The 60,249-nt window shown below is 43.0% G+C and overlaps 2 protein-coding genes across 3 annotated transcripts; one reads left to right on the top strand and one right to left on the bottom strand.

Moving 5' to 3' along the window:
• Positions 1–29,029: 29,029 nt before the first annotated feature.
• On the bottom strand, positions 29,030–41,594 carry LOC117432946 (probable endonuclease 4). 2 transcript variants are annotated; one of them, XM_059016690.1, is made up of 10 exons: positions 41,437–41,590; positions 38,594–38,763; positions 37,987–38,160; positions 36,705–36,887; positions 36,117–36,326; positions 32,841–33,023; positions 32,574–32,705; positions 32,181–32,285; positions 31,284–31,413; positions 29,033–30,256 (listed from the first exon to the last, which is right to left on the bottom strand). In XM_059016690.1, the coding sequence occupies exons 2-10, from the start codon at positions 38,748–38,750 to the stop codon at positions 30,202–30,204; spliced, it is 1,329 nt and encodes a 442-aa protein (XP_058872673.1). In that variant the 5' UTR covers positions 38,751–38,763; positions 41,437–41,590; the 3' UTR covers positions 29,033–30,201. The 2 variants fall into 2 exon arrangements, with proteins under 2 accessions (XP_058872675.1, XP_058872673.1); XM_059016692.1 differs by lacking the exon at positions 32,181–32,285 and having other exon boundaries at positions 29,030–30,256; positions 41,437–41,594.
• Positions 41,595–44,922: 3,328 nt separating this feature from the next.
• Positions 44,923–59,789, top strand: LOC131723202 (tripartite motif-containing protein 16-like). Its single transcript, XM_059016736.1, has 6 exons — positions 44,923–45,530; positions 48,066–48,161; positions 48,325–48,558; positions 48,712–48,871; positions 57,486–57,551; positions 58,869–59,789. The coding sequence occupies exons 1-6, from the start codon at positions 44,949–44,951 to the stop codon at positions 59,399–59,401; spliced, it is 1,671 nt and encodes a 556-aa protein (XP_058872719.1). The 5' UTR covers positions 44,923–44,948; the 3' UTR covers positions 59,402–59,789.
• Positions 59,790–60,249: the final 460 nt, after the last annotated feature.

Raw genomic sequence — 60,249 nt, 5'->3', positions numbered from 1 at the left:
CACTGTGGTTGATCCCCGGAGTCAGCATCGCAGCCGTTGTGTGTGCTGATGCGCCAGGGAGGCAAAATAAGCTGATCCCTGGAGCCAGCATTACACTTCAGCCATTAACACCAGACTGAAGGATATCTACATCATCATATGGAAGGGAACGTAAATGGATGGAGGCACATATGGATCACATTAGTTTACTGTAAAGCTACGTCTTAGTTGGTGCTTATCTTGGCGAGAGCCGAGTTCAAATCAGCATGAAGTTTTAACATCTACTCTCGTGTAATGGAAATCATGTGCAGGTGATCAATGAACAGACAGAAAATTATAATCCAGGTGCAAATTTGTTTAATGAGTTTGTATGTCCAGTGCCTGACAGCAAAAGAAACAGTAAACAATAAATGAAGCTAAGTAATACAGCGGCGTGTGTTATTTAATTTATAATCCCCAGGTTTGTCCAGAAATAATGGTCCCGTTCTTGAGACACCCACACGAAACACAAAACACATACACAAGTCCGTTAGTGCTCATTTTGCAATTACAGTTTATTTGTGATACAAGTGCAGTGCTGTTCCGGGTTGGTGCTGGCCTCTGGCAACGGCTCCTGAAAGTGTAGCCGTCTACTAATAACAAGACACAATTAGAGACAAACAAACAAACACTCCCGATATGTTTATACAAATCACAGGTCCTTCCAGGTTGTTCCCTAACGAAAACAAAGGAACAGATTACGTCGCTCCGTCCCCTATTTATACCGTCACTCGTGACCCCTTGGTAAACGATTGCAGTGGCTCCTCCAATCCGCGTCTGCCACATCATTTCCCTTCCGGGTCAATGAGTTAGTGCACTGAAGCTCCGCCCCCTTTCTAAATGACCGACTTCCTTTTAACCCTGGGAATGAAGTGTCAGGGCAACCAGTCCAGGGTTCTCTGTTCCCGTTACTTAGCGCCCTCACTGGTCTGGAGGGAGATTTACCACCAAGAATCATTCTTTCTGTCACAGCCCCTTCTATCTGAAAACATCCTGGGTTAAAGAAAGCTCTACACTTGCACCTCCTCTGTCATTTCATCTAGATAGAGTGTACGATATCCTGCACTTCTTTCACAACTGCATATTATATGTGAGATCTACACAGTGTATTGAAGTGCGTGGCAGGTCAGGCCATTTTTTCATGGAATTATTTAATTTGCTTAAACCATTAAAAACAAGTTATATATATATATATAATCTGTTTAATATAAAAGAAGCAATTCAGACAGACTTCAGTTGTGGAGCAGGAACATTACTGAGCTGCATGTCTTGAAGCAAAGGTGGCTGATGGGAAACCTCCTCCTGAAAGTAATTAAAAAAACACAAACAGTCATTTTAATTATAATGAAAAACATTTATTGAAAATTAAATAAATCACATGAAAGCACCATGCAGCCAGTCTACCCAGGGTAAGTGCTTGAGAAAGAGAGAGGGAGAGACGTCTAAAGGGAAGGGGTGTATATCTCACTGCTCATGAACACACTGCTCCCAGGTAGGAAACCCACTGATCCTCAACTACTGCTCCTAGTGATTTCACACAGGTGGCTGGTGGTCAAAATAAATGGGGAGGCAGTAGAAAAGCAGAGATCTTGGGGTCCCCCTTCAGCCCCCAGCAGCAGAAGAATCATATTATTCTATTCTGACTGACAACACTTTTCATCTCTTCTGAAAGTTTTCCCCCAATTCAAAGCTGTTAAACACAGCCAGCAGAACAAAGAGAACTGCAGCCCATCGTAATTGATTCTAATAAACGTGACTGTTACACGCTGCCAGCGTATGTTTAAAATACAACATTAACACAGCATTTAGATTTCAAGTCACTTTAACATACTTTGCATAAAATATTTTCTAAGCAAAGTTGTTAAAGTAGGAGAAAGGCAGACACTAATCAAGCACACCCTATCCACTTCATCTGTTCAACTTAATAAATGAACACCAGAATAATTAGATACCGTTCTGTACATACGAAACGGATCTGTTTAATATAACAGAAGCAATTCAGACAGACTTCAGTTCTGGAGCAGGAACATTACTGAGCTGTATGTCTTGAAGCAAAGGTGGTTGACGGAAAACCTCCTCCCGAAAGTAATTAAAAAAGCACAAACAGTAATTTTAATTATAATTAAACATGTTAGTAACAGCATTTATAATGTGGTATAAATACTGAATAGACGATACAAAACTTTTGCAATGAATGAAAATATAAAACTGTATATTAGCTGTAAACAAATCAGGACAAATCACATTAAACACAAATGATTTACACTTCATTGTCTGGGTCATTTATTTTTGTATTTCAAATTAATCTGCTTATTGAATAAGATTTTTCATTAAAAAAAACACCTGCCATAGCAGTGTCAATATGGTGTAGGGCCTCCATGGACAGCCAGCACGGCACTGATTGGACGTGGCAGGTAGCGATTCTGCAGGGTATGAAATTAATTTTTTGCATGTTATTTTTCTAATAATGTGTTTTATTATAAAGCTGATTCTCTACTTTAATTAATATTTTTTAATAGAACAATTAGAAATTATAGAAATCACTTTGTGTTTTCTCATTAACTGCCCTATATATAATATTGTGGTAAAGCCCTTTGTGTCAGGTTAGGGTCCAGGACTTTACCACTGTTTGTGTTTGTGTGGGTGTGTCAATAACAAGTCTAGTCATCAAGCTGCTTTTAAGTATGTTTTTTATTCAAAAACTAACAAAACTATCAATCCGGACGGCCGAGTCGTTTACCGGTACACACCCCTGGTTTCCATACCCATCTGAGCCAGATAGAGGAGTGAAAGCTGAGAATGAGAGGGAGGGAGGAGGGAATTCAGATGGGGAGAGGGAAGGAGAGGATGGGCTGGAGAACAGCTTCTAAATGTCCTCTACTTTGGAGCAGAAGAAGGAGGCAAAGTCATCAGGTGTAAAGGAGAAGGAGGATTGGGGAGGGGACTTCCTGTGTGGCAAACTATTCTACTATCATCTCTTGCTGACCTGGGGATCTCTGGCACTGCTCTGGCCTGGTTCTCCTCCTACCTCTCCAACCGCACTTACCAGGTAACCTGGCGTGGAGCAACCTCCACACCTCACCCTCTCTTAACTGGAGTCCCCCAAGGGTCAGTCTTGGGTCCTCTCCTGTTCTCTCTCTACACCTGCTCCCTGGGCCCCCTCATCGCATCCTATGGTTTCTCATACCATTTCTATGCTGATGATGCTCAGATTTTCCTCTCCTTCCCCACCTCTGACTCCACCATCTCCTCCCGTATCTCTACCTGTCTGTCTGCTATTTCCTCCTGGATGCACTTGCATCACCTCAAACTCAACCTCTCTAAATCTGACCTCCTTTTCTTTCCCTCCTCCTCCCCCTCCTCTGATCTCTCTATCTCTGTTCCTCTGGAATCTACCACACTCTCTCCCTCATCCTCAGCTAAGAACCTTGGAGTCACCCTGGACCCCTGCCTCTCTTATTCCCAGCACATCTCCACTGTGGCACGCACTTGCCGATTCTTCCTGAGCAACATCCGAAGAATCCGACCCTTCCTCACCAACTATGCTACCCAGCTCCTGGTCCAGGCCCTGGTACTCTCCCGCCTAGACTACTGCAACTCCCTCCTGGCTGGCCTCCCTGCGTCCGCCACCCGTCCGCTCCAGCTCATCCAGAACTCTGCTGCCCACCTGGTGTTCTCTCTGCCTCGCTTCGCCCACGCTACTCCACTACTCCGCTCGCTCCACTGGCTCCCGATCACCGCTCGCATCCAGTTCAAGACTCTTGTACTAGCCTACAGATGCCTTGACCAGACTGCACCCAGCTACCTCCAGACCCTCATCTCTCCCTACACCCCCACTCGACCTCTCCGCTCCGCCTGCACTAGAAGACTAGCTCTACCTCCGCTACGCTCCCCTGCCTCCAGAGCCCGCTCCTTCTCCACCCTTGCTCCGCAGTGGTGGAATGACCTTCCTACAGATGTCAGGACTGCCCAGTCCCTGACCACATTCCGGCACCTCCTCAAGACTCACCTCTTCAAAGAGCACCTGTAGAACTCCTTTGTTTGTATCCTGGGACACTATCACCCTTCATGTAAATGTGCTTTATTTTGCTCTTATCTGCCCCCTAGTTTACTGCATTTAATCCTGTACTTCAGAATACTGTAATCTGCCAAGTGTTTAACCTGTAGTACTTTGTATTTAATCACATCCTGATGTAACTATCACTATTTAATCATATCCTGATGTAACTATCACTATTATCTGCTGTATTATTGAATTGTGGTTTGTCACACTTGTACTTTGCTTGAACAAAAGTTATTGTATTTCTTGCTCTTATTGTATTACTTGTATTGTAACACTTGAAATGTATTTGCTTACGATTGTAAGTAGCCCTGGATAAGGGCGTCTGCTAAGAAATAAATAATAAATAAAAACATAAACTCAAGTTTCAGATGAAGAGCGCATTGGGAAAATGATGGTTAACTCTACATGTGCAATGCAGGCCCTTCAGGTTTCATTTGTGATCTTTTATTTAAACTATTATCAAGAAATGTTTCTTCCTTGAGTTGTATTATTACTGTGCACTTTGTTTGGATTTGTTTTAAAATCTACCATTTCCCTGAAATGTAAGTTTTGTTAAACATGCAGTCCTGTCGGGTCCAATCAAGGACTCAGTTCCTCAGACCACAGTGAAATCAAACGCAATGTCCTTTCAGCTCATGTTGTACAGCAGGTGACATTATCCAGGTAATTCCCTTTTTGACGGCAGGTTTTACATGGAAAAGAAAAACATTAAACAAAAATCAATTAACCCTCACAGGGTGCGGTTGAATGCAAAATATTTTTCCATTACATCTTTTGAATGTACTTAATGCATTATAGGGTTAACATTGATAAATCTACACCAGTCTTATAATGATGCTCATTGGATTTCTCCAAACACCTGTATTATCTGCACATGTATGTAATCTGTACCAAACAATGTATTTGTTATTAGCAGAATAAATGTGTATTCCAGTTAAGAATGTGTAAATACATTGTGAGGCTCCTCACTGGCCCTGGCTGCTTTCTGTTTCACACAGGCTTGCTTCAGTGTGCTGCCTTTCTGACTCATCCTGACTTCCTCCTTCACATTGTCTGTGGTACACACCTCAATATATTAAACTGTAAGAAAATGTAACTCGTGAATTTTTTATTGAATTTTAGTTTGGGGAATATGAATCTGGTTACAGACACCGTGAAATAAATAAAGCTCAAAAATAAACATATTTTTTAAAACAAAAACAGTCTGGACTCGTATATTGGTTAGCCACATCTAACATGTAGAACAGACTTCAGTGCGTGCAGACAAAGATATACATGCTGTATGAATAAGCAACTGAAAATAGCCAGAGGATTGAAGCACAGTTACATTGTTTACATGGGTCTAAGAGGAAGAATACAGCCCATGATTTTTAAACAGCTGCATTTCACTTCATTTTACAAGCTTGCGTGTTTTTTTAAACAACTTCATCTTCACAGCAGACTAGTTCATCAAGGCAACTAAAGTATAAAAAATTATTATATGAAATAAATTACATATGATTTCTACTGAAACCGGGGGTGTCGCATACAGTAAATCTGTATAATGTATTTATAAAAAAAACTTATATATATATTAAAGTATCTAAATCAATAGGTTTTAAATCTAAAGGTCATTTAATTTTTGATTATGAGACCCCATATATATACAGTTCCATGAACACATACATTTCAATAATATAGCGTGGTGATCCTGTGTGAGACAAAGTAGAGGATTTCAATCTCTGGAAGAAGTGGCTCAGCTGTTTATTGTGCAGGTCTGGTCTGTTGTCAGTCTTCCACTAGCTTCATTACTCAGTCCTTACCTAGTTTCACATGTACTCTTTGTAACCCCCAACTGCCTGTAGTTGCAGAACTTAGGCTGTGGTTTTTCATTTTTCCTATGCTTAACCTGACATGACCGCTTGTTCTGCTTTTACATATCAGATGCACGTGGTTTCTGTTCTCACATGTATGTATATACATGCAAGATTGTCTGTTTGTCTCTTTCTCAGAAAACCATATTTTCATACTCCTCAAATATCATACGTTCCTTTGTGGTACTGTCAGCCACATTCAGTTATGTGAAAAGTTCAATAGAGAGTCCAGTTCATTATTATTATTATTATTATTATTATTATTATTATTATTATTATTATTATTATTACAATAGGACCTCGGTTTACTTCTCATCCGAAGGACGCCACTAAACTTACCAGTTCAATATTCCACTTACCTGGGATCATGTTCAGAGCCCTAAGGTATCCCTGTTCATCTGGGCCGCCTTCTGTCAGACATAAGAGTTAGGGTGAGCTCAAAGGTCCAGTATGGGTCTTGTATGAAGGATCGCAGTGTCTTTACTGATTCTTCATACAATTGTAAACCCCTTAGACTCAATAATTCATATCTATTGAAATCTGTGGCTGGATCGGCTATCATATTGCCCTTACTAGTAAAAGGAAACAGGGCAGCTCAAGCGATTTTGGAGGCTCGCTGCGAAAAAAAAAAGGGGGGGGGGTTTATACATATTTTATTACCAGAGAAAGCTGTGTGTCTGTAGGTAAGTGCCAGTGTAGAAAGCTGTGTGTCTGTAGGTAAGTGCCAGTGTAGAAAGCTGTGTGTCTGTAGGTGAGTGCCAGTGTAGAAAGCTGTGTGTCTGTAGGTAAGTGCCAGTGTAGAAAGCTGTGTGTCTGTAGGTAAGTGCCAGTGTAGAAAGCTGTGTGTCTGGAGGTAAGTGCCAGTGAAGAAAGCTGTGTGTCTGTAGGTAAGTGCCAGTGTAGATGTTCCTGAGGGAAGGGGGGCATCTTTTTAAAAGGGGCAGTGAGGCACCATTGAAAACTTGAAACGCCAGGTTTTCAATACACAATCTAGAACTTTACATAAGCATAAGCCATATTGGCTAGCTTATCATAAGGGAACACATTGTGTTCTATCTATATATAGCCCCACATGCACCACAGTAGTGAGAATGTTGTTATGTACGGTGACAGGGATTACCCTGTCTCTGGTTCTTAATTGGATGTGTGCCTTCATGGAAGTAGCTGGGACGCGCAACAGGAGATGCGTTGCTAGGCAACTAATTGAGTATGTAGGCTCGGCCAGCGCTGTCCTGATTGGGGGGTCCTGGTTGGCTGGGGGCCGTGCCTGTGAAAGCAGCTTGCAGATCAAAAAGAGTCTGCACCACAGCTCGGGGTTTAAACATTAAACATATCTTAATTTGGAGGAAAAAAACGAATTAGCCACCATTCTTAAATATAATCCCTGTTATTTTGTAGCCTTAATTCTTGTCATAAAATATGATCAATCAAAACAGTTGTTCATATGAAATAAATGACATGATTTCTATTTAAACCGGGGGTCTACTTGTTTTAAAGCATTTATTTTTGTATTTATTTTAAATATGGTCTCTGCTGCTACAGCATTTTGCCCAGGACTACAATTCCACAATAGACTGCAGAGATGACGCATGTCTAAGGAAACAAGCAAAGTGGGAATCAAAAGGATTGTTAGAAAAATGACGTTCTAATGTTCATTCACACATGGGTTATTTAGATTTCAGAAAGCTTTTGACAAAGTCCTGCATAAAAGATTAATTCTCAGACTGAACACAGTAGGGATTCAAGGAAATGCATGCACATGGATTAGGGAGTGGTTAACATGTAGAAAACAGAAAGTACTCATTAGAGGAGAAACCTCAAGATGGAGCAAGGTAACCAGTGGTGTAACACAGGGATCAGTATTAGGTCCTCTGCTATTCCTAATCTACATTAATGATTTAGATTCTGGTATAGTAAGCAAACTTGTTAAATTTGCAGGCGACACAAAAATAGGAGGAGTGGCAAACACTGTTGCAGCAGCAAAGGTCATTCAAAATGATCTAGACAGCATTCAGAACAGGACAGACACATGGTAAATGACATTTAATAGGGAAAAGTGTAAAGTATTGCATGCAGCAATAAAAATGTGCATTATAAATATCATATGGGAGATACTGAAATTGATGAAGGGGACTATGAAAAAGACCTAGGAGTTTATGTTGACTCAGAAATGTCTTCATCTAGACAATGTGGGGAAGCTATAAAAAAGGCCAACAAGATGCTCGGATATATTGTGAGAAGTGTTGAATTTAAATCAAAGGAAGTAATTTTAAAACTTTACAATGCATTAGTAAGACCTCTCCTAGAATATTGTGTTCAGTTCTGGTCACCTCGTTACAAAAAGGATATTACTGCTCTAGAAAGAGTGCAAAGAAGAGCAACCAGAATTATCCTGGGTTTAAAAGGCATGTCATATGCAGACAGGCTAAAATAATTGAATCTATTCAGTCTTGAACAAAGAAGACTACATGGCGATCTGATTCAAACATTCAAAATCCTAAAAGGTATAGACAATGTCAACCCAGGGGACTTCTTTGACCTGAAAAAAGAAACAAGGACCAGGGGTCACAAATGGAGATTAGATAAAGGGGCATTCAGAACAGAAAAAAAGGAGGCACTTTTTCACACAGAGAATTGTGAGGGTCTGGAACCAACTCCCCAGTGATGTTGTTGAAGCTGACACCCTGAGATCCTTAAAGAAGCTGCTTGATGAGATTCTGGGATCAATAAGCTACGAACAACCAAACGAGCAAGATGGGCTGAATGGCCTCCTCTCGTTTGTAAACTTTCTTATGTTCTTATATATTTAACCTTCCTTCAGGCCTCAAGTAGACATTAGAAAATACATTCTGTCGCATACAGTAAATCTGTATAATTTATTCATATATCAAACTTACTGTATATATATTAAAGTATCTAAATCAATAGGTTTTAAATCTAAAGTAATTTAATGTTTGATTATGAGACCCCATATATATACAGTTACATGAACACATACATTTCAATAATATAGCATGGCGATCCTGCGTGAGACAAAGTATAGGATTTCAATCTCTGGAAGAAGTGGCTCAGGTGTTTATTGTACAGCTCTGGTCTGTTGTCAGTCTTCCACTAGCTTCATTACTCAGTCCTCCCTAGTTTCACATGCACTCTTTGTAACCCTCTTTGTTGCAGAACTTAGGCTGTGGTTTTTCACCTTTCCTATGCTTAACCCGACACGACCGCTTGTTCTGCTTTTACCTATCAGATGCACGTGGTTTCTGTTCTTGCATGTATGTAGAAACGTGCAAGATTGTCTGTTTGTCTCTTTCTCAGAAAACCGTATTTTCCATAATCCTCATATCTCACACGTTCCCTTGTGGTATTGTCAGCCACATTCAGTTATGTGAAAAGTTAAATAGAGAGTCCAGTTCATTATTATTATTATTATTATTATTATTATTATTATTATTATTATTATTATTATTATTATTATTATTAATTAGTCTTTTAGCAGACGCTTTCATCCAAAGCGACTTCCCTAGCCTAGTGGCTGAACTATGCATCACGAATGCTGCTGCTGCAGAGTCAGTTACAATAGGACCTCAGTTTACTTCTCATCTGAAGGATGCCACTAAACTTACCAGTTCAATATTCCACTTACCTGGGATCATGTTCAGAGCCCTGAGGTATCCCTGTTCGTCTGGGCCTTCTTCTGTCAGACATAAGAGTTCCAGGGTATCTTCGGGTGAGCTCAAAGGTCCAGTATGGGTCTTGTATGAAGGATCGCAGTGTTTTTATGGCTGTGGTAGTTTATGTTGGTAATAGTTGTGGGTTAGGTAGTAAAATATGAAAAAGCATGTGAAAAAAATAATAACAGAGCATCAACATACATTATAAATATCATGTAGTATTACATCTGATAGGTAAAAGCATCATCTTTCATATATTCATTTTAAATCTCCTGTAGAGAGGAGGTCATCCATGTTCTTTTTAGTTTTATGGTTATTATTTAGCAGACGCCTTTATCCAAGGCAAAATTTTGTGGAAATCAAATAGAAGTTTACTTAACTGATTGGTTTTCCTTTTAATAAGGTAAATGCCAGTGTAGAAAGCTGTGTGTCTGTAGGTGAGTGCCAGTGTAGAAAGCTGTGTGTCTGTAGGTAAGTGCCAGTGTAGAAAGCTGTGTGTCTGTAGGTAAGTGCCAGTGTAGAAAGCTGTGTGTCTGCAGGTAAGTGCCAGTGTAGAAAGTTGTGTGTCTGTAGGTAAGTGCCAGTGTAGAAAGCTGTGTGTCTGTAGGTGAGTGCCAGTGTAGAAATCTGGGTGTCTGTAGATACACACCTCAATATATTAAACTGAAAGAAAAAAGAAAACATTGTGATTGTTTTAAATTAATTTTAGTTAGGGGAACATGAATCTGGCTACAGACAATACACCGTGGCACAAATAAAGCTCAGAAATAAACTTATTTTATAAAACAAAGATAATCTGTACTCTTATTTTGGTTAGCCACATCTAAAATGTAGAACAGACTTCAGCGGGTGCAGACAGATATACATGCTTTATGAATAAAGGATTAAAAATAACCACAGCACTGAAGCGCAGTTAAATTGTTTAACAGATCAACATGCCTAATCATTATGTCCCATGATTTTTAGACAGTTGCATTTCACTTCACTTTACAACCGTGTGTGTTTTAAAAACATATCCATAACAACTTAATCTTCACAGCAGACTAGTTAATCTTCACAAGGTAACTAAAGTATTAAACACATTTTAATTGAGAAAAAAACACAAATTGACTACCTTTCTTTACAGTTTTTTTCAGTTGTTAAAATCAAATTTATGAAACCATTGGCGCAATTTTCAAAACTCAACACAAAACTCCAAACTGAGTTGCAGAAATCGAATTGTTTCGGAACCCCAAACGCTTCTGCTTTTGATTACATACAAATTACAAAATCTAACATGACTTTCACAATGATCTACATTACTTGCTCAGTCAGAAATACATATTTCAAATGTTTGTATCTGTTTTTTGAAATGCTTCACTCTAATTGCTATTACCAAGAACGACGTCTCATTATTGATAATCGCGTTCACATTGTGAAAATGCAAGTATAATTAATTGACAATCATCCCAACACCACATAAAAGGCTGTGTAGACTACATGCAGGTTGTGACAACATGGAGCAGGCTGCAGAACAAGATGCTAGGCGAGGGCGAGGGCGAGGGTGAGGGCGAGGGCGAGGGTTAGGGCGATAGCGATGGCGAGGGTGAGGGTTAGGGCGATAGCGATGGCAGGTACAGGGACAACATCAAGGAAGACGAGATGAAGTATGATCAAAAAGAGCTACCGTGTTGAATGAAATCAGAACAACAGTTGCTGACCACATCATCAACAGAGGCTTGTCAATGAGAGCAGCTGGGCTGATTGTTCATCCTAATATGAAAAGGTCAACAGTAGCCTCTATCATCCGGAAGCTATATTCAACACTATATTAATGCCTCAGTATACTGCAATAGAAGTGCATACACAGGGACAGTAATGTTCTTATGATACTGTTAGCATGTGAGTTTGGTACAGATACTGTAATACTGTGGTAGTACTGTGAGTTGATATGGATAAGTAAACCCAACAGTGCATCTCTATTTTCAGAAGGAAATGGAGCTGGATGCGAACGTCAATCGGCACAAATACATTTTTGTTGATGAGGCTGGCTTCAACTTGGCCAGAACACAAAGACATGTCAGGAATATCATCGGCCAGTGTGCGACAACTCAAGTCCCAGGGCAGCGTGGTAGCAACAAAACCATGTGTGCTGTCATTTCAGATGATGTTGTGTGGCCCGTAGGTCGTTACTTGGGTTGTACAATTCCACACATCTAGTGAATTTTCTAGATGAGCTGCACAATAACCTTGTTCAAGTTGATCAGGAGGTCACATATGTCATTGTGTGGGACAATGTTAGCTTCCATCACGCAGCGGTGGTGCAGGAATGGTTTGCAGCACAGCAGCAATTCATTGTAATGTACCTGCCACCATACTAGCCTTTCCTCAATCCTATTGAGTTCTTCTCTGCTTGGAGGTGGAGGGTTTACAATCGTCAAACTTATCAGCACGCCACCCTTCTGCAAACCATGGATGCTGCATGCAATGACATTACCCAAGAACAATGTCAGGCGTGGATTCGGCATACAAGAAGGTTTTTTCCCAGGTGCATGGCAAACGAAAACATTTTTTGTGATGTCGATGAGAACTTGTGGCCAAATGTACATGAGAGGCGAGATGTACCTGAGTGACCTGGTCTGATTTATCTTTAAATAATTCATTTGTATTCATTTCTGTTTGCAGATTTTGTCCTTCTCTTCAATGATGAAAATGTATTTTGACAAATGTATCATGAGTTTATTGTTCTTGAGTTCACTGTTTGTTCAAATGACTAAGCAATAATGCTGTTATATTCTTTTGATTTTGTTGTTTCAATGACTAAACTAATGATGTGATGGTATTTCATTAATAAATTCTGATTTGGAGCTAACTATGTTGTTTTGCAAAATTGATTAACTAAACAGAATGCAAAACTCAAGGTTTTGCGTGTTTAACAGGATTCTGCCACTAGAGTTTGTGGTTTTGGTTCTTGTGTTAAGAGTTTTGAAAATTGCACTAATGGTTTCATAAACTTGATTTTAACAACTGAAAACAACTGTAATATAATCCCTCTGTGTGTTAGCCTTAATTCTTGTCATAAAATATGATCAATCAAAACAGTTGTTTATATGAAATAAAAGATGATTTTTACTTAAACCGGGGGTCTACTTGTTTTCAAGCATGTATTTTTGTATTTATTTTAAATCTGGTCTCTGCTGCTGCACCATTTTGCCCAGGACTACAATTCCACAATTGACTGCAGAGATGACGCATGTCTAAGGAAACAAGCAAAGTTGGAATCAAAAGGATTGTTAGAAAAATTACATTCTAATATTCATTCACACATATATTTAGCCTTGCTTCAGGCCTCAAGTTGACATTAGAAAATACAATCTGTCACATACAGTACATGTGTATAATGTATTCATATATCAAGCTAAACATATACAGTGCCTATAGAAAGCCTACACCCCCTTGAACTTTTTTTACATTTTGTTGTGTCAGTGCCTTAGGGTTTCATGCATTTAAATGAGGATTTTTTTCCACTTATCTACACACTGTTAAGGGGAAAAAAGTTATATATTAAAAATAGTATTTAATAATATTTAATAATAATAAATAAAACTGGAAGATCATAATTGGATAAGCCTCCAGCCCCCTCAGTTAATACTTGGTGGAAGCACGTTTGGCAGCAATTACAGCTGCGAGTCTGTTGGGATAGGTCTCTACCAACTTTGCACACCTAGATTTGGCAATATTCTTTACAAAACTGTTCAAGCTCTGTCAAGTTCCTTGGGGATAGACAGCAATCGATAGTTGTCAAGTTCCTTGGGGATAGACAGCGTTGATAGACAGCAATCTTCAAGTCATGCCACACATTTTCGATTGGATTTAGGTCGGGGCTCTGACTGGGCCACTCAAGGACATTTACATTTTTGTTCCTTAGTCACTCCAGTGTAGCTTTGGCTGTGTGCTTTGCGTCGTTGTCATGTTTAAAGGTGAACTTCCGTCCCAGTTTCAGGTTTCTTGCAGAGGGCAGCAGGTTTTCCTCAAGGACTTCTCTGTACTTTGCTCCATTAATTTTCCCTTCTATCCTGACAAATGCCCCAGTCCCTGCTGATGAGAAACATCCCCATAACATGATGCTGCCACCACCATGCTTCACAGTAGGGATGGTGTTCTTTGGGTGATGCGCTGTGTTGGGTTTGCACCAAACATAACGCTTTGCATTTATGCCAAAAAGTTCCATTTTAGTTTTGTCAGACCACAAAACTTTTTGCCACATGGCTACAGAATCTCCTGAGTGTTTTTTTGCATACTTCAAACGGGATTCAAGGTGGGCTTTCTTGAGTAATGGCTTCCTTTTTGCCACCCTACCATACAGGCCATATTTTTTGGAGTGCTTGGGATATTGTTGTCACATGCACACTTTGACCAGTCTTGGCCATAAAAGCCTGTAGCTCTTGTAAAGTTGCCATTGGCCTCTTGGTAGCCTGTCTGATCAGTCTCCTTCTTGCTCGGTCTTCCAGTTTGGAGGGACGGCCTGATCTAGGCAGGGTCTTGGTGGTTCCATACACCTTCCACTTCTTAATAATAGTCTTGACCATGTTCCAAGGGATATTCAAGGCCTTTGATATTTTTTTATACCCATCCCCTGATCTGTGCCTGGTGCTCATGGTTGAGTCTTTGCTTTGAAATGCACTACCCAGCAGAGGGAACCTACATGAACTGCTGAATTTATCCTGAAATCATATGAATCATTACAATTTAACACAGGTGGAGGCCACTTAACTTGGTGTGTGATTTTGAAGGCTATTGGTTACATCTGGGCTAATTTAGGATTGCTATTACAAAGGGGGTGGACACTTATCCAACCAAGCTATTTCAGTTTTTATTTTTTAATTTATTTTCTACAAATTTCTAAAATATTTTTTTCACTTGGAGGTTGTGGGGTAGGATGTGTAGATAAATGAAAAAAAAAACTATTTTAATGCATTTTAATTCCAGACTAGGGCAACAAAAGGTGAACATTTTGAAAGGGGGTGTAGATTTTCTATAGGGACTGTATATTATTTTAAATTATTTAAACAAATAGGTTTTACATCGAATGGTCATTTAGTCGAATGGTCATGTCAGCGATCTTCAATTAATGTGAAAAGTTCAATAGAGTCCAGTTCAATGTTATGTACAATTGATATGTGATCCTTCAGTCCCCACCTCGATACCTTCCTTTAGGAATGTAGTAGAGCTTCATCTTCATTAGGATGCATTGAGCTCCGACTTGGATCTTCATCTTCATTAGGATGCATTGAGCTCTGACTCGGATCTTGCTCAGTTGCCCCTAAACTTGCAAGTTCAATATTCCACTTACCAGTGATCATGTTAAGTTGGTGAGAAAGTATGGCGAGAGTCCCAAGGTATCCCCTAAAATAACACTGAAGACATCACCCTGTCATGAATAGAATAACACTGATTCCATGAAGACATCACCCTGTCAGCAGAATAGAATAACACTGATTCCATGAAGACATCACCCTGTCAGCAGAATAGAATAACACTGATTCCATGAAGACATCACCCTGTCAGCAGAATAGAATAACACTGATTCCATGAAGACATCACCCTGTCAGCAGAATAGAATAACACTGATTCCATGAAGACATCACCCTGTCAGCAGAATAGAATAACACTGATTACAGGGTGTGGCAATGTGCCCCGCCCCTGTGTGCATTTGTGTATTATGTGTTGTATGTTGCGTGCGTGTGTAAATGTTGGTGTATAGATTGGTACACGGGATATAAACGGGTCTGTGTTTCACGTGTGATTTAAAAAGGTAGATTTGTATTTAGGCACAAGGAGGGCACAAATCACTTCACGTGCTGGTTAAATGTAATATGTGAGCACGGGGTTGCACAGAATTAATTCACGTGCTGGGATTCAAGTGAATAATTAATTAGTAATTGAATCCCAGCACAACAGTATATATAGATGCACATTTTCATTCAGTCGGGGTTAGGTGTTCAGTGAGTGGAGAACGGGTGTGGAGCGGAGGTAAATGTTAATGAAAAGAAGAAGTAGTAGTTGTTTTCACTCACCGTGTTTGTTCGTCTGTCTGTTGTGCACTGTCTAGTCCGTTTTGTTTGTCTATTTATTTTGGCGCAAGTGCCGTGTCCTGTTTTGTGTTCTGTTCAAACCTTTTATTTTCTGTGCTGTTTTATTAAATGCTGAGCGCGATCACGCGTTCAGCCTCACCAAAACCCCAAGTCTCTGCTGTTTATTTCCTGGCTCTGGTCTGACGCCACCCACTCCGGCCGTCTTTGTGACACGTGGTGTCAGAAGTGGGATAATAGCGCCTCCAAGCGTCAGACCAGGAGAGGGGGTTTTGTAAAAAAAAAAAAAAAAAAAAAAAAAAAGTAAAGCGAGGATGGGAAGAAAGACCTGCAGGAAGCAGCAGAAGCAGCAACAACAACAGCTGCAGCCCTCATCCTGCATGCCGGGCTGGGAGGAGGACAGCCACAACGGGGCAGTAGCCACCCCTCTACCCCCACTGCCACCGGGTTCCCCACCGTCCCGGGAAATATGGGACTGGCTGGTGCACCCCGAGGGGAACTTCGCCAGTGACCTCCCCTGGGTTATTCACGCGCTGCAGATGCGAGATGGGAAACGATGGGAGGACTGGGAGCAACAACACAACCCGGCATCCGTTCGTGACCTCACCATGGTGGTGCTGGGGTACCTAGCTGCAGACATGGGAGGGATGCCTTCCAGTGAGCAAGAGGGAGAGGAGCAGTCGCTGCCCTCTCCAGTGCCCGAGCGGGAGGAGCCTGAGCGTCCACAGCCCGAGCGGGAGGAGCCTGAGCGTCCACAGCCCGAGCGGGAGGAGCCTGAGCGTCCACAGCCCGAGAGGGAGAAGCCTGAGCGTCCACAGCCCAAAAGGGAGGAGCCTGAGCGTCCACAGCCCAAAAGGGAGGAGTCGGTGCGTCCACAGCCCAAAAAGGAGGAGGTCGGGGATGATGGCTGGGAGGTTTTTTTAAAGAACCTCGCGGCAGAGTTATGCCCTGGCTGTGGGGCTTATGGGCACACGTTAGCCATATGCCCCACCCAATATGAAGAGGAGGAACTAGCGCCCAGACGGGGGGGACCGCGAGCGTCCAGCGCCCAGACGGGGGGGACCGCGAGCGTCCAGCGCCCAGACGGGGGGACCGCGGGAATCCGAAGCCTGAGAGGCAGCTGTTCCCACCTTCACCAGCAGAGCAAGAATGCCTGCTGGTTTCCCCATCACAACCAGCAGAGGAAGAATGCCTGCTGGTTTCCCCAGCACAACCAGCAGAGGAAGAATGCCTGCTGGTTTCCCCAGCACAACCAGCAGAGGAAGAATGCCTGCTGGTTTCCCCAGCACAACCAGCAGAGGAAGAATGCCTGCTGGTTTCCCCAGCACAACCAGCAGAGGAAGAATGCCTGCTGGTTTCCCCAGCACAACCAGCAGAGGAAGAATACCTGCTGGTTTTCTCTTCAGAGGCAGAGCCGCACCAGTCCCCTGCAATAGGGGCGGAGCCGCACCAGTTCCCTGCAAGAGAGGCAGAGCAGCACCAGTCCCCTGGAAAAGGGGGAGACTACACGCTGCTCCCACCTCCATCGGCAGGAGACTACACACTGCTCCCACCTTCACCGGCAGGAGCAGAGCAGCCGGAGCTGCCTCTGTCTCCGCCACCTACACCGGCAGGAGCAGAGCAGCCGGAGCTGCCTCTGCCTCCGCCACCTACACCAGCAGGAGCAGAGCAGCAGGAGCTGCCTCTGCCTTCGCCACCACCACCGCCAGGAGCAGAGGAGCAGGAGCTGCCTCTGCCACTTCCAGGAGCAGAGGAGCAGGAGCTGCCTCTGCCTCCACCACTGCCAGAAGCAGAACAGCAGGAGCTGTCTCTGCTTCCCGTACCTCCACCACGGGGAGTACGGTGGCCGGAGCCCCAGAAAGGGGAGCTGTCGGCCACGAAGAAGGGGGAGGAGGTCTGGAGACCACCAACCCCAGCAGCAGTTTCGCTGCCGGAGATCGTGGGGGAGGTCCGGAGACCTGCTCCCACTGCAGCTTCTTTGCTGCTGGAAGTACTGTGGTCGGAGCCCCACCAAAGGGAGCTACCGGCTACAAAGACAGGGGGAGAGGTCAGGAGACCACTTTCCCCAGCAGCAGTTTCGCTGCAGGAATGGACCAGCATGCTGTCAGCCGTGCCACTACCGGCAGGGGTGCTGACAGCATGGCCAGCCATGGGCCCACTGAAGCCTCCCTTCCCAGCCCGAGACTTTGTCCTGGACTGCTGGATTTTTAAGGGGGGAGGTGGCCGTTGAGGCCATGTGTGCTGCGCACAAGGGGGGGTATATGTGGCAATGTGCCCCGCCCCTGTGTGCATTTGTGTATTATGTGTTGTATGTTGCGTGCGTGTGTAAATGTTGGTGTATAGATTGGTACACGGGATATAAACGGGTCTGTGTTTCACGTGTGATTTAAAAAGGTAGATTTGTATTTAGGCACGAGGAGGGCACAAATCACTTCACGTGCTGGTTAAATGTAATATGTGAGCACGGGGTTGCACAGAATTAATTCACGTGCTGGGATTCAAGTGAATAATTAATTAGTAATTGAATCCCAGCACAACAGTATATATAGATGCACATTTTCATTCAGTCGGGGTTAGGTGTTCAGTGAGTGGAGAACGGGTGTGGAGCGGAGGTAAATGTTAATGAAAAGAAGAAGTAGTAGTTGTTTTCACTCACCGTGTTTGTTCGTCTGTCTGTTGTGCACTGTCTAGTCCGTTTTGTTTGTCTATTTATTTTGGCGCAAGTGCCGTGTCCTGTTTTGTGTTCTGTTCAAACCTTTTATTTTCTGTGCTGTTTTATTAAATGCTGAGCGCGATCACGCGTTCAGCCTCACCAAAACCCCAAGTCTCTGCTGTTTATTTCCTGGCTCTGGTCTGACGCCACCCACTCCGGCCGTCTTTGTGACACAGGGTGATGTCACTGTTGTGAAGTTATAGGTGGGGAAAAAACAGGATGTTTTTGGAAAACCTATTATTCACAGGAAGTGGCCACTCTCTAAGTTCGACAACATGGCACCCGAGCAGAATTTTTCCACATAGGATCGGTTACAAAATTGCAAAATGTTTTTTTTGTACCTAAAACTGACAACCTTAGCCTTTGTAACTATAAATTGAAATGAAGATTAATTGCTTTTACTGTAAACTGTGTGTTTGTTTTGTAATGTGTCTCTCACCTGTGTCTCTATATGTGTGTGTCTCATTTCTGTGCTTGTGTGTTTCTGTGCATGGACTGTACATGCCTTTCTACACAGATGGCAATTTTATACCAGGGCATATCTCAGAACTCCAGCACAGTATGGCTAACCAGAACCTTCCCCAACTAAAACACTAAACAACACTAACCGTACATCACATCCCAGTTTCGTCACATCTGCTCCAGTCTTCATGGGTTTATCTGAAACATCTAATGTTCTCTTTGAGCTTATGTGTCTGTCTGTCTGTCTGTCTGTCTGCCTGTCTCTCTGTCTGTCTGTCTGTCTGTCTGTGCCACTGTGGCAAAGTGCCCCCCCTGTGTATGTTATATGTTACGTGTTGTGTGTAAATGTTGGTGTTTAGGCATTGGTACACGGGATATAAGCGGTCTGTGTTTCACGTGTGTGTAAATTGTATATTTGTATTTAGGCACGGGGATGGCACATCACATCACGTGCAAGTAAAAAGTAATATGTGAGCACGGGGAATTGCACTTTAATTAATTCACGTGCAGTTGTACCGAGATTCCAATTGAATGATTGACTAGCAATCGAATCTCGGTACAACTGCATAAAAGCTGCATGTTTTCACTCAGTCGGGGTTGGTGTTCGGTGAGTGGAGAACGGGTTAGGAGACGGAGGGTATTGTAAAGCAAAATAAGTAGTAAAAGAAGCTCACCGTGTTTGTCTGTGTAGTCCGTTTTGTTTGTCTGTTTATTTTGGCTCAAGTGCCGTGTCCTGTTTTTTGTGTTTGTATTCCAACCTTTTATTTTCTGTGTGTTTATTCATTAAATGCTGAGCGAAAGCATTCGCTCAGCTCCACCAAACTCCACCTCTCTCTGTCGTTTGTGTTCCTGTTTTTGCCCTGACGTCAGACCACTCGTCATCGCTGTCACACGTGGTGTCAGAACCGGGAAGACAGCGCCTCCAGGGCTCAGGCCAGAGCGGGAACCGCAGTTTTTTTTTTTCGGAAAACAAAAAAAAAAAAAAAAAAAGGAGAAGAAATGGGGAGAAGAGGCTGGAGAAGAGCACAGGAGGGCAAAGGGAGAAAGGCGGAAGCCGGGCTGTGGTGTTTCGACTGTGGCCAAACTAGCCACACCACCATACCCTGCTCCGTCCACAGGACCCTACAGGCAATGGCCCAAAGACTGGGATGGGGGGAGTGGTGCCCTGGCTGTGGGGCATATGGGCACACGGTGGCCCTATGCCCCATGCAGGATGAAGAAGAGGAGCCCTTGTTGCCACGTCCTATGCCTGAAGGGGAGGAGCCTGAGCGTCCACAGCCCAAGTGGGAGGAGCCTGAGCGTCCACAGCCCAAGTGGGAGGAGCCTGAGCGTCCACAGCCCAAGTGGGAGGAGCCTGAGCGTCCACAGCCCAAGTGGGAGGAGCCTGAGCGTCCACAGCCCAAGTGGGAGGAGCCTGAGCGTCCACAGCCCAAGTGGGAGGAGCCTGAGTGTCCACAGCCCAAGTGGGAGGAGCCTGAGCGTCCACAGCCCAAGCGGGAGGAGCCCGAACGTCCTACGCCTGAGTGGGAGGAGCCCGAACGTCCTACGCCTGAGTGGGAGGAGCCCGAACGTCCTACGCCTGAGTGGGGGGAGCCCGAACGTCCACAGCCCAAGAGGGGGGAGTCGGTGCGTCCACAGCCCAAGAGGGGGGAGTCAGTGCGTCCACAGCCCAAAAGGGAGGAGTCGGTGCGTCCACAGCCCAAAAGGGAGGAGTCGGTGCGTCCACAGCCCGAAGAGAGGGAAGTCGGGGCTTCCACAGCTCCAGGACCCAAGCTGCCAGCAGAGGGAGAATGTCTGCTGGTTTCCCCGTCAAAGGCGGAGCCGCACCAGTCCCCTGCAAGAGAGGCAGAGCAGCACCAGTCCCCTGGAAAAGGGGGAGACTACACGCTGCTCCCACCTCCATCGGCAGGAGACTACATGCTGCTCCCACCTTCACCAGCAGGAGCAGAGCAGCCGGAGCTGCCTCTGCCTCCGCCACCTCCACCGGCAGGAACAGAGCAGCAGGAGCTGCCTCTGCCTCCGCCACCTCCACCGGCAGGAACAGAGCAGCAGGAGCTGCCTCTGCCTCCGCCACCTCCACCGGACGGAGCAGAGCAGCAGGAGCTGCCTCTGCCTCCGCCACCTCCACCGCTTCCTCCACTAGGAGCAGAGCAGCAGGAGCTGCCTCTGCCTCCACCACCGCCAGGAGCAGAGGAGCAGGAGCTGCCTCTGCCTCCACCACCGCCAGGAGCAGAGGAGCAGGAGCTGCCTCTGCCTCCACCACCGCCAGGAGCAGAGGAGCAGGAGCTGCCTCTGCCTCCACCACCGCCAGGAGCAGAGGAGCAGGAGCTGCCTCTGCCTCCACCACCGCCAAGAGCAGAGGAGCAGGAGCTGCCTCTGCCTCCGCCATGTCCACCAGCAGAGGGTGAATGCCTGCTGGGTCCCTGTCCACCAGCAGAGGGTGAGTGCCTGCTGGTATCACTTCCCCCACCAGCAGAGGATGAATGCCTGCTGGTATCACTTCCCCCACCAGCAGAGGATGAATGCCTGCTGGTATCACTTTCCCCACCAGCAGAGGATGAATGCCTGCTGGTATCACTTCCCCCACCAGTAGAGGATGAACGCCTGCTGGTAGCACTTCCCCCACCGTCACGAGGAGAGGAGCAGGAGCTACCTCTCTCTTCACGAGAAAAACCAGGACTAGATGCTGGCGGTCCTCAGCAGCCCTTGCATAGGCTGCTGAGGGAAGCATGGGGAAGAACCGCCCGGCCGCAGAGGACGAGAAGCGGGCCAACACCCGCACCCCAGTTTGTCCTGACTCTCTGCCTCGCTTCGCCCAAGGATGCCCGCCTCGCTTCGCCCAAGGATGCCCGCCTCGCTTCGCCCAAGGATGCCCGCCACGCTTCGCCCAAGGATGTCTGTCTGGCATCGCCTGGGGTTGCCAGCCGCTCCGCATCGCCTGGGGTTGCCAGCCGCTCCGCATCGCCTGGGGTTGCCAGCCGCTCCGCATCGCCTGGGGTTGCCAGCCGCTCCGCATCGCCTGGGGCTGCCTGTTCCGCATCGCCTGGGGCTGCCTTTTGTTCCACACAGGGTGCAGGGTGCGAGGGAGAAGTGGAGCTCCCGCTGCCGCCTCTATGGCCAGGGGCTCCCCTCCCAAGTTCGCCTCCCGAGGGTCCGCTGCTGCTGCCGTCGCCTCCCGAGGGTCCGCTGCTGCTGCCGTCGCCTCCCGAGGGTCCGCTGCTGCTGCCGTCGCCTCCCGAGGGTCCGCTGCTGCTGCCGTCGCCTCCCGAGGGTCCGCTGCTGCTGCCGTCGCCTCCCGAGGGGCCGCTGCTGCTGCCGTCGCCTGGGGTCGCCAGGGATCCTGCTTCGCCTGAGGTCGTCGAGGGTCCTGCTTCGCCTGGGGTCGCCGGGGCCTCTGCTTTGCCTCGGGTCGCTACACTGTGGCCGGAGCTCCATGAAGGGGAGCTGCCGGCCATAAAGAAAGAGGGGGAGGTCAGGAGACCAGCTTCCCCAGCCGCATTTCCATGGCAGGAAACACGGTGGCCGGAGCCCCACGGAGGGGAGCTGGCGGCCACAAAGAAGGGGGGGGAAGTCAGGAGACCAGCTCCCCCCGCAGCAGTTTCGCTGCTGGAAATTGGGTGGCCGGAGCCCCACGGAGGGGAACTGCCGGCCATGAAGAAGGGGGGGGAGGTCAGGAGACCAGCTCCCCCAGCTGCTCTTTCGCGGCAGGAGATAGTGTGGCTGAAGCCCCGGAAGAGGGAGCTGCCAGCCACGAAGAATTGGGGGGTGCCAGACATTCCACCATGGCCACCCCCAGAAACAACTTGCTTCCCCCTCTTCCGGGACTTTGGGACTGAGGGGGGAGGTGGCCATTGAGGCCATGTGTGCGTTGCACAAGGGGGGGTATATGTGGCAAAGTGCCCCCCCTGTGTATGTTATATGTTACGTGTTGTGTGTAAATGTTGGTGTTTAGGCATTGGTACACGGGATATAAGCGGTCTGTGTTTCACGTGTGTGTAAATTGTATATTTGTATTTAGGCACGGGGATGGCACATCACATCACGTGCAAGTAAAAAGTAATATGTGAGCACGGGGAATTGCACTTTAATTAATTCACGTGCAGTTGTACCGAGATTCCAATTGAATGATTGACTAGCAATCGAATCTCGGTACAACTGCATAAAAGCTGCATGTTTTCACTCAGTCGGGGTTGGTGTTCGGTGAGTGGAGAACGGGTTAGGAGACGGAGGGTATTGTAAAGCAAAATAAGTAGTAAAAGAAGCTCACCGTGTTTGTCTGTGTAGTCCGTTTTGTTTGTCTGTTTATTTTGACCGCAAGTGCCGTGTCCTGTTTTTTGTGTTTGTATTCCAACCTTTTATTTTCTGTGTGTTTATTCATTAAATGCTGAGCGAAAGCATTCGCTCAGCTCCACCAAACTCCACCTCTCTCTGTCGTTTGTGTTCCTGTTTTTGCCCTGACGTCAGACCACTCGTCATCGCTGTCACAGCCACATAGCCCCCCAGATTGGAACCCAGGCATCCAGAGGAAGGTGAAAAGCAGGGATGAGAGGCTAGTGAATTAGCCCACTGTAGGACTTTTACAAGGAGAATAACAGGAGCCATGACTGAGACAAAAGAAGCTAATTCTTGTTACAAAAATGTCTCATATTTTTATGTTCTAGTAGGAACTTTAATAGGAGCAACAGTAGAGAAAGGGCAAAATGAAGAAATGAATAAAATGAAAACAGATCAAATTGTTATTTTGTCTTGATAAATGTATCACTTTCATTGGTCCCTCGACATCCTTTGTCCTTCTGTCTAAGAAATGTGTTAGACCGAATGCAAAGTCCCATGCATTTTAACTTGACACATGAGTTATCTCACATATTTGTGCAGTTACATAACAAACGCAACATTCACTTTATTTCAAACTTTATTAACATCTGGTATAGAGAACAGGAGAGAATGGGGAGAGAATGAATCTGTGCTGCAAATCTACCTCTTGACCTGGAAGGACTCTAAGTAAGGTTGGTGGTACGCCTTCACAGGGATGGGTCGACTCGATGGTAGGATGGTACCAGAAGTTGGCCATCTTGGCGAAAGGGCGTAGCTGTAAGACTGCAAACAACTATACTGTGATCAGCTGTGGTGAGTGCGGCGATTGGATAAAGCATGGCGCTGGGCTGATCACGGGGAGGAGTTTGGCAGTACAAAGGGGACACAGATATATGAGTAGGGACCCTTAGACTGAAATAATAACAAGCCAGGGCACTACTGTTGTGTTTTATATTGTAGAGGGAAACTGATTGGGATTTAGTGCTAACAAGCCAGCACAAGCACCCAGGATTTCAACACTGTCACAACACTGCGACCTGCACTTGCACTGGGAGCACCGGCCTTTTCATGAGCACTTGCATTATTGAGTATGCATTGTAAATAGGCCCTCTGTTTGGACATCACTTAATTCCTTGTTGTAATTGAGCAAATACTTTGGACTCTAATGAGCTTATGTTGACTGCAACCTCATGTGTGGGTCAAGGTAGGACGATTCATTAAATACATCAACAACACAAACTAAATATCAAGGTCATTCTGTTATAGTGCAATAACTGACTTTCACAACTTATGTAAGGTGAACCCAACAGGAGGTTTATTGTGTGGTTTTTGGAGTATCTGGAACATCGCGTCTCACTGCCGTAAAGCACACACCAACACTGCCTTACGGCATCATAACTTAGCAACACAAGCATGGCACACACTCACAACTCAAGACACAAACAGGGCGCTGCTGAGCGATTAACAACCAAACATAACACCTTCTATTAACAACCAAACATAACACATTCTATTAACAACCAAACATAACGCATTCTATTAACAACCAAACATAACGCATTCTATTAACAACCAAACATAACACATTCTATTAACAACCAAACATAACACATTCTATTAACAACCAAACATAACACATTCTATTAACAACCAAACATAACACATTCTATTAACAACCAAACATAACACATTCTATTAACAACCAAACATAACACATTCTATTTCCTTTTTTGTCCAGGCCTTGGGTGCTGAACCTAGCACTTTGGTTCTGTTTTATATTAGCGTGTGGAATATTGTCTGTGTGGACAAATTTAACCATTTAAGTGACTAATACAGACGTGCTCAAATTTGTTGGTACCCCTCCACAAAAAACGAAGAATGCACAATTTTCTCTGAAATAACTTGAAACTGACAAAAGTAATTGGCATCCACCATTGTTTATTCCATATTTAATAGAAATCAGACTTTGCTTTTGATTTTTTATTCAACATAATATTGTAAATAATAAAACAAATGAAAATGGCATGGACGAAAATGATGGGACCGCTAACCTAATATTTTGTTGCACAACCTTTAGAGGCAATCACTGCAATCAAACATTTTCTGTAGCTCTCAATGAGACTTCTGCACCTGTTAACAGGTAGTTTGGCCCACTCTTCCTGAGCAAACTGCTCCAGCTGTCTCAGGTTTGATGGGTGCCTTCTCCAGACTGCAAGTCTCAGCTCTTTCCATAGATGTTTGATAGGATTCAGATCAGGACTCATAGAAGGCCATTTCAGAATAGTCCAATGTTTTGTTCTTATCCATTCTTGGGTGCTTTTAGCTGTGTGTTTTGGGTCATTATCCTGTTGGAGGACCCATGACCTGCGACTGAGACAGAGCTTTCTGACACTGGGCAGTACGTTTCGCTCCAGAATGCCTTGATAGTCTTGAGATTTCATTGTGCCCTGCACAGATTCAAGGCACCCTGTGCCAGGCGCAGCAAAGCAGCTCCAAAACATAACCAAGCCTCCTCCATGTTTCACTGTAGGTATGGTGTTCTTTTCTTTGAAAGCTTCATTTTTTCATCTGTGAACATAGAGCTGATGTGACTTGCCAAAAAGCTCCAGTTTTGACTCATATGTCCAAAAGACATTCTCCCAGAAGGATTGTGGCTTGTCAATATGCATTTTAGCAAATTCCAGTCTGGCTTTTTTATGTTTTTCTTTCAAAACTGGAGTCCTCCTGGGTCTTCTTCCATGGAGCCCACTTTCACTCAAAAAGCGACGGATGGTGCGATCAGAAACTGACGTACCTTCACCTTGGAGTTCAGCTTGTATCTCTTTGGCAGTTATCCTTGGTTCTTTTTCTACCATTCGCACTATCCTTTTGTTCAATCTGGGGTTGATTTTCCTCTTGCGGCCGCGCCCAGGGAGGTTGGCTACAGTTCCATGGACCTTAAACTTCTTGATAATATTTGCAACTGTTGTCCCAGGAACATCAAGCTGCTTGGAGATGGTCTTGTAGCCTTTACCTTTACCAGGCTTGTCTATTATTTCCTTTCTGATCTCCTCAGACAACTCTCTCCTTTGCTTTCTCTGGTCCATGTTCAGTGTGGTGCACACAATGATACCAAACAGCACAGTGACTACTTTTCTCCATTTAAATAGGCTGAATGACTGATTACAAGATTGGAGACATGTGTGATACTAATTAAAGAAACTAATTAGTTTGAAATATCACTATAATCCAATTATTTATTATCTTTTCTAAGGGGTACCAACAAATGTGTCCGGGCCATTTTAGAATATCTTTGTAGAATAAGCAATAATTCATCTCTTTTCACAGCTTCTTTGCTTTATTCTATGACATACCAAAGGCATGCAAGTATACATGATAAAATAGCTTTTAATTTCATCACTTTTCAGGAGAAATGAAGCATTATTTCAATGAGCTGTAAGGGTACCAACAAATTTGAGCACGTCTGTACACAGGTGTAACCAGTATTTAAAGATCCGAGCCAGTCTTTTATGAAGAACCTGCATTAAGGGCTGTGGGTATCTTCTCTGTTCCAGAGTAGGCGGCACCACAAGGTGGAGTTGGAGCAGCCTAGTTGGGCTGCAGCATAAGGAACCAGAGCGACAAGAGTGGTGACAAGCCAGCCAACGAGAAAGGCTGTGAAGAGGAGAGCCAAAGGACAAGGATGCTAAAGTGGATCTTGCTGCTATTGAGGAGGAAAAGGAGAGAAGGAGGGAGGAGCGCTACACTGCGCTCATTGAACGGGTAGGGCTGGCACTTTCCACAACACCAGCCCCTACAGGAACACCAGCAATATCGGCACCGAAGGCTCGGGCGATGAAGATGTCGGCGGAGGATGACCCAGAGGCGTACCTGGTCGAGTCTGAGCATCTGGCCACCACCGTGTCATGGCCGTAGGAGTTCTGGGCGAGCCAGCTGAGACCCTGCCTGATCGGGGAGGCTCAGGCAGCCTACCAGACTATGAGCGACCTCAACGCTGCCAGTTACGAGAGACACTCCTAGGCCGAGACAGAACTGATAGTACAATTAACAGACTAAGTAGAGTAGTTTAATGTAGTTTAGCAGGGACGATGTTAGCTTCTGTTCTGTGCCAAACTACATCCCGTCGATCACGCTTACTAAAAATCCTGTGCAGAATGCGGTCAAGGGATTGTGGCAGAGTGTCCCGCCCCTTTGTTTATTATTTATTTATATTATGATTTATGTTTTATATTACGGCGAAGCGCTGGTTATTTGTTATTGTTTTTGTATTTTTAAAAACCTTGTGAGGATGCGTGACTGATCAGCTAGTGATTTATTTAACTAGCTGACAGTCACGCATCCTTATGAAACTTGTGCAGACGGTGACCATCTCCTGAGTTAATTCATTGATTAACTGTTGCTAATCAGGAGATGGTCACTGTATATAAACCTGCAGCTCTCTACCCTCAAGGAGAGTGTCAGAGGAGAGACGTAAGGTTGAGAGATTTAGAACCAAAACAATTGCTAGACGTGCTGGCTTAAAACCAACACGATACTTGTTTGTTTGGCCAACGTGCCTTTTTGTTTTGTTGTTTGTTTAATTTTTTTTGTTTGTTTTATTATTTAATAAAATAGCTGAGCGCCGTAGCGCTCAGTTTCACCACCGCCATTCATTGTTTGCCTTTGTTTACTTCCTGCTCCGTGACATCACTACCCACACGTCACTGCAACAACAAGCTCGGTCACATATGGTATCCTGCGTGGGACAAACAACGCCTCCAGGAACGCAGGACCAGGAAAGCAAAGGGTGGTTTTTTTGTTCTTTTTTTTTTCAAATCGTGTTTTTTGTGTTTGGAGGGAAAAAAGAAAATAAATAAAAATGGAAGGCTGGAGCTGCCCCACGCAATATGAAGAGGGGGAGCGTGAGCATCCAGCACCCAGAAGGGGGGGGGCCATGCGGCAGCGCCCAGAAGGGGGGAGCCAGTGCGTCCAGCACCCAGAAGAGGGGGGGCCCGTGCGTCCAGCGCCCAGAAGGGGGGGGCCCGTGCGTCCAGCGCCCAGAAGGGGGGGGCCCGTGCGTCCAGCGCCCAGAAGGGGGGGGCCCGTGCGTCCAGCGCCCAGAAGGGGGGAGCCCGTGCGTCCAGCACCCAGAAGGGGGGAGCCCGTGCGTCCAGTGCCCAGAAGGGGGGAACTCGGGTGGCCACACCCCAAGGGGGGAAGGCCCACAGGTCCAGAACATAGGTCTCCAGCAGCAGAGAGAGAATACCTGCTGCTTCTGCCTCCGCCACCTCCACCGCTTCCACCAGCAGAGCAGAGCAGCAGGAGCTGCCTCTGCCTCCACCACCTCCACCGCTTCCACCAGCAGAGCAGAGCAGCAGGAGCTGCCTCTGCCTCCACCACCTCCACTGCTTCCACCAGCAGGAGCAGAGCAGCAGGAGCTGCCTCTGCCTCTGCCACCTCCAGGCACTCTGTGTCATCGCTGTCACTGTTCAAAACCCTGTGGACTCTGGCGTGTGCTGAGAGAGCGTCCAAATAAAAGGACTGCAAAGAATCCAGACGTCTCTCCTGTTTTCTGCCTCTTGCACAACGCTACAGCACGATCGAAGCGAGATGCAGCTGTTCTGACCTCGGATTTACCAACACCTTGGGAATGGAGGATGTTGGTTAACGTCTGAAAAGCCTGTAATGATTTTAATAAATGTGTCCACCTGCTGTCTTGGAGGTTCATTCACCTTCAAATAGTTTACAAAGGCATTGATTGATTTATTATAAATCATATCTCATGTGTTTTCCTTGTAATATATTTTCCATAATTAAATGTTGCTTTTAATAATCGTCATAACAATAATCACAATAAAAGTTGTTTTAAACAGTTCATAATATTTATTGGAAAAACTAAAAACAATACCTTTATTTTTTTATACAAAATATAGACATCAAATATAGGAAATACTTATTTGATCTTTTCTTGTTATTTATATAAACATATATTCAACAGTTAAGCATCTTCAGTGTTTTTTTTCTTATAAAAACTACTATACATTCTATATAAATGCAGAACGCTGTATCATTGTGGAGATGAAGTATCTTTTTTTTAGAAGCAGACCATTAACGAGCAAGTAGCGGGGTTCCAAAAAATACAGCGTCCCCCACGTGCTGCTACAACTGTTTAAATAACGTACCTGTCATTTCTTTTCATTAACATCCTGACAACTTTTCACACTTTTAACTTTAAAGTCTGTTTCAAAGTATTTTCAAAATGGTCACTCTAGTGCACTGATAGTGTCAGGATTTTGCCCACATTGTCAAACAGGTAACACAGCAAGAACGATCCATGATCTGGTACAGGAAAGCCAGAGTGTGCGTTTGTTTTTTTATCGCTCTTCCTGCAGTGATTTTGAGCAGTGCTTCTCAACCCTGGTCCTCTGGGAACCCGGTATCTCCTCATTTTCATTCCAACTGAGCTTTCAATTACTTAACTACCCTTAATTGAACTGATCATTTGCTTAATTAGACCGTTTTAATTGTTCTCGGCTCCTAATAAGTTGCAGATTAAGTTACTTATAATGACATTTTATAGTGAAGTTGAAATCTCTAACTGTTTAAAAGCTGAAAACAATTAAAAATACCTAATTGTGCTAATTATTAGTTTATTAATTAAGGGTTTAATTAAGTAATTGAAAGCTCAGTTGGAATGAAAACCAGAGGACCGGGGTTGAGCAGCACTGATTCAGAGGACAGAAATCAAACCCCAGTGCACTACAGCGGACATATTGAAAAGAGCTTTGAAACAGACTTTAAAGTTATGTGTAAAAAGTTGTCAGGATGTTAATGAAACATGACATGGATGTTATTTAAGCCGCTGTAGCATCACGGGGGGACGTGGAACGCTAGATTTTCCACAAACCCGTTACTTTCTCGTTAATCTCATCTATCCAAATGTTTCACAAATAGAGGACTTGAGTCCCTATAGTGTGGATTTCTAGTTAACTCCAGCACAGCCTGGGTGGATCAGCAGTATAATGGAAGCTGAGGCTCAAGGAAAGTAAAGCCACCTCTACTGGCACAGAGAGTAGAGCAACTGGATCTCCTGTGAGCCGTCCATGTCAGGCCTGATGAGAAACGAAAAGAAACAGAACCATTGCAGTGCCGCTGTGTGTGTGTCTGCCATTGAAGATCATTGAGGGTATAGTTAACACACTGTGGTCCCATTCTACCAGCCTCACCCCATTGTAGTTGCCCTATACTTGTGCTGCCATTGCCCCTCAGTGTAATACAGAGCCATTGCAGTGCCTCTGTCTGTCTGTCTGCCATTGAAGATCATTGAGGGTATAGTTAACACACTGTGGTCCCATTCTACCAGCCTCACCCCATTGTAGTTGCCCTATACTTGTGCTACCATTGCCCCTCAGTGTAATACAGAGCCATTGCAGTGCTGCTGTCTGTCTGTCTGCCATTGTAGATCATTGAGGGTATAGTTAACACACTGTGGTCCCATTCTACCAGCCTCACCCCATTGTAGTTGCCCTATACTTGTGCTACCATTGCCCCTCAGTGTAATACAGAGCCATTGCAGTGCCGCTGTCTGTCTGTCTGCCATTGTAGATCATTGAGGGTATAGTTAGCACACTGTGGTCCCATTCTACCAGCCTCACCCCATTGTAGTTGCCCTATACTTGTGCTGCCATTGCCCCTCAGTGTAATACAGAGCCATTGCAGTGCCTCTGTCTGTCTGTCTGCCATTGAAGATCATTGAGGGTATAGTTAACACACTGTGGTCCCATTCTACCAGCCTCACCCCATTGTAGTTGCCCTATACTTGTGCTACCATTGCCCCTCAGTGTAATACAGAGCCATTGCAGTGCTGCTGTCTGTCTGTCTGCCATTGTAGATCATTGAGGGTATAGTCAGCACACTGTGGTCCAATGTGTAATTGATTAATCGTGTGAAATTCAGGCCAGAACAATTGCTTTTAGATAATTTAACATAAAAAGGCAGTCTTATTAAATAAAATAACACATTTACCAATTTCTTATAATTCAACTTCTTTTTAGATTTAATTTCTCACCACTAACTTGAGAACACAGCAGACAGATCAGCCAATCAAAACCCTGAACTGGGCAGCCCCTCCCCCTGTACCTGACGGGCGTCTCGAGGATCATGGGCATGTTGTCCAGGCGAGGCTCGTTCACGATTTGTCGAAATCCCTCCAATCCGATCTCCCCCTCACCAATGTTCTCATGACGATCCAGATGGCAGCCCAGCTTCCCTGAAAAACAAATGTGAGGTCAACAGACAGGCTCGATGGTCCAGTGGTAAGAGAATGAGGCTTGTTGTTACCAGGAGGTTCCCGTTCAATCCCAGCTCAGCCACTGACTCACTGTGTGTGACCCTGAGCAAGTCATTTAACCCCCTTGTGCTCCGTTCTTCGGATGACACATTAAACAAAAAGTCCTATTGGAAGTGACTCTGCAGCAACAGCAGTTGTGAGGCAAAGTTCACCACTTGGACTGTAAGTCGCTTTGGATAAAAACATCTGCTAATTGACTAAATAATAATAATAATAAATAATAATAATAATAATAATAATAATAATAATAATAATAATAATAATAATAATAATATTAAGCAGCAATGGTAGCACAAGTATAGGGCAGCTACAATGGGGTGAGGCTGGTAGAATGGGACCACAGTGTGCTAACTATACCCTCAATGATCTTCAATGGCAGACAGACAGAGGCACTGCAATGGTAATAAAAGATAACAACTATGGATGATGGATTACTGATGGAATATTGCAAGCTATTCTGGTTGTGAACTAACATTACTGTACTGGAGATCTGTGACACAGCGAATTCAATACAGGTCGAATTATTCATGTATTTTCTTTGTCATTCTTAATTCCAGGCAGGTTAGAAATATATATATATATATATATATATATATAGATATTGATATTAAAATAAAAATCCCCAGTTGTCAATACATTATCTCCCAAGTTCTGAGTGACTAGATATTCTAAATAGCGCCCCCTACCTTTGGAGTCATTGAGATGCACTGCCTTGAGATACTGCAGTCCAACCGTCCAATCAAATTCATCCAGCATCTTCTTAACCCCGCCCACTGCAGAGAGGTCGTGACCTGGGGGAGGAGACTCTTACTGGGGTCATGCAAGGGTCACATACTATAGGACAGTTGCCCCTCCCCCTTTCCCTGTCTCTTATGGTGAAAGACCGGTCTGTCTCACTAACAGCAGTGTCCAGTCGACCCCTTTCCCTGTCTCTTATGGTGAAAGACCAGTCTGTCTCACTAACAGCAGTGTCCAGTCGACCCCTTTCCCTGTCTCTTATGGTGAACAGATTCAATGAGTATTTTGAAGGACGCTATACAGATGAAACTGGTCTGGTTTTAAATCCAAGGTTCTCTTACCAGCTGCGAAGGCATGGCAGGTATCCAGACAGACTCCAATTCTGGATTTATCTTTCACTCGATCAATAATCCCTCTCAGTTCTGAGAACTTGCCCCCAACAGTGTTACCCTGGCAGCTCATATTCTCTATAACTGAGGAGGGAAAGAAAGAGACAGACATTAAAACAGAAATGTTAAATATAACCATCTCCCTCAGCAGAACTAATGAAACAGCGCCCCCCACTCACCACTCTGGCAGCATGAGGAACTGCAGGCTGTTGATTGTACCTGTCGTGACTCCAGTGGTGTGCTGGTGGGCGTGGTTTATGGAATCTGCTATCCTATCCAGACACTCCTCTACTGTTATGTCATGGAGGGTGGAGCCAGGGTGGAAGTTGAACATGGTCAGGCCCAGCTGCTCACACCTCTTCAGTTCATCAATGAGCATGGCTCTGCTCTTCTCATAGACATCTGAGGAGAAAATAATCAGATTACATTTTCTTATATTGTATGTGTGTGTTCTTATCTTTTATGGTGTTTGAAATCATGCTGAATGACTTACTGCAAATACTCAGTGTTTTTTTTTTTGTTTTTTTTTTTCTCATGTATCTTTGTCTCCCCCCAGTGGAGACAGGCGAGACTGCACTGGTCATTTCGTGGTTCTTTTATTTATTTATTTATTTATTTTTTAATTACACAAATAGTTGTTTTTTTTTTACAAGTCTATGTTAATCTGCTTTTATGCTCTAGTTGCATGCCAGAGATATACAGACGTGCTCAAATTTGTTGGTACCCTTACAGCTCATTGAAATAATGCTTCATTCCTCCTGAAAAGTGATGAAATTAAAAGCTATTTTATCATGTATACTTGCATGCCTTTGGTATGCCATAGAATAAAGCAAAGAAGCTGTGAAAAGAGATGAATTATTGCTTATTCTACAAAGATATTCTAAAATGGCCTGGACACATTTGTTGGTACCCCTTAGAAAAGATAATAAATAATTGGATTATAGTGATATTTCAAACTAATTAGTTTCTTTAATTAGTATCACACATGTCTCCAATCTTGTAATCAGTCATTCAGCCTATTTAAATGGAGAAAAGTAGTCACTGTGCTGTTTGGTATCATTGTGTGCACCACACTGAACATGGACCAGAGAAAGCAAAGGAGAGAGTTGTCTGAGGAGATCAGAAAGAAAATAATAGACAAGCATGGTAAAGGTAAAGGCTACAAGACCATCTCCAAGCAGCTTGATGTTCCTGTGACAACAGTTGCAAATATTATTAAGAAGTTTAAGGTCCATGGAACTGTAGCCAACCTCCCTGGGCGCGGCGGTAAGAGGAAAATCGACCCCAGATTGAACAGAAGGATAGTGCGAATGGTAGAAAAAGAACCAAGGATAACTGCCAAAGAGATACAAGCTGAACTCCAAGGTGAAGGTACGTCAGTTTCTGATCGCACCATCCGTCGCTTTTTGAGCGAAAGTGGGCTCCATGGAAGAAGACCAAGGAGGACTCCACTTTTGACAGAAAAACATAAAAAAGCCAGACTGGAATTTGCTAAAATGCATATTGACAAGCCACAATCCTTCTGGGAGAATGTCATTTGGACAGATGAGTCAAAACTGGAGCTTTTTGGCAAGTCACATCAGCTCTATGTTCACAGACGAAAAAATGAAGCTTTCAAAGAAAAGAACACCATACCTACAGTGAAACATGGAGGAGGCTCGGTTATGTTTTGGGGCTGCTTTGCTGCGCCTGGCACAGGGTGCTTTGAATCTGTGCAGGGCACAATGAAATCTCAAGACTATCAAGGCATTCTGGAGCGAAACGTACTGCCCAGTATCAGAAAGCGCTCTCAGTCGCAGGTCATGGGTCCTCCAACAGGATAATGACCCAAAACACACAGCTAAAAGCACCCAAGAATGGATAAGAACAAAACATTGGACTATTCTGAAGTAGCCTTCTATGAGTCCTGATCTGAATCCTGTCAAACATCTATGGATAGAGCTGAAACTTGCAGTCTGGAGAAGGCACCCATCAAACCTGAGGCAGCTGGAGTAGTTTGCTCAGGAAGAGATGGCCAAACTACCTGTTAACAGGTGCAGAAGTCTCATTGAGAGCTACAGAAAACGTTTGATTGCTGTGACTGCCTCTAAAGGTTGTGCAACAAAATATTAGGTTAGCGATCCCATCATTTTTGTCCATGCCATTTTCATTTGTTTTATTATTTACAATATTATGTTGAATAAAAAATCAAAAGCAAAGTCTGATTTCTATTAAATATGGAATAAACAATGGTGGATGCCAATTACTTTTGTCAGTTTCAAGTTATTTCAGAGAAAATTGGGCATTCTTCGTTTTTTGTGGAGGGGTACCAACAAATTTGAGCACGTCTGTATGTATTCTATATAAGCCAAAGTGTCTTTAACCCTTTGCAGTCCATTTATTAAGTGCGCGTCAGGTCACAGTCAAACGGGTTTAAAGGGCCCTGCATATCAACAAAGCACTCACTAGGCATCTCTAGCCCCGCCCCACCCTTTGTTCGCTATCACTTTCACATATGCTAATAAATAAATAATAATAATAATAATAATAGTCGTACATACCGATCAATCATCGCCTGATCACTCGTTGTATCACCAGACTCCTCAATAATGCGATCCAAGTCATTATTTTATTACTATAACATCTCAAAAAAGCTCTGCAAATGTCCGTGATAGTCTCTGTGTGCTGATTCAGTAACAGGCAGCTTGTTTCCTTATGACCGCCCCTATGTGATGCCAGGGGCATGTATGACTATTCATGAGATACGCCTTTTTTTTTTTGGTTTATCGGCTTGTCTCGGCTCCTGTCGCTCCCACTCGGCCATTGAATGGTTTTCTCTGCTTTTTCCGGAGAAAAAAAGACTAGAAACCAGTTTTTTGCGTTTTTTTGATGATGTTGGACAGGGTCTGACAATGGACCGGATAGGAATAATTGCAATGTCGGACCAGGTCCGACATAGGACCGCAAAAGGGTTAAAAAATAGCCAGCGCCATCTAGTGATAAGGCTGTGATCTCAAGACCTTTCCTGTATCTTTGCCTCCCTCCAGTGGATACCGGTAGTACTGCAGGATAGTCCAGTTCTGAACTAACTGCACTGTACCAGGGTTCTGAGAGCCAGCAAATTCACTGCATTCTGAATAAAAAACAACGTTACTGGAGAAGATCTTTCCTGTATCTTTGTCTCCCCCAAGTGGATACAGGCAGTACAGCAAGAAAGTCCAGATCTGTAACTGTACTGTACTGGTATCTGAGATCCATTAACTGCAATACAGTCCAGATAACTTAATGTATCTTTGTCTCCCCTGGTGGAGAAAGGCAGTACTGCTCTGGTAATTTCATGTATCTTTGCTCCCCCCTGGTGGAAAACTCCCTCTAAGGGAGAGAGTTGTTACTGCAAGGTGGTCTAGATATGAACTAACAGACCTTTTCTGTATCTATCTCCACCTGGTGGAGTCAGGTGGTACTGCTCTGCAATTTCCTGCCTGTCTCCCCCTGGTGGAGACGGCTGGTACTCACCAGGTTTGGGAGACCCACAGTTGAGCAGGTATGACCCGTGCGGCAGTATGCGGTCGGGGGTGAAGCCGTGTTGGGAGCAGGCCTGGCGGAACCGGGCCACTGCCTTCTCATCCAGGGGCTGGCTCTTCCATGAGCGCTGGGAGCCTAGGAACATGCCGAACACACAGCCCCCGATCGTAACGGAGCCCTGCACAGCGTTCCAGAGCCCACCTGCAGAGACACAGCCAGACCTGTGAGTGCTGACCATCTTTAAAATCCATTCTCTCACCTCTTATTAGCTTTATTAACAGTATCGCTGGTCCTTCCCTTTAAAGGAGTGCTGACCATCTTTAAAATCCATTCTCTCACCTATTAGCTTTATTAACAGTATCGCTGGTCCTTCCCTTTAAAAGGAGCACTGACCATCTTTAAAATCCATTCTCTCACCTCTTATTAGCTTTATTAACAGTATCGCTGGTCCCTCCCTTTAAAGGAGCGCTGACCATCTTTAAAATACATTCTCTCACCTCTTATTAGCTTTATTAACAGTATCGCTGGTCCCTCCCTTTAAAGGAGCGCTGACCATCTTTAAAATACATTCTCTCCTACCTGCTATGGACATGTGGGCTCCTATGAGCTTCCTCCTTATTCCCTCCATTTTCACACTCCCTTTCTCCGTCTCTCTCTCCGCTGATGAGCCGGGTTGTACAGGCAATGGCTCTTCTTCCTCCTTTTTTATTCCCTCGCTCTTTAGTTTTTTCATTCCCTTCTTCACAGGCCTGGTCCCGCTGTCTGGTAACCAAAGCAGTCAGACGTCAAGACAATTATTTTTGTTTTGTCTTATGATGTCACTTCCTCCCTGTCGCAGTTAGCAAAACAAACTTGATCCAAGGTGGCAGACCACTAGAGGGCGCTGGCTCTTCTATAAAGACACTGTGGCTGATCCAGCCTGTGTTACTCACATCTATGGCTGGTAATTAGAGCTGAAGAGCAGCTTCTGAACTCATCGTCACCTCAAATTGTAGCCGACAAAATAATTCCATTCATTTCCCCCCATTGACAGCCCTTCATTATAGAGGTCTTAATGTGCAGTTTTGAAATGAACACATATTTTAATATGTCATTTTTATTTAAACCCATGATATCTGGTTAAAGAAATCTCAGTTTGCACAAGTCATGCTTTCGAATAGTGTCACTTCCTAGGTCGCCTGCTGGGTAAAATCGCCCCACTTCTCTGGCTTCTTGTCTGTCAATAACCAATCACCAATCAGCTGCTGCTTCCCCTATTGACTGACATGCTTTGCACCCAGAAGACACTGCTGTTGGGTGACCAGGAAGTAAAGCAGTGACAGACTTCCTGGAAGACAAGTCAAGCAAGCTGAGAACTTCCTTTAACCCCAGTGTAGAACCAGATGTGAATTCAAATGAAAATGGGACTATAACATGTGTTTCTTTCAGAACTGCACCTCTGAGACTGACTAGTCAATAGAAGAGCAGGACAGGCGAGATTAAAGGAATTGTTTTATTAATATTAATATTATTATTTAGCAGACCCATTTATCGAAAGCAACTTCCAGAGACTAGGGGGTGAACTATGCATCATCAACAACTGCTGTTGCTGCTGCAGAGTCACTTCCAATAGGACCTTGTTTGTTTTACGCCTCATACGAAGGACAGAGCACAAGGAGATTTAGTGACTTGTTCAGGGTCACACACACACACACAGTGAGTCAGTAGCTGAGCCGGGATTTGAACCTCCTGGTATCAAGACCATTTTCTCGAACCACTGGACCAGAGAGCCTCAGATTAATTAGTTACAATCTCTTTCAGCATTATGAGGTCATCTCCTGCTAATTCAATGGAACTGAAAGCCGTTTTCATATTCTCGTACCCGGTTCATCCACGCTCTCCCGTTTCACTCCACGTTTCACTGATTTCCTCCTCTGTCTGCTTGGCTTCACCTTCTCTCTATTCCCCTCTCCCTCCTTCTTCACCGTCACTTGTCCCTTCTTTCGTTTGGGAGTGAGGACAGGTCTGACCGAATGAGCCGAGCCCTCGAGCTCCCCTGTATTGAAGATGAAAAAGTGACTTGAGTTAAATTTACACTGAAGACCAAGAAAGACTTCTAGTGGAAACGTTTGCCATTGAATTGACACTGAAGACGCTGAGAAAGACTTCTAGTGGAAACGTTTGCCATTGAATTTACACTGAAGACCCTGAGAAAGACTTCTAGTGGAAACGTTTGCCATTGAATTGACACTGAAGACGCTGAGAAAGACCTCTAGTGGATACGTTTGCCATTGAATTTACACTGAAGACGCTCAGAAAGACTTCTAGTGGATACGTTTGCCATTGAATTGACACTGAAGACGCTCAGAAAGATTTCTAGTGGAAACGTTTGCCATTGAATTTACACTGAAGCCACTGAGAAAGACTTCTAATGGAAACGTTTGCCATTGAATTTACACTGAAGACACTCAGAAAGACTTACAACTCACCTGCAGTAGAGCGCTTGCGGCCCCTAACTCCACTCCTCCGTCTCTTCTCTCCCCCCTTCCCTCGCTCCGCACTCTCTGAGTTGCGCAGTGAACTGCGTGTCCTGGAGAAGGGGCCACTCCCCCTGCGCTCGGATTTAACCCTGTCCTTGCCAGACATCCCGAAAAACAGCCTGTGAAACACACACACACACACACACACAGAGAAAGCTTAAGTGACACTTTATTAGGAATCCTAGTCTCTGGAAGCTATAAGTCCTGGAACAGTTAGCTGTTAGTTAGTGAGTGCAAAATGGGCAAGACATGCTTATTAGAGAGTTGGGTAATTGTATTTTAGTCGTGCTATTGCATTTACTGTAAACGACACTCAGAGGTGACAGTAAGCTGGTACTGACCGGGACTCTGTACTGGTCATTGTATTTTTAGGCTACATCGTTTGCTCTTTGTATTTGAAGTCCTTTCCCGCCTCCCAGCTTCTTCATGGTTGTCCGGTTACTATCGATGTTTAAGCAAAAGAACTCAAAGTCACTCAGGTTCCAGTCATGTGACTTAGGATGACAGAGGGGTGATCGCCATAGTAACCGTCACTCTTACAGCGAGCAACGCTGACTGCAAAGGGGGCTCAGCAGACCTGTCAACACTGAGTTTACAAAATGAAATCTGAGTGGCCTGAACTGAAGTGAATATCTTCCAAGACAAAATCATACAACTATTCCACTGGTATTTAGTAGAATGATAGATGGAGATACGCTGCTCTTTAAAAAAACAACCATGAGGTGCTTCACAATCAATAGAAGAGAACTGCACTCGCAAGTAAACAGTTCACTTGTAGTTTAGTTCATATTCTGAAGAAACAAGCAGAGCAGAAACAGCCTTCGTTTTTTGTTCCGGTCAGAAACAGGAAGTACAACATTTTTGAAGTACAGAACTGCATCGTGTGCTCAGCAAGATAACAGCAGTGTGATTTATTAGGCTGTGTGTCAGCGCCATTCAAAAATAAAATAAACAATCTTGTGGATTATTTGTTTAAACATTCTGATTCTGTGTTGATAATGTTTAAATGGTGATACTAACAGCTGATCGACTTTTTAAATCCGGCTTTCTGTACATTTAACATGTTTGAGATGACAAGATATATAAAGAAAATAAGGAGCTGTTATCATCTGCAATAAATACACCTGATGTTTAATTTATAAACTATTATTGTGTTATTATATACAGTACTGTTATTTAGTCCTTGGGATGAGATGTAAAACAAACAAGCTCCTGTTGGAAGTGACTCAGCAGCAGCAGTTGTTGATGAAGCAGGGTTCAGCCTCTAGTCTCTGGAAGTCACTTTGGATTAAAGCCTCTGCTAAACGACTAACTCATTCATTCACAATTTCAGCTCCTTCGGAGTTGGTACGGCATCAGTGACTTGAAGAAAAAGAAGATCCCAGTTTTTCACTCTGCAAATCGGGTAACCCTAACGACATGAACAGAGCAAGAAACTAAAGTTCTGGAAGAAATTAGGTCAGACACCAAAATCCAAACAGAGCAACTGGACAAAACTCACAACAATAGTCAAATATAAATCAAATAGTTTTTTTTTGTTTGTTTGTTTTTTTTAATTAAATTGTGTTGTAATTGTATATTTAAGGTTCAAATGTAATAATTCCAAATGAAACACAACCTTAATTTTTATTATTATTATTTATATATTTTAATATGTATATATTTCGAAACCATTATTAAATAAAATGCCCTTCCCTCTCCTTTTAGCTTTGGTCCCCATAAATTAGCAGCTTACAAAAACGTACCGGTACAGTACCGGTAAGAAATGAAAGGTTACTTTCACCTCTGATTACACTGTATTTAAATATGAATCTGGCATTGTAACCCAGTCTGTACTGCCCTGTAACACCTGTGTAAGTCACCCGGGATGAAGGTGTCTGGCAAATTAATAATAATAATAATAATAATAATAATAATAATATTAATAATAATAATAATAATAATAATAATAATAATAATAATGAGTAGTCAGCGATGAGGAAATTGCAAAACAGAAAAAAGAAAGCCTTTAACAGATGTATTCTGGAGCTGGCTATACCAGCCCAGTGCTTTTCCGCTGTTGTGCTCCTCGCTTGAGGAACCAGGTTGATTTAGGCAGCTTGAAACACCGGATGCTTTGAAGTCTAAACTGAAGACATCCTTTTTAAACGTGCTTTTATATCACTGGTTGTAGCTGAGAGTGTGTTCTACACATGAGCTCTGTGGTTTTGTTTTTAACTTTGTACAGAGCTCTGGGGTGCCATGGCGTGAAGGGAGGGCGATATATAAAAATATAGAAATAAACGTGTAGTGTAGTGTAGTGTATTGTATTGTAAGTGCAAGTCGTCTACGTGTAAGTAAACGTTTTGGTTCGCAGTCTTCACGGTATAACATCGTTTCAGACGCATAAAATCCCATCGTTACTACGGACGATAATGCACAAAGGAAAATATGTTCAGAACATCATTACAGTGTAAAAATCAGGTATGTAAATATACCAGCCATGCTAAAAGAATGTATAACAGCGGCCCGGATCACCAATGCAAGTGTAACACTACGATTAACATCTACACAGTAAAACGCGGTACAGCATTGCACACTGAGCTGTCTGCTAGACATTGCACGCAGGTACATTACACGCTGTCCACGATGTTATTAATTTACCAGTCAAACTGAAGGAGCGTATTTGCAAATTGAATCCAAGCTGTTAAAGATCAAAATGCAAGTCACCAAACCGACGTGTTGTTCAAACCAGCAACAGACAACGCTGACGATTAGAGTTCATTAACTGAAGTACAGCGCCTAGCCCTTACCTTGGTTTTATTACAGTTCAATGCACGGCGCCGCACAGAGTTGTCAAGTTTGCTTCCGCATTTATCAAGTATTGTAATGGCTGTTCTACTTAAAAACAATGGCTTTATACTGTCATCTAGTGGCTGAAAATAAAAACCGGGCTTTACTGTGTTGATGCTGAATTCAAAATGTGCTTCTCTCTTCGGAAGCGCCAAAATTACGTCACAAAGACCACGACTGGCCTCCTTTCTCATGAATATTACGTAGGCCCCTGCTGAATATTAATCAGGGGAATGAAATAGCCGTATATTAAAACGAACGTTTTTATTTATAATATGTATCTTAAGTAAACTTTGAATAATTTGAATGGATGTATTAGTAATTGAATTTATGTAATTCTAATCTGTTACATTATTATATATGGATATGTGTCTAGAAACTGTGAATAAAACTAATTATAAACTAATAACTGCTGCACCGGGAGTGAATCTTGTGGGGACCCTGAGATGGCGTAGCCGTGCACCCACACCATAGGAAAAAAAGAAAGACAATTACATGACATCGTGTGCTTCGATTTATAACAAAAAAATAATAATAATGCGATCTTTGTTCTAGGACCGCTGGGAGTATCTATGCTCCAGAAGGGTGTTTCGTATGTAATAGACTCATATCTATTAGCAAAAACAGTTAAAGAATTGGCACAATGTGATTTATATACTCTTATTAATTATTGAGATGATGTCACCCACAACTGTACATAGTGGTTCGTTAAAGCTGTCATTTACCTATGAAGCACATCTTGCCCCAGCTTAATGACAATTGTATAATATAGTTAGGGCTTCTGATTTTCGGTTTTAACCTATAAAACTCGATAAAACACCCCCGATACAAAAAAATGAAATCAGTGGATAGCCAATAAACACCGGAAAACACCGGAAAAACTGTGGAAATGGTTAATCAATTCAGGTTGACTTTACCCTTTTCCCATTAAAAAAATAAAACCTACTTCAAAAATAATAATAAATACATTTCCCAGTGCTGCTGAGCAATGTCCCACCTTCCTGACTTGTATCTATCATTGATTTGTTCGGAATACTTTAAACCCGCCCCCAACTACTGAGTGACAGCACATTCCTGCATTTCCATTGGAGAGTCCGCGTGGGAGATTTAAAACGAGATTACAGTCAGGATGGAGGCTTTTTAGCGGGATTTCAAACTGTATTACAGTTAACATACGGAGGATTTAAAACAGAATTGTGGCGAAATGTACAAAAATGCCTACACAAAAACCCCAGAAGATGTGCGCGACACCAGAGGGATTTCACTGTGGAAGACAGCAAAGGAAAGAATGGACAACTTAAGGTGTGCAAGTACTGTCCGGTTTGGGGCACAGTGATTTGCATAGTTTTAATGACCATTGAAATGACGTCACACACAGCTGTACATACACAGGGTATTCAATTCGTTTTAAGGTATGTGACACTTACAAGGTAGCTGGGGCACCGATCTCATCGTGGCACGTGAGGCTGAAGGGGGAAGAGTGTGGGGGGGTGTCCCCCATTTTTGAAAAAGGGATAAAATGGTGAATTCTGGTGCAATTTTGGATGGTTTAGGCATGTGCTAGACTAGTAGTGGTCTGCTTGCAGTGTCTGATAAAGCACTCCATTAGTGCAATGAAGGAGCTTTATATCAGCATCATCATAATAATCACAATTAAAGTTGTTTTTAAAAAGTTCATTTATTTTTTATACAAAATATACATAACACATCAAACATAGGAAATACTTATCTGGGGATGAGAACTACAGCACTAGAGATCTTTTTGTGTATCCACTCCCCCCAGTGGATACAGGCGATACTGCAAGCTACTCCAGTTGTGATCTCTCCAGTATAATATATATATATATATATATATATATATATATATATATATATATATATATATATATATATATATATATATACTGTATATAATGGCGTACAGCTGCATAATAGTAGATCATATTTGTTTACATCATCGAGTTGAATTTGTTTGAATTTCAGAAAGTCATTAGACAGTGAGAGTGACGTTTTAATCACCATTTTAGTGTTTGCAGCATCCTTATTTTGTAGCATGTTTTGGAATTCCTTTTCTGTTTAGTCACAGAATCGCTGTTCATCAGTTTTTTTTTATTCAGCCATTTTCTCTTGTTGTTAGGAGTGGAGGTGGAGGGCGTTCCTTTGAATAGGGGCGGGACTGACAGTGATGTGAACCAATCACATGTCAGGAGGAGACTATTGCCCGGTAGTGTAAGGATGTCAAGGCAATAGTTCAATCTATTTTTGCTCCTATGATGAGGTTTTAACCAATCATAAGCCAGAATTTACAACCATTGATTCTCATATATTTATTTACAAAAAGTAAGAAATGGTCTGCTCTTAAAAATGTTAAGCAGGAAATAGCTTCCGACGCTGATCAGAACATCATACCTCAGAAAAATACAGCTAAAGAAAACTTGCCACTTACCAGTGTTGAACAATGAGCACCTATTTCAAAGACTCCCTCATTGATATAATATAGAACAGACAAGAATCTAAGAGAATTCACAGCGAGATTCATCCTTCTGGGGAACTTGTAAAAAGTCACACTTCCATGCAATAGACCACGATGTACTACCTGTAAATACATGAACACCTGAACAGAGATCAGAGGCACTAAATCATCATTTAGCATCCATGAGCCTTTTACATGCACCTCTAAAGGAATAGTCTACTGCATTATCTGCAAGAAATGCAACAAACTGCACATTGGGGAAACTAAAAGGCGTTTAGCAGACCGCTTTGTTGAACATTTATAAAGCATTTGAATCAACACCGCTACATTTCCAGTAGCCTGACATTTCAACAATGATAATCACACTGCTGAAGACGCATCACCATCTGTGGGATCAGTCAGTGCTGTGGAACAGATGCTTCTTGGAAACAAAGGGAATGTGAGTTTATCTTCAAGCCTGGAACTTTGGAACCTCTTGGAATGCACATTCTATTCTGACACAATCATGACATCATCCACCCAATTCTTGAAAAGGTTAAAGCACTGTGTTTACTTTTCTTTTTACACAGCTGAAGAAGGGACTTTATCTGAAACGTCCTGAAAGAAATGATTTTGTAATTATTTAAACCTTTTGTGTACATCCAAAAATAAATGATTTTTTTGTACTGCAGGTATACCTTCTTTCAAACCCATAAACTCACTTCCCTTGTGAACTTCTGAGGATTCAGACCCACACAGAAGTGAAGGTCTAGTGCAGTCAAATACATACTGTAGCTATAGAAGGGTTACTGTGACAATGCCATTCTCAAACTCCAGTCCCACTCACAACTCTCTCCTCTCTGCCCCTCTCACACTGATTCAGCAGTCTCTGCTCAGCCTGCTTGTCTAAACCTGGCCTCAGTCCAAAACCCCGCCTCTTAGAGTTTTACACAACCAGGAAATCAGCACAGTGAAGTTTCTGTTGTGAAATCGTCAGACTCTCTGTCTCGCTGCAGCAAGATGGCTTCAAACTTGTGGTCAGAGGATCAGTTTAGCTGTTCAGTGTGTCTGGAGCTATTGAAGGACCCAGTCACTATTCCATGTGGACACAGTTACTGTATGGGGTGTATTAAGAACTGCTGGGATCAGACTGATCATACAGGTGTCTACAGCTGCCCCCAGTGCAGAGAGACCTTTACCCCAAGGCCTGTTCTGCGCAGAAACACCATGCTGGCTGAAGTTGTGGAGAAATTAAAGAAGACAGGACTCAATCCTCCTCCTGCTCAAAGTTATGCTGAACCTGGAGATGTGTCGTGTGATTTCTGCACTGGGAGAAAGTTCAGAGCTGTGAAATGCTGTTTAACTTGCCTGGCCTCTTACTGTGAAACACACGTCAAGCCACACTATGATGGGGCTGCTTTCAAGAGGCACAAGCTGATCAATGCAATTGGAAATCTGGAGCAGAAGCTTTGTGCTGAACACCAGAAGGTTTTGGATATCTTCTGCAGAACCGATCAGACGTGTGTTTGTGTGTTGTGTAGAGACGAGGATCACAAGAACCATGATACAGTCTCAGCTGAGAAAGAAAGGACTGGGAAACAGGTAAGGGTTTGAACTATTTCCTTGTAGCTATCCTAGAAGATAAGAATTCCCAGGGAAATTTAACATGTCTGTTTACTAGGTTATACAGTTTCACATTAGATCAGATTTTAATTGAATATTAAGAGCTATTTAAAGAGCTATAGTTTTTTAATTGCTCTTTCTAAACTATGATGTACTACAATGTATTTCAGGGTGTAACAGTGGCGTTGTTATGGGTGTGGCTATCGCTGATTGACAGGAGAGACACAGGAGGTTTTCTTTGATACAAAAAACACAAAACATTCAAAACAAAACACTGCTCTAAAACAACTAGAAAATAAAAGTTGACCAAACAAGAAAGGAGGTCCTGCTCCAGGAACAGTCTCCCTGACACCTCCTCTCTAGACTTGGGTGGGATTGAAATCCCCTAAACTTGTTCCCTATTCCTTCCAGTGCTAGCGATCCTGGTTAACTCACACAGTGATCCGAGATACATTTTTCCTCTTGTGTTTTTCTCACCCTGGTTAACACACGCAGTCGTGAGGATCCTACAGCAACACTCTCCTTCCCAGACGGTTTGTATCCCTGCTTGTAGAACCAAGAAACTGGTTTTTCAGACCCTTTTTAAAGGCATGTGGCCAGGGCTAAGAGATAACCAATTAATCAATTAACACCTGGCCACATTCCACACCTGGATTTGAATATGCCCTGCCATATCTAGCACAAACTTGATTAGCAAAAACATTATTTAAATTCAAACAAAACACACTGTTTACACGTGCAGGACCTCAGCCCTGCCTCACAGGGTAAGAAGGATTTGTTCAGCTGTTTTGTGGTGCATTGGAATTTGTAGTGAAAAATTAGCATGATTTGTATTCCTAGTGTTTTTTATATGTATCTTGCGACTTAATAAAATCATAGATCAGTTTCATTGTTTAATATATTATAGTTTAATTGGTAACACTGTTTAAAAATATCATTTCCAGCAAAGTCAAGCACCTAATTAAAAAAGCAAAAAAAAAAAAAAAAAAAACAAGATTAATATCATATACAATATACAATATTAATATGATATAAAATACCTTTAAAAGTGACACATACGCATCTATCTGCACTGGCAGAGCTGCTGTGCCCGTGCCTTTAAAAGTGACACATACGCATCTATCTGCACTGGCAGAGCTGCTGTGCCCGTGCCTTTAAAAGTGACACATACGCATCTATCTGCACTGGCAGAGCTGCTGTGCCCGTGCCTTTAAAAGTGACACATACGCATCTATCTGCACTGGCAGAGCTGCTGTGCCCGTGCCTTTAAAAGTGACACATACGCATCTATCTGCTCTGGCAGAGCTGCTGTGCCCGTGCCTTTAAAAGTGACACATACGCATCTATCTGCACTGGCAGAGCTGCTGTGCCCGTGCCTTTAAAAGTGACACATACGCATCTATCTGCACTGGCAGAGCTGCTGTGCCCGTGCCATGCCGTTCTTGCCAGTCTGCCCAAAGTGAGAGGGGTGTTTTGGGAAGCTTGCTTTTACTCTTATAATGTTTGATCTTTCAATTTATAATCACCATTTAGCTGAGAAGAATTGTTTTAGAATTGTAGTTAAAAACGAAATGTAATAATCTATTTTGTTTGTTAAAATCTTCCTCTTTCCTTTGCTCTCTTCCACAGTGAAGTCCTTCTGGTCACGGGCTCATTCTTCTGGGGATTTTGTGTATTTAGACATTTTTTACATCTCTTCACAATTTGCAATTCTGTTTTAAATTCCACGAGTGTGTGAATCCTCCCTATTGAACTGTAATATAGCTTTAAATCCCAAGAGCAAGAACAACCCTCCGTTTCTAATTGTAATCTCGTTTTAAATCTCACAAGCGTGTGCAATCCTCCAATAGAAATGTAGGAATGTGCTGCCACTCAGTTTAAAGTATTCAGAATGAATCAATGATAGATTCAAGTCAGGAAGGAGGTTCATTGCCCGACTGCCCTGGGAAAGGTTGTTTTTTTGTTATTCTTGTTAGGTTTTAGGTTATTTTATTGTATTTTTTCACATGGAAAGGAGTGAAGTCAACGTGAATTGAGTAACCATGTCCAGTGTTTTTCCGGTGTTTATTGGGTATACACTGATTTCATTGTTTTGTATTAGGGCTGTTTTATCTGTGTTTATCGATTAAAACCAGAAATCAGAAGCCCTAAATATCCATTAAAGAGAAAGCCTCTTCAGTTTCCTAGGTGCTTGACAAAACAAACATGTAACGCATGCTAGATCAGCCATCATTCACTGTTACTAGAATGAAACAGTACCATCTAGTGGACAGATACTGTGGATCAAGTGTCCTTTTCTATGTTGTATCTTACTACTATTATTATTATTATTATTATTATTATTATTATTATTATTATTATTTATTTCTTAGCAGAATCACTGAGAATTATAGCAAACATTGTAAAGAGGTAAAACAAGAAAAAGAAAATATATTTAAACTAAATTGATTGAGTGACAGGATATCACTCAATGCCCCATCAGAAATGTCACTGTGTCACTGTGTTTCTACACAGAAGCAGCTGGGAGAGACACAGACAGAAATACAACAGAGAATCCAGGAGAGACTGAAAGAAATTGAGGAGCTAAAACAGGCTGTGGAGTCACTGAAAGTGGGTATTATTATTATTATTATTATTATTATTATTATTATTATTATTATTATTATTATTATCAGATGGACTGGAACACATCTGCAGAAGTTTACTGTCTATGCCTGATGTGTTTTCGATATCAATTCTAACCATGTCTCATCTACTGTGTTCTTTCACTCAGAGATCTGCATGCATAGAAATAAAGGAAAGTGAGAAGATCTTTACTGAGTTGATCCGATCCATTGAGAAGATCCACACTGAGGTTATTGAGCTGATTGGAGCTAACGAGAAGGCTGCAGTGAATCAGGCTGAAGAACGCATGAAGAAACTGGAGCAGGAGATTGCTGAGCTAAGGAGGAGAAACGCTGAGCTGAAACAGCTTTCAGAGACAGAGGATCACATCCATTTTCTACAGGTAACATCACTGCTTGTTAGAAAATCTCATGTCCATAACTGGGACGGTTTCAGACAGACCTCTCCAATTGAATGAATCCTTGCTTTTCCCAGGAATGTTTTGGACCCCATTCTGTTTCACTGAAAACTCCTTTTCTCCACTTTCCTGCTGTAGAATTTCCAGTCTCTCTGTGCCCCTCCTGAAGCTGGAGACTTACCCAGCATTACTGTCAATACAGACATCTCTTTTGGGGCTGTGAGGAAAGCTGTATCTGAATTTAAAGATTATATTGAGGACTTCTGCAAGGGGGGATTAGTCAAAAAAAACACAACAGGTTGGTGTGAAATAGATTCCTTTGGTAGAGATTCCTCAAATAGACCATGGCTTGAGGAGGAACAGGACTTGCAAGACATTAATAAAGACCTCTTGCAGATTGTTGACTATATGAATATTGCAGCAGGGAGGAGGGTAAATGGAGGAGGGAGCAGAGAGGAGGAAGCAGGAAGGAGAGAGCATGGAGGAGTGAGCAGGGAGCATGAAAGAGGGAGGAGGGAGCAAGGATTAGGGAGGATGGAGTTGGGAGCAGGGAGCAGTTAGGGAACAGGGAGGATGGAGCAGGGAGGAGTGTGCATACAGGAGGGAGCAGGGATGACAGAGCAGGGACTAATGAAGCAGGGAGGAGACAGGAGGGAGCAGGGAGAAGAGAGGAGGGAGCATGGAGTGATGTGAGTATGGAGTAGACAATGACTGCTGTATGTTTGATGCACAAGGGTGTCTTAATATGGGCACTGTACTGTGGGCAAAAATATGTGATGGAGAGGAACGTAGATATTTAGTAAGCAAGGGGTCTGAGTGGGTAAAATGCAACACATACCCTGTAGGAACATTAAGTGAACTGTAATTGTATGTAGAGCTGCATTTGATTAGTTCCAATTGAAGAAGTTTGATAAGATCGAGGAATTATAATGAACAAAACAATCAAACAGCAAGAGGGTTTAATTAATAGCAGCAGCAGTTTATTGAAGACAGAAAAATAAAGAGAGAACTTATCCAAAGTCAGAAAAAAATCTCAAGTAAGAATTATAGATCAAAGCTATTGATTATCAGCCTTAAACATCACAGTCTAAATATACTTGTGTATAAAATAGCAGGGAGCATAGAGGAGGGAGCAAAGAGGAGGGAGGAGGGAGCAGGGAGCATAGAGGAGTTAGCAAAGAGGAGGGAGGAGGGAGCAGGGAGCATAGAGGAGGGAGCATAGAGCTGGAAGGAGGGAGCATGGAGGAGGGATCAGAGGAGAGGGAGGAGGGAATAGGGAGGATGGAGCATAGAGGAAGAAGGGAGGAGGGAGTATAGAGGGATTAGGGAACAGGGAGGAGGGAGCAAAGAAGATTGAGATGGGAGCATAGAGTTAGAAGGGAGGAGGGAGGAGGGAGTATAGAGGGATGAGGGAACAGGGAGGAGGGAGCAAAGAAAATTGAGGTGGGAGCATAGAGGAAGATGGTAGGAGGGAGCAGGGAGGAGGGAGGAGGGAACAGGGAGGAGGGAGCATATAGGAGGGAGCAGGGAGGAGAGTTCCTAGAGGAGGGAGCGGGGATTAGGGAGCATAGAGAAGGGAGGCGGGAGCATGCAGGAGAGAGCAGGTGAATTGTGTGAATTGTGACAGGGGTTAAATTAGGTGCGATCCTTCATTTTCCATTTTAAACGTGATTCAAATGCGTTTGTCTCTAGACTGATGTGAACTGGGGGAATGCTAATCAAAGTTTATAGTGTTTATATTTATGTCATGTAAACTAGATAACTCTACTATTCAGAAGAAGCTTCTTTTTATACATGGGATATAAACAGAAAAACTGTGTCATGCAAGGTTTAGCAAAGTTATATTTAGAAAAACGATGTGAAACAACACAGAGGACAGAAATAACAAATTTTTGCATTGTTGTTAAGACACTAATGACTCAATAATCATCAATTGAATTTGTAAAGGGGAGGGGAGGAGAAAAGGACAAAAACACAGGAAAAATTAGCATTTTGTCCCACAGAATGAGCATTTTGTCTCACAATGAGTTTTAGCCCCACAAAATATGCATTTCGTCCCAGAAAAATGATAGTTATATTAAATAATTTTGGGGACGACACTGATAACTTATTGCCCCTCTATAAATATCCAGAGAAATTAACAGACCAACATGATTTAACCCCTTAAATACACTGTTACTTATTCAACTATAATACATACATTGGCATGTGTGTCAGCTGTTTTGACCCTGAAATCAGTGTTGGACCGAGGAAAAAAGAAATGAACATTGTTTAGGAGCTGCCCCTCTATAAATATCCAGAGAAATTAGCAGCCCAATGTGATTTAACCTCTTTTACATACAAAGCCAACCATTCAGTTTGGAGCAAAGTCTGAATAAGAAACAAGCGAATAAGAAACAGAGGAATAAGAAGCCATCTTCAGCCTCGTGTGAAACTGGTCATTTGTGAACAGGGTTCGGGTCAATTACTTTTTTCAATCTCAATTCCTTTTTAAAATCAATTCCCATTCCCTTTTAATCAATTCCAACACACCATTGATCACAATTGTAATTAGCAGTATTCTGTTAAAATGAGCTTCTAGTGGCAACAAATTACATTGAATTCACTCCTGTTTGTTAGTCAGTTAAATCAACTTCAGATGAAAGATGTTGAACAATCACAACAATTATTATAATATCTCTGGAAGAGACATCGTGAGAGAAGTACAGTCGTGGACAAGTACAGCGCAGTTAGAAGCAGTTTGAAAGCAGGTTGACAGCTGCAGAAGCTACACTAAACAAAAAAAAAATGGTCTTCAAGCCAGTAATCTGTGACAACTGCATGATGTGGGAAATCCGAGAAAACCCAACAGAGCTCAACCAAGTTTGTGTAAAGTGCCGCACGATCCAGGACTTGCTTCAGCGATTAAGCCTGCTAGAAAAGGAGCTGGAGGAAATGAGACAGCAACAGGAGCTTGAGGAGCTGACACACCCACAATTCATGGAAGTCTGCACCCCTAGCAGACTGAAAGCCACCAGGGAGATGGAAGAGAGTCGAAACAGCTGGGTTCAGATAGGCAGAAGCAGGGAAAAAAAGAAACTTCGTCAAACACAACCGCCAGAAATCCAGACATCCAACACATTTGAACCACTTCAACATTTAGATGACCAAAACCAACATCAAGAGAATGAAAGAAACAACACCCAGGGCCCTATAAACAGTGCTGACCAGGCAGCAAAAAGAAGGGAGGTCATGATTGTTGGGGACTCCATACTGAGAAACACAGCAAGTTCAGTTCGCAGTTTGGACCCCCTTACTACAACAGTGTGCTGCCTTCCAGGAGCCTCTGTCAAGCACATCACTGAGAACGTGGACAGGCTCCTAGAACGAACAGGAGATGACCCGGTAGTAGTCGTCCACATTGGTACAAACAACATTGGAAGAGACAGGCCAAGATCCCTGCAAAACAAATTCAGAGAGCTAGGAAGGAAATTAGAAGACAAGACCAAAACTCTGGTATTTTCTGGGATACTGCCGGCGCCTTGCAAAGGACCATATGGACAGCTGGAAATACAAAATCAAAATGCATGGCTGAAATCATGGTGCACACAGGAAGGCTTCACCTTTCTTGAACATTGGAGCACTTTCTACAACAAGGACTATCTATACAGGTGGGACGGACTGCACTTAAACAGAAAGGGAACCAATCTACTCGGAGAAAGGATCTTTCAGGCGGTCCAGAAGCATTTAAACTAGAAAGGAAGGGGGGAGAAAACAAAAAAACAGAAGGGAGACCACATCAAAACAAGGGCAACAACTCAGGTAAGACCACTATTAAATGTATTTATCTTAATGCTAGAAGTCTCAGAAACAAAATGTTAGAACTTGAAGCTACTGCACTAACAAGTAACTACGATGTGATAGGTGTTACAGAAACTTGGTTGTCTGAGAGTGATGGAGACGAATATAATATTAGTGGGTACACACTGTATAGGAAAGACAGGCAGGACAGAAGAGGTGGAGGGGTAGCGCTATACATAAGAAATAGCCTTGAAGCCCATGTGTTAAATCAGGACAAAGAAAACAATGCAGAATCAATATGGGTCAGAATAATGGACACAAATTCAAAGGGCATAATAATAGGAGCATGCTATAGACCGCCAAATTCAGACGCTAAGCAAAATAATCTGTTGTACAATGGCATTAGAAATGCGTGTAGCAAAGGAGAAGCCATACTAATGGGGGATTTCAACTTCCCCCATATAAAATGGGAAAACCCAATGGGGGGCACGACGGACGAAATTGAAATGGTGGAAATGACAAATGACTGCTTCCTAACGCAATTTGTCAAGGCACCGACTAGAGGGGAGGCATGCCTTGATTTAGTCTTTTCAAATAATGAAGACAGAATAACTAAAACAGAGGTCAGAGAGCCATTGGCAAACTCAGACCACAACATGGTCTCATTTGAAATATTTTTTAAAACCCCAAAAGTAATCACTAAAGCTAAGGTTTACAATTTTAGAAAAGCAAACTACGAAGGTATGAAACAGAGACTAATAGAAGTAGATTGGAGTAAAATAGAGAAAACATCCACAGAAAAAGGGTGGCTGTCTTTTAAAAATGTAGTACTAGAGGCACAAAACAATTACATCCCAAAAGTAGACAAATCTAAATCTAAAACAAAATGGCCAAAATGGTTTAATAGATCAATTAAAAAAAATATTCAGCGAAAAAAGGCACTTTACAGAGCGTTTAAAAGGGACCAAAAACAAAGCACACAGAAAGAGTACTTGGAACTGCAAACACAAGTCAAAAAGGAAGTTAGAAAGGCCAAGAGAGAGAGAGAAATCAATATTGCTAAGGGGGCTAAAACCAATTCCAAAATGTTTTTCCAATATTATAACAGCAAGAGAACATTCAAAGAGGAGGTTAAATGTCTAAGAGACACAAATGGCAAAATCATAGATGAAGAGAAAAAAATAGCAAATATATTAAATGATTACTTTTCGCAGGTTTTTACAAAGGAGGACACGGACAACATGCCCAACATGTCGACCTGTTCCTATCCAATTTTAAATAACTTTAGCATAACAGAGGCAGAAGTGTTAAAGGGACTAGGAGCTCTTAAAATAAACAAATCCCCTGGGCCGGATGAGATCCTCCCAATAGTACTCAAAGAAATGAAAGAAGTTATTTACAAGCCGCTAACCAAGATCATGCAACAGTCTCTTGACACAGGGGTTGTACCGACAGACTGGAAAATAGCAAACGTAATACCGATCCACAAAAAGGGAGACAAAACTGAACCAGGTAACTACAGACCAATAAGCCTGACTTCTATTATATGTAAACTTATGGAAACTATAATAAGATCCAAAATGGAAAATTACCTATATGGTAACAATATCCTGGGAGACAGCCAGCATGGTTTTAGGAAAGGGAGATCGTGTCTAACTAACCTACTTGACTTTTTTGAGGATGCAACATTGAAAATGGATAACTGCAAAGCATACGACATGGTCTATTTAGATTTCCAGAAAGCTTTTGACAAAGTCCCGCATAAAAGATTAATTCTCAAACTGAACGCAGTAGGGATTCAAGGAAATGCATGCACATGGATTAGGGAGTGGTTAACATGTAGAAAACAGAAAGTACTGATTAGAGGAGAAACCTCGAAATGGAGTGAGGTAACCAGTGGTGTACCACAGGGATCAGTATTAGGTCCTCTGCTATTCCTAATCTACATTAATGATTTAGACTCTGATATAGTAAGCAAACTCGTTAAATTTGCAGACGACACAAAAATAGGAGGAGTGGCAGACACTGTTGAAGCAGCAAAGGTCATTCAAAATGATCTAGACCGCATTCAAAATTGGGCAGTCACATGGCAAATGAAATTTAATAGAGAAAAGTGTAAAGTATTGCATGCAGGAAATAAAAATGTTCATTATAAATATCATATGGGAGATAGTGAAATTGAAGAAGGGAACTATGAAAAAGACCTAGGAGTTTATGTTGACTCAGAAATGTCTTCATCTAGACAATGTGGGGAAGCTATAAAAAAGGCTAACAAGATGCTCGGATATATTGTGAGAAGTGTTGAATTTAAATCAAGGGAAGTAATGTTAAAACTCTACAATGCATTAGTAAGACCTCACCTAGAATATTGTGTTCAGTTCTGGTCACCTCGTTACAAAAAGGATATTGCTGCTCTAGAAAGAGTGCAAAGAAGAGCAACCAGAATTATCCCGGGTTTAAAAGGCATGTCGTATGCAGACAGGCTAAAATAATTGAATCTATTCAGTCTTGAACAAAGAAGACTACGCGGCGATCTGATTCAAACATTCAAAATCCTAAAAGGTATAGACAATGTCAACCCGGGGGACTTCTTTGACTTGAAAAAAGAAAAAAGGACCAGGGGTCATAAATGGAGATTAGATAAAGGGGCATTCAGAACAGAAAATAGGAGGCACTTTTTTACACAGAGAATTGTGAGGGTCTGGAACCAACTCCCCAGTAATGTTGTTGAAGCTGACACCCTGGGATCCTTCAAGAAGCTGCTTGATGAGATTCTGGGATCAATAAGCTACTAACAACCAAACGAGCAAGATGGGCTGAATGGCCTCCTCTCGTTTGTAAACTTTCTTATGTTCTTATGTTCTTAAAACATCAATTCCAATTCCTTTGAAGGAATTGCTTTTAAAAAGGAATTGCCTCAACCCTGGTTGTGCATTGCCTGTATATTAAACACAAAGAAACGTGCAACTCTGGCTATGTACAGGACACCCCCGAAGAGACTGCAACCTCAATCCAGCATGTAATACAAACTAATGAACACCCACCTTAGTAAACAAATGTTATTTTATGGTACAGTCCCGACAGAAAACCCAAGATGAACTACTTACAGCACAGCAGCCCTTCACGTCTGTATTAATAGAGGGGCTCGTATCTTACAGGATAAATATGACAGGCTCTGTATTAATAGAGGATCGTATCTTATAGGATCAGATATGACAGGCTCTGTATTAATAGAGGGGATCGTATCTTACAGGATCAGATATGACAGGCTCTGAATTAATACAGGGGATCGTATCTTACAGGATCAGATATGACAGGCTCTGTATTAATAGAGGGGATCGTATCTTATAGGATCAGATATGACAGGCTCTGTATTAATAGAGGGGATCGTATCTTACAGGATCAGATATGACAGGCTCTGAATTAATACAGGGGATCGTATCTTACAGGATCAGATATGACAGGCTCTGTATTAATAGAGGGGATCGTATCTTACAGGATCAGATATGACAGGCTCTGTATTAATAGAGGGGATCATATCTTAAAGGATCAGATATGACAGGCTCTGTATTAATAGAGGGGATCGTATCTTACAGGATCAGATATGACAGGCTCTGTATTAACTGTATTTGCTCTGTGCTAACATTTCTGTGTACCCTTTTTCTGAGGAGTGGATTACCTTCAGTCAGAATCAGAGTGTATTTCAAAGCCCGTTGGTGTGGGTCCGGGTGATTTTTCGGGTGTCCGGTTTCTCCATGTTTGCAGTGACTCCCTCATGGAAATGCAGCTCTGTCCTCAGATGGGATGCGGAGCGGCTGTTGCCGAGGTGGTTCCGATGTTGTAAATGCGGGTTTCTCTTGGATTGATCAGGGAGGGCTGGACGGGTTTCTTTATCAAGCGCTCCCAAGAGGATTGTGGGATTGTTGCTGTTTGACAGTTTGACGGGAGCTCGCGCTGGGGGGACGCGCTCTGCTGCTGGCATTAATGAGCGCGTGTTTCCGGTGTCACGTGACCGTGGATGAGCCCAATTGAAAAAGCTGCTCTCCAGTTAATATAACGTTATAACTACATTAATAACATACGACATACGCGTACAAACACCTTACAGTACGCTGCTAAAGAATAAGAATCACACGAAGCTGAATAATGTATAAAGAGATATTAAAAAAAAAAAAATCATGTCTATATATGTTCGTTGCTGTGAGAGCAGATTCACATCCCAGCGCTTTGGTATCCCTGGGTTTGAAACGGTGCTCCATAAGTGTAACACCTATTATTATTATTAATATTATTATTATTATTATTATTATTATTATTATTATTATTATTATTATTATTATTAGGAGGTAGGAGGGAATATTGAGGACTCACCGCTGCAATACAGTGTTGATTACATCCTTAAACTTGATTTCAACTTGAAATAACAGAAAGGGAAAAAAAGAGATTCAGGAATTATTATTATTATTATTATTATTATTATTATTATTATTATTATTATTATTTTTATTATTATTAAGTTTAATTTATCAGAAATATAAAAACATTTTATTATTTCTATTGTGTGTGTATAAACATTATTTTTTAAACTATAATAACGTTCCACTGCGGCTCTCAGTGATGAAGTTTCATGATTGCTTCAGCTCACATTCAGCAGTTTCCTCAGGCTGTGTGACTGACATATAATCTGACCAATGAAAACGCAGAAAGGGTGGAAACGGTTGTATTATTGGCTGATCGCCCCAAAACACCAAAAATAATGTCTGATAACTGGTGGAGCAGGGAGGAGGGAGCAGGGAGGAGGGAGGATGTAGGAGGGAGCAGGCGGGGGGAGGAGGGAGCAGGGAGGATGTAGGAGGGAGCAGGCAGGGGGGAGCAGGGAGGAGGGAGCAGGGAGGATGGAGGAGGGAGCAGGCAGGGGGAGCAGGGAGGATGGAGGAGGGAGGAGGGAGCAGGGAGGGGGAGGAGGGAGGATGTAGGAAGGAGCAGGCAGTGGGGAGCAGGGACGATGGAGGAGGGAGCAGGCAGGTGGGAGCAGGGAGGATGGAGGAGGGAGCAGGCAGGGGGGAGCAGGGAGGAGGGAGCAGGGAGGAGGGAGTGATTTCAATTCTATTTCTCTCTTTTTTTCTGCCCAGTGAATGAAGTTGCAGTTTACAGTCTGCAGGCTCCAGAGCCAAAGAACAGAGCTGAGTTTTTAAAATGTAAGTCTGTTTGCACTGAAACATTTGATTGAAAGATGTGTCACTCCATTGTGAGAAGAGCTAACACTACAGAACAGGGAGGGGTGGAGCTTGAGGGCAGCAATTATTATTATTTATTAGTAATTGTGAAGCCATTAATCTACACTCCTCTCCAACAAGTATTGGTTCAGATGAATACATGCAGAATGACTGGGGGAGGGGCATTTGTTGCCTGTTTTTCCACTCAGACCTTTCTCTCCCGAAATATCTTGGTATCCCTGAATAGATAATCACCCCTTCTTTTAATACATGTACAATGCATGTGGAACCAGTTGTGGGGTAAAATGAACAGCTATCCCTCCCAGTCATCCTGTGCTGGTAGTAAATGTATATTGCAGTATCACTGCACTTGTGGGATGGATTGCTCATTAAAATATTAGACAGATATTTGAAGAGTGGATGATATTCTATTGAAGATATTTAGTAAGCAAGGGGTCTGAGTGGGTAAAATGGCAACACATACCCTGTAGGAACATTAAGTGAACTGTAATTGTATGCAGAGCTGCATTTGATTAGTTCCAATTGAAGGAGTTTGATGAGATTGCGGAATTATAATGAATAAAACAATCAAACAGCAAGAGGGTTTAATTAATAGCAGCAGCAGAAAAATAAAAACAGAATTTATTCAAAGTCAGAAATAAATCTCAAGTAAGAATTATAGATCAAATCTATTGATTATCAATCTTAATTATTACAGTCTAAATATACTTGTCTATAAAAAAGCAGGGAGTCTGGAGCAGGGAGGAGGGAGCAGGGAAGAGGGAGCATGCAGGAGGTAGCATAGAGAATGGAGAAGGGAAAAGGGAGGAGAGAGGATGCAGCAGGGTGCATGCAGGAGAGAGGATGGAGCATAAAGAAGAGAACAGGGAGGAGGGAGCATATAGGAGGGAGCAGGGAGGACGGAGGAGGGAGGAGGGATCATAGAGGAGGGAGCATACAGGAGGGAGCAGGGAGGAGGGAACAGGAAGGACAGAAGAGGGAGCAGAGGAGGGACCATAGAGCAGGGACTATAGAGGCAGGAGGAAGCAGGGAGGATAGATCAGGGAGGAGAGATCAGGGAGGAGGGAGCATAGAGGAGGGAGGAGAGAGCATGGAGAAGGAGAGGAGGGATGAGGGAGCATAAAAGAGGGAGGAGGGAGCATAGAGGAGGGTGCAGGGACTGGTGAAGAAAGGAGGAGGGAGTGATTTGAGGATGCAGCAGAAAATGACTGTTTATTTTCTCATTGATTTGACTTTTCTAACCGTCTCTTCTCTACCCGTCCTCTTCTCTTCAATCAGATTCCTGTCAGCTCACACTGGACCCCAACACAGTGCATAGAAACCTCTGTCTGTCTGTATGGAACAGAAAGGTGACACGGAGGAGAGAGACCCAGAGATATCCCGATCACCCAGAGAGATTTGATCGCTGTGCCCAAGTGCTTTGCAGAGAGGGTTTGTCTGGGACTCGCTGTTACTGGGAGATTGAGTGCAGTGGGGGAGGGGCTTCTATAGGAGTCACATATAAAGGAATCAGCAGGAAAGGAGTGGATGGTTCCTGTTTCCTTGGATGCAATGACAAGTCCTGGAGTTTGTTCTGCTCAGGTTCCAGTTACACTGCCCGGCACAATAACAATAAAACTGCAATAACTGCCCCCCGCTCCCCCAGAATAGGAGTGTATCTGGACTTTAATGCCGGCATGCTGTCGTTTTATGGCGTCTCTGACACAATGACCCTCCTGCACAGATTCCAAACCACATTCACTGAGCCGCTCTATCCTGGGTTTAGGCTTGGTTATTCTGATTCCTCTGTAACAATCTGCCAGCTGAACTAGACTGTTTTGTGTTGTAAGAAACCCTTTGTATTGAACTCCCTGTCTGTCCTCTCCACTCCTCGGGTGAAGGGAATGTTCAATCTGACACAACTTTGGATGAAAGTTAGGGGGTAAAACGGCGCCACCTGCAGAGTGAAACAAAATGAAATAACTGTATTTAATTTATTTTTTAAGAATTATGTTTTGTATATTTTAAAAAATGTCAGTGCTGTAACAGTTTTAAAAAAAGTCAACTTAAGTTTGCTTTACTGTAAGTGTGTGTTTGTATTATTGTATTGTATTGTGTGTTTTTGTGTTCTTTGATTTACATACAATGTTTTTTCTGTTTATTTTTTCAGATTTTAGTAATGTGATTTAATAAAAAAAAAATTGATTAACCATGACTTTTTCTTATTTATTTATTAAAGCACAGGGAAGCACTGTAAAGCACAGAGGTATGGTAAAGCATAGGGAAGCATTGTGAAGCACAGAGATGTCTGGTAAAGCATAGGGAAGCATTGTAAAGCACAGAGAGGTCTGGTAAAGCATAGGGAAGCATTGTAAAGCACAGAGAGGTCTGGTAAAGCATAGGGAAGCATTGTAAAGCACAGAGAGGTCTGGTAAAGCATAGGGAAGCATTGTAAAGCACAGAGGTGTGGTAAAGCACAGGGAAGCATTGTAAAGCACAGAGAGGTCTGGTAAAGCATAGGGAAGCATTGTGAAGCACAGAGAGGTCTGGTAAAGCATAGGGAAGCATTGTGAAGCACAGAGAGGTCTGGTAAAGCATAGGGAAGCATTGTAAAGCACAGAGAGGTCTGGTAAAGCATAGGGAAGCATTGGAAAGCACAGAGAAGCATTGTAAAGCACAG

This window comes from Acipenser ruthenus, chromosome 53, assembly GCF_902713425.1.
Source record: "Acipenser ruthenus chromosome 53, fAciRut3.2 maternal haplotype, whole genome shotgun sequence".
In the NCBI taxonomy this organism is placed as follows: Eukaryota; Metazoa; Chordata; class Actinopteri; order Acipenseriformes; family Acipenseridae; genus Acipenser; species Acipenser ruthenus.
The sequence above is the reverse complement of the archived record's forward strand: the minus strand, read 5'-3'. Positions and strand labels throughout refer to the sequence as shown.

Bases quoted from the DNA above. Each gene is read 5' to 3' on its own strand.
- LOC131723202 (XM_059016736.1), top strand. From the start codon at position 44,949: ATGGCTTCAAACTTGTGGTCAGAGGATCAGTTTAGCTGTTCAGTGTGT. The intron at 45,531-48,065 runs GTAAGGGTTTGA...GTTTCTACACAG, and splicing joins AAGAAAGGACTGGGAAACAG to AAGCAGCTGGGAGAGACACA. The intron at 57,552-58,868 runs GTAAGTCTGTTT...CTCTTCAATCAG, and splicing joins CAGAGCTGAGTTTTTAAAAT to ATTCCTGTCAGCTCACACTG.
- LOC117432946 (XM_059016690.1), bottom strand. From the start codon at position 38,750: ATGTCTGGCAAGGACAGGGTTAAATCCGAGCGCAGGGGGAGTGGCCCC. The intron at 36,327-36,704 runs GTAGGAGAGAAT...GTGTCTCTGCAG, and splicing joins AGCCCACATGTCCATAGCAG to GTGGGCTCTGGAACGCTGTG. The intron at 32,286-32,573 runs GTAAGAGAACCT...CTCCTCCCCCAG, and splicing joins CTGCCATGCCTTCGCAGCTG to GTCACGACCTCTCTGCAGTG.